This window comes from Coregonus lavaretus (genome assembly GCF_964263955.1).
Source record: "Coregonus lavaretus genome assembly, chromosome: 13".
Classification (NCBI taxonomy): domain Eukaryota; kingdom Metazoa; phylum Chordata; class Actinopteri; order Salmoniformes; family Salmonidae; genus Coregonus; species Coregonus lavaretus.
The window spans coordinates 15,300,421-15,365,233 of NC_140000.1; the positions used below are offsets into that span (position 1 = coordinate 15,300,421).

The following is a 64,813-nucleotide window of genomic DNA, read 5'->3' on the forward strand; positions in this document are numbered from 1 at the left end:
GAACAATCGATTGAGAGGAATAAGGCCTAGGAATATGTGTGTAACTTAGAACCGCTGTGAATCTACGGAAACCCTCTTAAAGGAGGTGATCATTATGATGGGCCAACAAATCCTGTAACACGTTAGGTGTAGTATGTGAGTCCTGGGGACTTGAGGCCGTGGTATATTGTTATTGTATGCTACCGCTCAGCTGGTGGTTGACGAATCATTTGTTTGATGTAACCGCTCATTACAATTCCGGAGGGACCTCGTGGTAGCAGAAATTTAGCAAACAAAGGAATTTTACGACACGGCGGAGGGAGAAATGCTAAATGTGGCCTGCTAATAATGCTTCATGCTAATGCTAATGCTACATGCTAATGCTAATTTATTCATGCTACATGCCAAATTTGATGCGGGTTATGTTCGATATTTTTTCCTTGGTGGTCCATTGGAATGGGTCGAGCCACCAATATTGTGTTTAGATAGTTTGGGTTTGGTGCCTGATGTTTTGTGAGCTCTGTTAAGTGTTATTGTTTGTCTATAAGGGGTAAAAGAGAGGAAATACAGCGGGACTGTTAACTTTCTGTTGCCTAGCTTGGAGAGAGCTGGGAGAGAGCTCCTTCCACTGTGAAATCGTAGTGATGAATGTATTGCGCATGCGTGTGATTTTACGACACTAGAGTGACGTAGGGGTAAATATGCCACTCCTCTGCTACACTGTGCTGCGGGGAGACGCAGACGAACGAAGGAACAAAGAGAAGAGAACATTTGGAGGCTAATGGTGTATTCTGGTTGTTACATCGGCGGTTGTTTGAAGATGAAACTGTTTTCTTGAGACCTATTGAATTGATAAATGAGAGAGAGATGTTGACGGATTAAAAATAAAAATAATTAAATAAATAAATAAAATAAATAAATGTTATTGAGCTATTTATATTATTCCTGAGTTAATTCTTAGCGCGAATGTGACTAGAGGAATATTGAATGGTTGAAATAACTCAGTGACTGCATAAACTACTAAATTCTTGTCTGTTTCTTTGTTCTTTTGTGATATGAGAGACGATAAGAGGAACGAGGAGAGAGAGAGTGGAAGTGCTGACGTGTACATCATGTGACAGGGTGTGACGCGACAGTCTGCTGCGACAGGATCAAGTCAAAAAAAGAAATCAAGGCTAGTACTGTTTTATTTACAAAAACCTTGCCTTCCTATAAAGGATATGTTGTGATGTTATGACAATTTGACAAGGACTTGGCAAAATACTGATCAATTGATGAAAATAAAAATTGCATTTTGGAGTTTTTGTGCATGAGTGGGTTTGATTAGAGTTGTGTGGGGGAATCAAGTACTGACATTATTCTGTAAAATTAAGATAATTGGATGCTTATTAAGCAATGGGGTTTATGAGTATTGTAGTGTTGCTGGATTAGAAGTCTTTATTTTTTGGATTGCTCTGAAGTTGACTACTTTCATTTACTTTCCTGATTGGATGTGGTAAGATTGCCATTAATCAATAATTTGGTAAAATAAAATAAAATGAATAGATAACTAAATGGATGAATAAATTCATTGATTAATTAATTAATTTGGGGAAGAAGAAAAAAAAATAGAAAGAAATAAAAAATAGGGAGGAAACTATAGGCTATATAGTCTAAAATATAAATAATTTACAATAAAGGAATATAAAATAGTTGTTACAAGGGGGAAAAAGGACATCAGAACTATGAAAGTAATTACACCTGTTGATATAGTTGAAAATAGTAAACATTGCAATACCATTAACTAAAGGTTATCTGGAAAAGGGAATAAAAGTTGGCCTGACATTGAACAACCATAGCCAGTGGAGGGAATTTTAATCCTGACGTCATCAACATGATGAAAGTGATTGAATAATAGAGAGAGGAGAAGCAGAGACGACCAGAAAGATGAATCCAAAACTCCAGAAGTAAGAAAAAACCGAGATGTCTGGAAACTAAGAGAAGAATGAGGTTCGGAAAGATGAAGACAAAGATGAAGACTTGGAGATTAAAGGTGCTTCATATTCAAGAGGATTTTATCCTACAATGACTAGCAAAGAAGAAATAGACAGAGATATAGACTGAAGTGTATTATGCCTGGATAAGGGGAATAATTTAGAAGAGACAAAGAGAACTGGAATAACAACTCAAGAAGCTGAAGATACAGAAGAAGAGAGAAAAAAAAACTGCTGAGAAAAGGATCCCAAGAATTGGAGGAGAAGAATACATTGAGGCAAGGAAAGAGAGAAAAGTAAGAAGATGATGGAAGATGATATTTCGAGGAAAGAACTTAGAATATAAGCTTTTGAAGAATACCGATATGTCAACAACAAGAAAGAACAGGACCAAGAAACTCTCAGAAAACTTGATGAAATACAACTGGGTGGAGAAGAAGAAGGAGAAGAAAAGCTTTGGTTATGAAGAATTAGTGTGCACCAAATCAACAATCACTGCCATAGCTTCAACTGAACAAGGTCAAATGCAATTGTATCAGCCACAACTAGTGGTACAAGTTGTTTCATATCCATAGATCGTTTCTGGAAACACAAGAGGGAATTTCAGAGGAAGATACAGGAGCAAGTGAAGATCATCTGGAGGACAGGTGAACCCTTAAAGGAGCAAGGATTCTAGAGTGCCTAGAAGATCCGAAGGGGGGTGTCAGCTGGTAACACCAATTAGGGAGAAAAAATATCCAACAATTCAAGTGAAAACAAAGGACTATGAGAAGTGATAGTGGGAAAGCTTTTATCTGTGTTCAGCCTGAAGAGGTTACACATCTCACTATGTAAAATTAACTAATTAGGATAGGGATTCGAGAGAGTAAAACAGCTGATTACTCTTAAGGAACCAATTGAGCTCTGCTATAAAAATCAAGAAAATGTAAATACCCATACTGGTATCAGAACATATACCTATTGCATTGTTGGGAAGAGATGCATTGTGTAAGTTGAACTGTACAATAAGATGTATACCAGACGGCTGTCTGGTAGAAGATTATAAAAGAGTATGGTTTTTGGGAATCATATTTGCTTGAAAAGATTGTCCTCCTTCCTATTAGACAATCTGTTTGAAAAATAATGTTAAAAGGGTGACTGTTATTCTTGGTTACATTCCTACACCAAGAGATTTCAAACTAGGCTAAAAGATGCTCAATCGTTTGCCAAGTCTGTGTGTAAAGAAATCATAAGCAGGTGGGGACTTCCCGATCACATATTGAAAAATTAGTGGTAAGGGATTTTGTGAATAAATCAGTGAAATGATTTTTTTTAAAGTTAGGAGAAAAGTCAGATAAAAAAGTTAGGAAAACTAGGGTTGAAGGAACTCTAGGACAGTTAGCTAAACTTCAATGTTAGTTAGTAGTAAGAGAGAGAGAAAAGTTTGAAAGTGAGGGATTAGAGTTAGGACTGAGAGTGAATGTAGTGATACTAGTGGTGATAGATGGAAGTACAAGTAAAGAGTTCAAAGCTTAGGGGAAACTAGATGAAACAACAACAATGACATCAACACTTTAGTATATTATAACAACAGTGAGAAGCAATTTAACTATTTCAACATTGACAGTTATTAAAGCTATAAATATATCACATTTGATTACAAGGGAGCAAATAGCTCTAGCACCAATTTTAGAGGAAAATACTGTTATTAGGGTTAGGATGGGTGATACAGCTCATTTTCCTTGTAGTTGTGGAAACATTTGTTTACGCCTAGGTTTAAGTGTTATTGGTTAAATGAATTAACCTAGGTGAATTTGTTAGATAGGAAGGAAAATCAGTTAACAGCGCTTCATGAAGCATTGGAGAGGTAACCAGTGAGGGCTAAAAGCAGTTTTTGTTCTAATAAAACATATGATGGATAGGAGTTATTTAGGGGTTTGTGTGGTGAGAGTATATATTCTTACCTATGGATGGATAGGATGTTGTTACATGTTGAAGTTGAAGATTCCATATGAGTTTTTTTTTTTAATTTTAAATAGGGGAAGCAAAGGGACAGAGATAAATCTGATTCTGAAAGAGAGAAGTTTCATAGTCTGGGAAGCCTATCATTGGAGGATAAGTCTAAGAGAGAAGTGGGGATTTTTCCATGGTATGGTGTAAAATTTTGGGAAGATAACATAGATAATATTAACTATAATTTGAAGGGTTTTGCAAATGAAACGATAAGAGGGTTTAACCTTCTGTCAAGACTCAAAGGAGTATTGATAGATAGATTTCAGAGGTTTCAATATTAGTGTGATTTTAGTATTTTGTTATGAATCAAAGGGGGGAATAGAATGTGATTAATTTAGATTCATTTTATATATCATTTTTATATTCTTAGTTGATATTTATGTTTTAATTTGAATGTGTTGTTTTACAAAAGATACTGTTTGGTCTTTTCTTTTCTTCCAGAAGCATTTGGGGGAATATGTAGAGATTGAAATACTCAAACAAGGACAATATGAAGGGACAATATGAAAGGAGAATATGAAGGGACTGGAGGAAATGGAACAATGAAGGTGTGGAAAGGTTCCGATTCCATCATCGAAGATGCATTGGAAGTCGACACTGCTGAGGAGATGAAGTGTAGTGGACTACATTCCAGTGTCTGCAATGATATATAGACATATTTGCATGTGTAATACATAATTTGTGTCATATTCTTTCTGTATTAGGTATTAATTTTTGTAGAATGATATTTGCTGTTATTGGATACATGTGGGGATCTCAGATGTTTTTGTTTATTTCGTGAATGCTTAGGGACATGGAGTCTAGGCAGGGATAGAGATAATCCACAGTAGGGTCCGATGGGTCGACCAGCCTGAGTGTGGACATTTTGGATAGTATTTTGTTTGCTGAGGCTTTCATGTGTATTTAGTTGCAACATAGTTTCAAATGCATTGATAAAGATGTATGAATTTATCTGGAGTACTTAAGTGGTTGCCTGGGGCAGAGGGGCCGTGAGAGAATTTTACTGTCTTGATTGATGGATGGATATTTGGAAAGAAGGCTGCCAGACAGGTTTTTCGCTCTCACACTCCATAAAGATTTGTTCATATTTCATAGAAGTGTATTCACACTCCATAGAGATTTGTTCATATTTCATAGAAATGTATTCACACTCCAGAGAAAAGTGTTTTGGGTTTATTGTTAAAAATAATCAATAAGAGAGATTGTTACTTGTCATAATCCTATTATTTTTGTTTCGAGACTTTTAGTTAGTCTCGAAGGGGGGAATATGTAGTGTATGATGAATTATGACTTTGCTAATGTTTTCAAGTGGAACCTGAGAGGAGGTTTATTCAGTGTTAGAGGGAGTAGTTTTGTGATGACACACCATAGAATAGGAAGTCTGTTAGGTGTCCTCCTGGGATTGGTCTGTAGGGGAACACCCATATCAGATTACCTAGCATATATACCACAGTTGGGACAAAAGAGGTCAGAATAATCATATTAGAGATGGGGCGATTATTCTCCGGGTATCTGCAGGTATCTGTAAATCGACGCTGTAACCCTTTGTCATGAATAAACCTTATGATGAAAATACAGCGTCAGCGGGTTCTCCTTGTCGCACGGCATAATTAGCAACGTTAACTCGACACTACACTCTCAACCTGTTCCACTACAGCCCCGTCGATGAGAATGGGGGCGTGCTCAGTCCTCTTTTTTTTCCTGTAGTCCACAATCATCTCCTTTGTCTTGGTCACGTTGAGGGAGAGGTTGTTGTCCTGGCACCACACGGCCAGGTCTCTGACCTCCTCCCTATAGGCTGTCTCATCGTTGTCGGTGATCAGGCCTACCACTGTTGTGTCGTCGGCAAACTTAATGATGGTGTTGGAGTCGTGCCTGGCCATGCAGTCATGGGTGAACAGAGAGTACAGGAGGGGACTGAGTACGCACCCCTGAGGGGCCCCCGTGTTGAGGATCAGTGTGGCAGATGTGTTGTTACCTACCCTTACCACCTGGGGGCAGCCCGTCAGGAAGTCCAGGATCCAGTTGCAGAGGGAGGTGTTTAGTCCCAGGATCCTTAGCTTAGTGATGAGCTTAGAGGGCACTATGGTGTTGAATGCTGAGCTGTAGTCAATGAATAGCATTCTCACGTAGGTGTTCCTCTTGCCCAGGTGGGAAAGGGCAGTGTGGAGTGCAATAGAGATTGCATCATCTGTGGATCTGTTGGGGCGGTATGCAAATTGGAGTGGGTCTAGGGTTTCTGGGATAATGCTGTTGATGTGAGCCATGACCAGCCTTTCAAAGCACTTCATGGCTACAGACGTCAGTGCTACGGGTCGGTAGTCATTTAGGCAGGTTATCTTAGAGTCCTTGGGCACGGGGACTATGGTGGTCTGCTTGAAACATGTTGGTATTACAGACTCAGTCAGGGACATGTTGAAAATGTCAGTGAAGACACTTGCCAGTTGGTCAGCACATGCTCGGAGTACACGTCCTGGTAATCCGTCTGGCCCTGCGGCCTTGTGAATGTTGACCTGCTTAAAAGTCTTACTCACATCGGCTACGGAGAGCGTGATCACATAGTCATCCGGAACAGCTGGTGCTCTCATGCATGCTTCAGTGTTGCTTGCCTCGAAGCGAGCATAGAAGTGGTTTAGCTCATCTGGTAGGCTTGTGTCACTGGGCAGCTTGCGGCTGTGCTTCCCTTTGTAGTCTGTAATCGTTTTCAAGCCCTGCCACATCCGACGAGCGTCAGAGCCAGTGTAGTACGATTCAATCTTAGTCCTGTATTGACTCTTTGCCTGTTTGATGGTTCGTCGGAGGTCATAGCGGGATTTCTTATAAGCGTCCGGGTTAGAGTCCCGTTCCTTGAAAGCGGCAGCTCTACCCTTTAGCTCAGTGCGGATGTTTCCTGTAATCCATGGCTTCTGGTTGGGGTATGTACGTACGTATTAAACTTGAACACTCATTCATATACAGAGAAAAGGGTACTGGTACAGAGGAGGGGGGAGGAGGGCATTGTGAATTTCAGGAAAATAAAATTATGCTCCAACCTTGATTGATTGTCAATAGTTACTTTAATGCACCTGTGATTCAAGATGGAACTGGAAAGTGGCATCTCTTTATTTCTCTCTAAATCACATTGGGCTACACAGGAAGATACTGGCATCTTTTCTTTCTTTCTCCAGCCACTTACTCATTTTTACATAATGGTTGAAATACACTATATTCCATGATTTACATGATGGACTGTTGAATCTCACAATATTGACCCAAGGCGTCTGTGCAACTTCAGAGACTGTTTGAGCTCAGTTAACTAAAGCTCAAGGTGTCCGCTCAGGGAGCTAACATTCATCTTCAGATTTCAGATATACTGTAGTTATGTAACAATGTAGTCAAGCAAACTTCCTCCACTCCCCCTTCAACCACCTCCTCTCCACAGTCATCCCAGGTCATCTGTATGCCACAAGATGGGTTAGCCCACTGAACTAAAGTCCTACCCACCGGGCAAAAACTGGTTGAATCAACATTGTTTCCACTTCATTTCAACAGACAAATTCAATATGACTACCTTGAATCAACGTGGAAAACTGGTTGGATTTGAAAAAAGTCATAAAAGTAAGGGAATTTCGTATTTTTTTCACCCAACTTTTAACCTAAATCCAATGACATGGTGAAATGTTTTGTTGATTTCACGTTGAATTCAGGTAAGTTGACAACTCAACCAAATGTAAATCAAAACTAGAAGTTGAACTGAGGTTTGTGCTGTGCCCAGTGGGTAGACATTAGCTTGGGGAGTTAAAGCACAGAAGCACATATATTAGATCGCACATAATGAGAAAAGCCTAGTAGTTTGTAAAGTACAGGGGGCGGATGAGGGGGAGGTATTTTTTTGCATTACGCGTAGGAGTGGCAAGCCTAGTCCGTTACATCGCGCACAATGAACTGTAGGCTACAGCTGGCTGTTATGTCTAGTCTATAAGACCAGGCTGGGCTACAAGAGGAACAAAAAAGACACAGTTTACTGTGGTGGTCTTACCGCTTTAAAACCGCCACCTGGTCTGCTATGGCAGCGATCATGGGACTCTCAAATCCAGTTCGGAAAGAAGGTAAGCACAGTGCAAACAAAGGATGCCTTGCCCCACTCATGGATAACCACCGAGCCAATATAACCAGACGTGTTTATTCCAAACGACAATATTGTTAGTAAATGCAACTTCTTCTTTAAATTAATTATGTTTTCTGTCAGTTTACAGGAATAAGATGTGTTGATATGTGGACACGCACTGGCGGCGCTCTCCGTGGTCGTGTCTGATGTAGCCTACCTTTGACAGGTACTGGTCAGAGCTCGTGCAGACGCGTCGAACCAAGCACCGTTGTAGAACTGAGGTGAGGTCTTTTATGAACTACCTAATTATTAAATGCTTAATACATTAGTAACCCTGACAGTGCTGTATATAAGTCCGTAGTAGCCTATATGACTGAACAGACAAGGCTATTAGGCAACCAAACTGGGTTCATGTACGGTCGGGTCTGTCAGGGGGGCAAACTTTATTTGCATCGGTTTTGCGTAGCTTATATGATGGGGTTGTTAAGCTATGTGTCCATTAAACTAGTTAAGTCAATATGTGGACAACTTCGTTTATTGAGGTTTCCATGTTGTTGTGGTTTTAATTCAAATCCGCGGATAATGTGAGATAACCTAACCATATCAATCAATTCGGCTTTTAAAAGGCATGAATTTGAACAGTAACTAGTATGCAACTAGAAGCGTAGCATCATATTTCTTAACAAATTATTGCTGTAAGAAATCCACTTAATTTTGGGATAAAAGTAGACTACTTACTGATACAATGTTGACGCCAATGAACAATTTAAAACAATGTAATACATTGTTCATTTATACTGTATTTATTTTCTGATCCCCATTCATCCCCCGATTAGACAACAATCACCCCTTTAAAATGTGTTAACATCTTACCAATCACACCATTCATATGGTGAATGTGATACCCCACACGCCACATGTGTGGTACGCGTCACCTTTGAATAGTCATTCAGAACCCCACATCATACTGTGTGATACGCGACCCTTTGTCTGCGCTCTTTCTTTTACTCTTTCTCTCTCTTCTCCCCTCCCCTTTTTTATGATCTCGGCGGCTTTTAGTGTGTTGCGTTATCGCCCTGTTTTCATGTTGTTTTTCAGCAAGTGAGTGAAAACGTGCCACATGTTCCAAATGCTCCAACGCATTACACACTCGTCTAGAATTTTGACAGCTAGTCCAATTCTTTAGCCTACCCAGGACCCACGTGTAAACTACAATTTTAAACAGCCTCACTCTTACCACCTGCACAGCATATTAAGTGTTCGTGTATTATTTCTTACCCCATTATTACATAATAATTACGTTGATAATGACGTAAACCAGAACCGAGGAGTCACGGGCGCGCTCTGCTTTAATTGCGCCTTGCTGCTATTTGTCATCAACGATTCAGGTTCTGAATAAATAATAATTATAGAACTGACAGTCAGCTGCGACTATGCCCTGGGCGCTGTGTTTTCAATACATCCTGTTATCCATATCAATTATGTTTAGAAGAAGAGATTTTCTATATCTATTCACACGTTGTCAAATTGATTATTATTTTTACATAAAGTATTCATTAAATTCTAAAAAGTAGTGGAGACGTAGGAGCATGGCTGCTCAAGAGCAATTGACAGGCTTCAGATTTGATGACAGCGAATTGGATATCATGCAACCATTGGAATACCAGATGGGCGTCAGTTGGAATGGTTTAAATTTTTTCTTGAATATTAAATATGACTGGGGATTGCTAACTGGTTACACTGCTTACCCAGCTTAATCATTATGCATGGCTCTGAAGATGATCAAAGGTCAGTGGGGTGTTCATCTACCAAGGCTTTGTAATGGGTTGAATTTAAAGGCTTGGTGAAATTAGGTTTGAGCATATTGCCAGAACGTATTTTCAGTATGTTTTAACTACGTTCAATATACTGTTTTAGTTCATAAGATATGATATTCCAAAAAGTGAAAGTGTGTTTAATAACTCTATCAACGACTTTCAGCTAACACACATTAGGAAACTCTCAGGAAGAGTATTCTTAGACACTCATGATGCTACCTATGATCTCTGAAAATGTTAAGCTTCTGTTGTTTCTTCAAGGCCATTTCAGTCATAATATTTTCTGGCCAGAGTATAAATGGGATCTGTTGTATTCCTTTCCAATCAAATGTTTTTGTGTCTTCATTTTACAGGATTGTGAATTATATTCTCTTTGCTAATTTAATGTAATTACTTGGCATGCATGCCTACACCTAAGGGATAATCAACTTAGCTATGCATTCTATGGAAAATAATGAAGGATGTGGAAAGTGTGTTCCACAAGTCACTACACACCAGCAGAGTGGAACTAACCTTCTATGGAGTTCAACAATGCCAATAATGTTTTCGTTTCAACTTTTGCTTTCAAAAGCAGCTCAAACATAGAACATGTAAGAATGAACTATAGCCATTGAATTCTACCGTGCAAATATACTGTGCGTTATAGGGAAATAATGTGCGCTCTAGAATGCCCTTCAAGCCAATCAGAAACAAGTATTCAACAATGCAATGGTATAATTAAGCAATAAGGCATGAGGGGTGTGGTATATGGCCAATATACCACGGCTAAGGGCTGTTCTTATGCAAGACGCAACGCGGAGTGGCCATATACCACAAACCCCTGAGGTGCCTTATTGCTATTATAAACTGGTTACCAATGTAATTAGAACAATATAAATATTTGTTTTGTCATACCTGTGGTATACGATATACCACGTCTTTCAGCCAATCAGCATCCAGGAGCCAAACTATCCGGTTTATAATATTATGTTAACACTAGTTGAATAATTTTTCAAACACCTAAACCAGTTTTTTTCTGCAATCTAGAGCCATAATCATTACGCTTCATTCTATGTAAACTATATGTTTATTTTCCTGCATATCTAAGCATACCTCTTGAGCTGTCTGTATCTTCCTGACTGGGGGTAATTTTTAAAAAGAAACTAAATATGCTTCTCTGCATCTCTGCTAAAATCAGGGTAAAAGATTGAAAGGAATGTGAGGGGCCACGTGCAACTGTTTACGACACAATTGCTGTGAAGAGCAAATACGTTTATGTCATTTCATTCTGTCAATTTGTATTCTGTGTGAGGAGGAAGTGTATTTGATTTCTACATCTAATAATGTTTCATTTAATCTGTAGCATTATAAAGACAGTTAGAATGATGGTATGGAAGGGAAACAGCTCAGACAAGCTCCCCCGGTAACACTCACAATTTACAGGCAACCTATAAACCCCAAACTTTCCGGAGCGCTCTGCTCAATCCATATGTCATGACTGATTTGCTACCCATCCTTAACTCAGGCGAAACCTGGAGTCTCTCAGTTATGGGAATCGGAGCTTGCAAAGCTTTATGGCCTTGGCTAACCTCCGGGGCGGCTATGAACTTCACTAGAGCATACACACCGTACCGCCAGCGACTATGTGGTGAGTTGTGTAGATGAGGGGCCAGGGGAATACGATGGGGGGGGCTCTTGTGGGCTCTTGTGTCTCAGAGTTATAGTCCGAGGGAGTTACATTGGCAATCCGGAGAGGAAAAATGGATTTCAATGATCTCCTCCTATGGATGGCAGAGGTTTGTGCAGTGGTGGCTGTTGTGGCCTTCTCTTAAGGTAATAAAAAGAAAAACAGACACCGTCCTCACAGGAGACCCTTCCGAAACACCTTGTGCCAGAATGGTAACAGAAAAGAAGTCAAGCATGCCCCATAAACTTAAAGGATACCGCCATCACACTGGCTGGCGAAGCGACTAATGGGATTTCCCTGCTCTGCTCTGACTTCTTGGTATTGGCCAAAAGTTACAAGCCAATTTACACAGAGTTTGTCCTATTTGAAACAGCCATAGAGGGGACCCATGCCTTATTGTAAAAGTGACTGATCAGTCACTAAGACCTGCCAATGAGTATACAGTAAGAACAGCAGTGTTTCCCCAGCTCTCTCGTGTTACTCAGCTTCCCTCAGCTGTTATGCAACCATTCAGCAAATTAACATCCCATCATCATGAAGCCCTTTGAAAAGCCATAACAAGACTAAAACAGGAGAGAACCTAACCTGAGGCTTTAATTAAAGATACTAAACGCTGGAAGCGCCAGGACTTCCCACGGTACCGTGCTTATTTACCCAAGGGAACACCAGGATCGTTTATTGTGAAAGAAGCTCTCGGAGTGTGTTTGAAACAGGTGCCAATTCTAGAGCAGTAAATCGCTCTCAGGTATCAACCATCTTCCTGTACTTTTTTTTCTCAAAAATGCATTTGACACAGTAAGGCTGTGTGGGCTCTTCAAACGACCTCCATTACACATGCTCACCTCCCCCTCAGTTCAGAACCAAGGCTAACACCCTTTCTGAACCCTCATTAGTATTCTCTGCAGTGCATTCGTAGCTGACCATTACACCCCATGCCCCGGGGCTAAACATGGAGACTTGCGGTGCATCTGAGGAGGCCAAAGATGTTGAGCCGAGCCCCTGGAGACCCGCTGCCCTGAACCTGACTCCCTCTGCCCCTCGGTCCAAACTAAAGCCAATCTACGATAATGTGACTGACTAGGGAAGGCAAAATTCCAGGAACTTTCAATAAATTCCCTTGTTTTCCAGAAGTCCTGGTTGGAGGTTTCCGGATTTCCTGCTTATTCTTTCCTGATTCCGGGAATCCTCCAACCAGGATTTCGGGAAAACCAGGGAATTTATTGAAAGTTCCAAGAATTTTGCAACGCTAACAGTGACCTCTTGGGTCAGTGTGTCACGCACTACTGTCAATGGTAGATGTATGGAGCGGGTTGAATCATGGTCTGTTGGCCTTTTATGGAGAAGCAAATGTATGTTGCAGTATGTATATTTGAAATATGTAACATCCAGGGGGACTTTACTGTCAGTATACATCAGTAATGATATATATGAGCCTAAGGCTTACTGTGATACATGCTTAAATCATAGCCAGGAAGTCTCATTACAGGCCCAGTGCAATCAAAAACGTTTATATATATATATATATTTCCACACTTTGAGGTTGGAATAATACTGAAATTGTGAAAATGATAATGCCCTTTTAGTGTAAGAGCAGTTTGAAAAGACCACCTGAAATTTCAACCTGTTTTGGTGGGATGGAGTTGTGGCCCTCCTGGTGGACATCACCAGTAAATACATTAAAGTACACACACTAAGGGGTAAAAAAAATATGTTTTGAGCAATATAGTGTTTTTTAGACAGAACTGCAAACTTTAAGGAGTAGGGCATTCAAGGAGTTGGTCTAATGGAAATCTGTGATGTCATTGGCCTCCCTCTTGCTTGAGGAACAATAGAGTAGCAATAGAGAACAAAATAAGAAAGGCCCGCCCCCTCCACTTGTGCTATGTAATGACTTACCTGGGACACCTATTGAGATGGGCCTCTTGTTAAGTAAATCAGGTGATAAATGAGGTGAAAAGGAGACCAATAAGAAGGAGATTTCCAAACCTCTCTACCAATAAGAGCTAGTTTTCTGTTTTCTCCTCCCCACTCAGACCACTCCCAGACAGTCCTAGCAAAATTCTTGCTTGGGAAGTTGCTCTTTGCTAAGAAGCTATTTTTGTTTATTTTTGATCATTTTAATTGAAAACAATCACAGTAAGGTACTTAATTTCTACCCAGAAATGATTTGATATAAAGATAACAATGGCTGCATTGGACATTTAAGATCAAATCTAGCCGTGTAAATGATTATGCTCATATCTAATGATGCTAAACAAGCCGTTTGAAAATAATAATAGCCATTACAACTCATTCTCTGCCCCCCTAAGATGAAGTTCTCTCAAAGGAAGAGTATTTAAGTGTGGTACAAAGCCCTTGAAGATAGTGTGTAGACTACAGTATGCAGTGTCTGCCTGGCTCTCGTTTCAACCTCACCCACTTCCTAATTACCTCCAATCCATTCTCTTTCTTTTCACTTCTTCTTTCTTGCTGTATTCTTTCATTCCCCTCTACCCATTCTCTCTCCCAACTGCTGTTCTCTTTGGCTATGGAATTTATTGGCTGAGGGGAGTGAGCTCAAGCATCCTCTCCCTGTCCTGGACAAGTCTGTCTGTCTGTCTGTGGCTCTCAGTTTGTACTGGACGGGTCATTTCATTATAAAGCATTACTCTTCAATGAAGCCATTATACCCTCATCATCCTGAGCCAAAATGAGAACCCAGATGAAATGAGAAAAGAGATGAGTGAAAGAGACTGAGGAGCAGCGGAGAGTGATAAATGGAGTGAGAAAATAAGAAAAAAGTAGAGAATCACTGGTGCTTTCGACAAGATTCTCACAAAGGCGACACAGAGAATGAGACATCATCTTTTCTTCATACTGGTGACATGACATTTCATCCCAGCAGGCTGGCCTCCATCCCTTATCCCTGACAGGACTATTCTTTATTTTGGGTGGCATTAGCGCTGTGACACGCTGTGCAAGTGGAGCTGTGCTAGGGAAGCAGATGCTGACTGGCTGCTTTGCACTGGGGTCAGTCCTGTCATTAGGATGAAGCCATGTTGGTTGACAGCCTCTGGGGAAGCTACTGTGGTCAGAAGGCAAACTTGGAGAGAAGCCTGAGAAAGCACACACAGACATGGCCACTGCTACTGCTACTGGCAGTAGTGGTACTGGTGTCAACACTAGACCTAACACTCACCGATTCACCTCACACCTGGCTGTTCCAGCCTCTACAACCAGTCACCATCTTCCCTCTAGCCTCTCCTCTCTGACCTTTCCAACCACACCTGTAATTTCCTTTCTAGCCATTAACCCCTTCTCTCCATCCCTCTCTTTCTGTCCCTATTAAACTATTCTCTCTCGTTATCGCCCTTCCTGAAACCCTCTACTCGACCTATCTGCTCGCCAATCTACTCGGTCACCCTTGCCGTTTGCTCCGTCCAACACTACTCGTTTCTCTCTGTCCCTCTCTCTTTCCCTCTCATTTTCCCTCCCATTTGTTTTTCTACCTCTCTCCTTTCCCTTTCCTATCTCTCTTTCTCTACTTCCCTCTCCCTGTTTCTTTTCTTCTCCCTCTCCCTCATTCCCTCGCTCTCTCTCCCACTCTCCCCTGCCAGTCCTTGGCTAACGTCTCTCCTCCCAGTCATACCTGTAGGCAGCAGGTTGTCCCCCTGTCTCTTTAATCCTCTCCCGTCAGGCGAGCGCACCTCTAGATGGATCAGTGGCTGATTTGTGGCCTCCCAGTGTGTTCCGTCTGTCTCTGCCTGTCCTCCTGTCCTCCTGTCTTCCCGCCACGTACCCCACAGAGACCTGCATCATTAACATGGCTTTCAGCTTTCACACATTTGCTGCTGACTAACAGGCAACTCCTCATCACAACCACACCTATTGCCAGTGTTCTACCACTGGACAGTGCATGGGGAATGAAGGCTGATCGTTTTAAGCGTATAACTTCAAATACGTTTAATCGGGAGTGTGTGTGTGTGTGTATGTGTGTGTGTGGCAGAGAATGTTTTCATCTCAACATCTACACTCAGGGACTTAATGAATCTCTGCTGTCAAATAGGGGTCATTAGAGAAATGTGCTGAGAGTTGGTAATGATTAATTATTTGCTCATTATAAATGGTGGGCGGCAGTTTATAGAATGGGGGGCAGTGTGGCTCAAAAGAAAGATGACTTGAGCGTTTCACCTTCAATGTGCCCCTCAACCATTACTTTGCCACCCTACTCTATAATTAAGATATATTCATTTAAAGTTTTGGGGTGTTTTGTTCCAGAAGCTCTGTGCCCTGTAAAAATGTTTTAAGGTATGACACTGCTGAGCTGAGAGAGAGAAATCTAGAAGGATGGAAATGAGAGGGCTACTTACACAGTGTTGGAAAGGGATCACAGCAGTGATTGAAGGAGGGTATGAGGCATGAGTTGTTCAGAGATTTGACTTCAGTGCCGGACAGGGGTTGAGGTGTTCATAGGCTTCAGTGCAGGACAGGCTCATCATGGATGAATGGTGTTGGAGAAGAGCTCAACTCTTCCACTGAAGGCAGGACAGGATTTGACTGGGAAGACAAAAAACAATAACACAATACACTACACAGTTAGACAAAAGAGCTAAGAATGAGTTAGTCCAAGCAAGGAGTAAAATCATCGATGTGTAATAATGTGATTGTGCTTGTGTATGTGATTGACTCTACATACAGTAATGAGAGAAAATTAATAGTGGTACTCACAGTGCTTGGAGGGGAAACATTCAATGTACCAGTGGATGAGCAGGCACATGAGATGTGTCAGGTGAGAGTTGACAATGGTAGTAGAGTGGAGTGGTCATCACCTCTTAAATCAGGGAACAGGAGGGGACTTAGCTGTAAATACAAATAGCAGATACATTCCATTACAGCAGCGCCTTCATTGGTTTGGGCAACAAGTTTCTCCATGACGTTAAACTCAGACATCTCAGAATTCACAAAGTCAAACACAGACTGCGCATCTCGCCCACTTGACACATCAAAGTAGCCCAAGAAACATTCCTGAATAAAGCCTTAGGGCAATGTTTTCTCCCTGGGGCCTGGAGTTCTTCCTTTTCTGGTAACCTAACCAGGAATACTCTGGACCCTAAAGGGTATGACAATGATTCATCAGTTGTAAAAAGGTTTATATGGGCATGATGGGACCAGTTTTTCTAATCAGGTCATATGGTTTTAAAAAACTCTTGAAAAAAAAACCTGGCCCTGGGGGGGATGAAAACCCTGTCAAACTGCAGCAACCTTATACTTGTTCATATGAATTATATTTAGACTAGATTAGGAGGGGGATTTCCTCTACCCAGACACAACAACTGATAGACAATAGAACTCACAGGGCTGAGCTTGCTTTATGCAGTTTGCATCATCTAGGCCTATGCAACTGTAGGCCACATAAAAAATGGACTCACAGTCTGTCATCACTATTATGTTGATTGATTAATTCCAGTTAATTCTTTTGGATTGAAAAGGTATAGGCAGCATAGCCAGCCCAAGTTTGAATATAAACCTAATTTGATCGCATTCACATTTTCTACTGACACACAAATGGGCTATAAATACATAACATTACCAATTAGTTTACCCTGACCAGATGGACAGCACACATAGGCTGTATTATGTGTTATCACCTTTGATAAATAGCCTAAATACTGGAGGAAAGTGGAAAGCCTACATGAGCGCGCACGAAAAACATGCGCTGTCAACCTCTCTTTTTAATCTCACTTTTAATGGATGATGCGATGGAAGCGATCAAGTCATTCTGAATTGATTTCGACATCCCTGAGAAGACAGTAGAAACGTCCATATGATCAGCAAGTAAAGCATCGTAACGTGCAATTACCTCTGCAAGCTCCTTGTAGTTGTCCTTGTTAGCTGAACTTTCCGTGTAATTGTGCCCTTAAAAGCCAATTTATGCTTGATCAGAAAATGTGGTCGAAGTCTTCGTATGGAGGGTGTGCCGCATTGCAAAACAGTGTGTTTAAATCAGGTATTTGGTGACGTGAATATATTTAGTATAGTTTTGTCTAAAAGGATATATTTTTGAATGTTTCATTATTTTTTATTTTTCTGAAATTCACTGAGTAAGATGGTCCTCCCCTTCCTCCTCTGAGGAGCCTCCACTGGTACACACATGCACACACGTACACATACACACACAAACGCACACGCGCGCACACTCGGACACACTTGGACACACACTCACTCTTGTCATTAGTTTATCTTAAGCGCTGCTTGTAGACCTTTATAACAACAGAAGTGCAATGAGCTGACATGAGGTGAGTGAGATTGTGAGAGTGTTGCTGAGGGAGGGAGAGTGTGGCTTTCTGCCCTGTCCCCTCCCCTTCCCCCACACTGACCACGGGAGACTGGAACTAGGTGCTTTGATCCCAGCAGCTCACAACAGCAACTCCTATCAATACAAAGGAACACATGGCCATGGAGCAGTATTCTTGGTCTATCTTAGTAACCCTGAAGCTCCCTCTCACATCACATCTGTTATACTGCCTTTAGTTACCAGTAATTAGCTCTGGAATCTATGTCCCGTGTAGCTCAGTTGGTAGAGCATGGCGTTTGCAACGCCAGGGTTGTGGGACTCACTTAACTGTAAGTCGCTCTGGATAAGCGCGTCTGCTAAATGACTAAAATGTAAATAAAGACTAATGAGGAAGCGGAGTTGTTTTGTTTTGTTTTGTTGGTGGCAGACGTTGCAAGTCACAGTGCAACTAACTGAGCTTTGTCTCATGTTGCTGATCATGCCATCTACATCTCCAGTAGGCTACAAACCATCTACATCTCCAGTAGGCTACAACCCATCTACATCTCCAGTAGGCTACAAACCATCTACATCTCCAGTAGGCTACAACCCATCTACATATACATCTCCAGTAGGCTACAAACCATCTACATCTCCAGTAGGCTACAACCCATCTACATATACATCTCCAGTAGGCTACAACCCATCTACATATACATATACATCTCCAGTAGGCTACAACCCATCTACATATACATCTCCAGTAGGCTACAACCCATCTACATATACATCTACATCTCCAGTAGGCTACAACCCATCTGAAGTTCAGTCGTTCTCATCTTTAGAATCTTGCAAGTCACACACCGTGGTGGTGGGTAGATCTGGATGGACTGGAGCGATTTGGGAGGATGACAAAAGACCTAATGAGGCAGATTCAATTAAAAGTGTTTAACTTTATCCTTTCTACACTGAGCCAGGAGTCACATACAGTGGGGGGAAAAAGTATTTAGTCAGCCACCAATTGTGCAAGTTCTCCCACTAAAAAAGATGAGAGAGGCCTGTAATTTTCATCATAGGTACACGTCAACTATGACAGACAAATTGAGGAAAAAAAATCCAGAAAATCACATTGTAGGATTTTTTATGAATTTATTTGCAAATTATGGTGGAAAATAAGTATTTGGTCACCTACAAACAAGCAAGATTTCTGTCTCTCACAGACCTGTAACTTCTTCTTTAAGAGGCTCCTCTGTCCTCCACTCGTTACCTGTATTAATGGCACCTGTTTGAACTTGTTATCAGTATAAAAGACACCTGTCCACAACCTCAAACAGTCACACTCCAAACTCCACTATGGCCAAGACCAAAGAGCTGTCAAAGGACACCAGAAACAAAATTGTAGACCTGCACCAGGCTGGGAAGACTGAATCTGCAATAGGTAAGCAGCTTGGTTTGAAGAAATCAACTGTGGGAGCAATTATTAGGAAATGGAAGACATACAAGACCACTGATAATCTCCCTCGATCTGGGGCTCCACGCAAGATCTCACCCCGTGGGGTCAAAATGATCACAAGAACGGTGAGCAAAAATCCCAGAACCACACGGGGGGACCTAGTGAATGACCTGCAGAGAGCTGGGACCAAAGTAACAAAGCCTACCATCAGTAACACACTACGCCGCCAGGGACTCAAATCCTGCAGTGCCAGACGTGTACCCCTGCTTAAGCCAGTACATGTCCAGTCCCGTCTGAAGTTTGCTAGAGTGCATTTGGATGATCCAGAAGAGGATTGGGAGAATGTCATATGGTCAGATGAAACCAAAATAGAACTTTTTGGTTAAAACTCAACTCGTCGTGTTTGGAGGACAAAGAATGCTGAGTTGCATCCGAAGAACACCATACCTACTGTGAAGCATGGGGGTGGAAACATCATGCTTTGGGGCTGTTTTTCTGCAAAGGGACCAGGACGACTGATCCGTGTAAAGGAAAGAATGAATGGGGCCATGTATCGTGAGATTTTGAGTGAAAACCTCCTTCCATCAGCAAGGGCATTGAAGATGAAACGTGGCTGGGTCTTTCAGCATGACAATGATCCCAAACACACCGCCCGGGCAATGAAGGAGTGGCTTCGTAAGAAGCATTTCAAGGTCCTGGAGTGGCCTAGCCAGTCTCCAGATCTCAACCCCATAGAAAATCTTTGGAGGGAGTTGAAAGTCCGTGTTGCCCAGCGACAGCCCCAAAACATCACTGCTCTAGAGGAGATCTGCATGGAGGAATGGGCCAAAATACCAGCAACAGTGTGTGAAAACCTTGTGAAGACTTACAGAAAACGTTTGACCTGTGTCATTGCCAACAAAGGGTATATAACAAAGTATTGAGAAACTTTTGTTATTGACCAAATACCTATTTTCCACCATAATTTGCAAATAAATTCATTAAAAATCCTACAATGTGATTTTCTGGATTTTGTTTCCTCATTTTGTCTGTCATAGTTGACGTGTACCTATGATGAAAATTACAGGCCTCTCTCATCTTTTTAAGTGGGAGAACTTGCACAATTGGTGGCTGACTAAATACTTTTTTCCCCCACTGTAGTTAGCTATGAAAAAGAGAGGGTCATGGTGTGTATATGTATGTGCGTGTGTCTGTGTGTGTCCCAGTGTTTGTGCCCCAGTGTGTACAGTGGCTTGCAAAAGTATTCACCCCCCTTGGCATTTTTCCTATTTTGTTGCCTTACAACCTGGAATTAAAATGGATTTTGGGGGGGTTGTATAATTTGATTTACACAACATGCCTACCACTTTGAAGATGCAAAATATTTTTTGGGGTGAAACAAACAAGAAATAAGACAAAAAAAACAGAACTTGAGCGTGCATAACTATTCACCCCCCCCCAAAGTCAATACTTTGTAGAGCCACCTTTTGCAGCAATTACAGCTGCAAGTCTCTTGGGGTATGTATCTATAAGCTTGGCACATCTAGCCACTGGGAATTTTGCCCATTCTTCAAGGCAAAACTGCTCCAGCTCCTTCAAGTTGGATGGGTTTCGCTGGTGTACAGCAATCTTTAAGTCATACCATATATTCTCAAATGGATTGAGGTGAAACAGGTTTCCCTCAAGAATTTGTGGTCCTCTGTAGCTCAGCTGGTAGAGCACGGCGCTTATAACGCCAAGGTAGTGGGTTCGATCCCCGGGACCACCCATACACAAAAAAAAATTTATGCACGCATGACTGTAAGTCGCTTTGGATAAAAGCGTCTGCTAAATGGCATATTATATTTTATTATTATTAATTTCCCTGTATTTAGCGCCATCCATCATTCCCAGTCCCTGCCGATGAAAAACATGGTATAATGGGATGGTGTTCTCGGGGTGATGAGAGGTGTTGGGTTTGCGCCAGACATAGCGTTTTCCTTGATGGCCAAAAGCTCAATTTGAGTCTCATCTGACCAGAGTACCTTCTTCCATATGTTTGGGGAGTCTCCCACATGCCTTTTGACAAACACCAAACGTGTTTGCATATTTTTTTCTTTAAGAAATTGCTTTTTTCTGGCCACTCTTCCGTAAAGCCCAGCTCTGTGGAGTGTACGGCTTAAAGTGGTCCTATGGACAGATACTCCAATCTCCGCTGTGGAGCTTTGCAGCTCCTTCAGGGTTATCTTTGGTCTCTTTGTTGCCTCTCTGATTAATGCCCCCCTTGCCTGGTCTGTGAGTTTTGGTGGGCGGCCCTCTCTTGGCAGGTTTGTTGTGGTGCCAATTTAATGGTGGATTTAATGGTGCTCCGTGGGATGTTCAAAGTTTAGGATATTTTTGTATAACCCAACCCTGATCTGTACTTCTCCCCAACTTTGTCCCTGACCTGTTTGGAGAGCTCCTTGGTCTTCATGGTGCCGCTTGCTTGGTGGTGCCCCTTGCTTAGTGGTGTTGCAGACTCTGGGGACTTTCAGAACAGGTGTATATATACTGAGATCATGTGACAGATCATGTGACACTTAGATTGCACACAGGTGGACTTTATTTAACTAATTATGTGACTTCTGAAGGTAATTGGTTGCACCAGATCTTATTTAGGGGCTTCATAGCAAAGGGGGTGAATACATGTGCACGCACCACTTTTCCGTTATTTATTTATTTGAATTTTTTTAAACAAGTTATTATTATTTTTTCACTTCACCAATTTGGACTATTTTGTCTATTACATGAAATCCAAATAAAAATCAATTTTAATTCCAGGTTGTAATGCAACAAAATAGGAAAAACGCCAAGGGGGATGAATACTTTTGCAAGGCACTGTATGTGGGAAGGTGGGATTTAAAACTGTGAAGTGGTTCTGAGCATAATTTGTTGCTGATCAATGGCAGAAATTAACAATTTCTCTGAACCTCGCCTGCCCAGGCCAACAGAGGTGAACAGTAATAAGGAGTTGATATGGAGAGCTGTTCATAAAAGCTTACGTAGGCTCTTTTATATTTTATGATGGATTTCTGGTGTTACTAAAAAACCACCACACCTAATTTCAGTTTGACATGAAATGTCACAGGTTTGTCGCTAGTCCGCTACATAGTGGACTTTGAATAATCTTTCATGTAAATATGCTTTTATGTTTTCCAGCTAGAAAGCGTACTGTTTGGGGCCAGAAACAGCGACTGTGGCCCAAAGCTTCGAGGCCATGAATTGCTTCAAAGGGCGTTTTGGACAGGATGTGGAGAAACAGGACCAAAAGCTGTCAAAACCAAGATGGGATACCCCCAAAAACAAGGTGACAGAAGTTTTGATGGAAGTGATCAATTTAGCAATAACTTATTTTGTTAAATCACACAGTCATTTCTCTCCATCTTATTTAACCTATTTCTTTCTTTCTTTCTTTCTTTCTTTCTTTCTTTCTTTCTTTCTTTCTTTCTTTCTTTCTTTCTTTCTTTCACATGAACAACACCCAGGTGCCCACAGACCGGACCATGGTGGTGGGCGGCAGGCAAGGTGGGGGCGGTAAAGGTTCCAACCGTTCAGGTGGCACCCTGAGGAAACGGCGGCAGCGATACGTGGAGAAGGACGGCAAGTGCAACGTGCATCACGGCAACGTGCGCGAGAAATACCGCTACATGACAGACATCTTCACTACCCTGGTGGACCTGAAGTGGCGCTTTAACCTGCTGGTGTTCACCCTGGTCTACACAACCACCTGGGTGTTCTTCGGTCTCATCTGGTGGCTCATCGCCTACATCCGCGGAGACCTGGACCACACTGACGATGGAGACTGGATCCCCTGCGTCAACAACCTCAACGGCTTCGTCTCTGCCTTCCTCTTCTCCATCGAGACGGAGACCACCATCGGCTACGGCTATCGGGTCATCACTGATAAATGCCCAGAGGGGATTCTTCTGCTGTTAGTCCAGGCCATCCTGGGCTCCATCGTCAATGCCTTCATGGTGGGATGCATGTTTGTCAAGATCTCCCAGCCCAAGAAGCGAGCCGAGACGCTCATGTTCTCCCACAAGGCGGTGATCTCTGTGAGGGACAGCAAGCTGTGTCTGATGTTCAGGGTCGGAGACCTGAGGAACTCACACATTGTGGAGGCCTCCATCCGGGTCAAGCTGATCCGCTCCAAGCAGACCAAGGAAGGGGAGTTTATCCCGCTCAACCAGACGGATATTAATGTGGGCTTCGATACGGGGGATGACAGGCTCTTCCTGGTGTCGCCCCTCATCATCTGTCACGAGTTCAACGAGGGCAGTCCTTTCTGGGAGATCTCACAGGAACAGCTGGAGAGGGAGGAGTTTGAGGTAGTAGTCATCCTGGAGGGCATGGTGGAAGCCACAGGTGGGTTCTTCTAATTTAAGGTCAGATTTGCATTTCCTGCTTAATGATGAAGATTTGGACTAGGGGAGGGTAAGCTGATCCTAGATCTGTGCCTACGAGCTTCTACCTGTAGAAATTTGTATTATAATCATAATGATGTAGAAAATGATTATTAAAATAACATTAATAACACTATAATTACAGGTACTTTAACTTATAATATGAGAATATAATGCAGGTGTGTGTGACCCTGTTTATAAGCATTCATTCACTTGGTGGGATAAAGAGGAGGCAGTCGACAGGAATCACTCAAGACCTACATTTACATTTTAGTCATTTAGCAGACGCTCTTATCCAGAGCGACTTACAGTTAGTGAGTGCATACATTATTTTTATTTTTTTCATACTGGCCCCCCGTGGGAATCGAACCCACAACCCTGGCGTTGCAAACGCCATGCTCTACCAACTGAGCTACATCCCTGCCGGCCATTCCCTCCCCTACCCTGGACGACACTGGGCCAATTGTGAGCCGCCCTACGACAGAGCCTGGATTCAAACCAGGATCTCTAGTGGCACAGCTAGAACTGCGATGCAGTGCCTTAGACCACTGCGCCACTTGGGAGACACCAATTAACGTCGGCTGTGAATGCACTTGACAAGGACTGCAATTACACTGTCCTAAATGGCCACAGCATTGTCCTGTATGCTAATAACCTCTATTGGTGTAGTCTGGCTCCTGGTGAGAAGCGGGAGGGACTCCAGGGAAGCCCGTCTGTGTGTTTGTGGGAGAATCCCAGACCTGTCAATAGCACAGCCTCTGGGAAATTAAACGAGCAGAAGATGTTGAGGGAATTCAGATCGGAATGGTGATTGAATTGGGTCGTTCCACCAATTTGGTGCCTTTTGAGAAGTGTAACTTGGTCAAAAGAAACATTTGATTTCACCTAATTCTGTCATAAAGAGCACATGTTCAACTTAATAAAAAACATGTTTCCCCATCTCAAGAGGTTAAATTAAAAAAATACTATAGTAAGTGCCTATTAAGTGCCAAATAAAGTAACAGGGTTAAACGTAACAGGGTTTACGATTTCTTCTTAAATCAGACATAAATACCCTTGTTCTGTGCAACAGGGAGTGTCAATTGAATGCAACAAATGTTTAATTGTTAAAACATTTCTAGCCTGTCTATATATGGGTAACAGGGTTGACGTCTTATGTTCGACCCGCTCAGTATTCCACCACAAAACAGCAGAAAATGGCCAAAAAGAGTAGAACCAGCTCACCTGCTTTTACTATATGATTTGACTATTAGATGTTCAATGTTTCTTTTAAAAAGGAATAGTTTCACCATATTAAAACGAGAGTTCAGTTCACGTAACAGGGTTGACCTTAAAATGAGGGACAGACATAAATGAATCACTAATCATATGAAATAAATAGTAATCTTCAGAATTGACTTTGTCAAAGCAACAAAATAACTAGGGCTTTCAATGATGGTGAAACTTGGAGACATTTTGGGATTGTGGGTTAAAATCTTCCTAGAAGTGACACAGGGTTGACAGAGAGACATGTCAAAATGCTGGATTTTGGCACTTTAGCAACAAGCCTTTAGTCATATTAAAATTAGGTTTGATTGAATTTTCCATATGGTCTATATTAAAGGGCACTTCATTTAATATAACAGGCTTTTAAAATTCTATATTGGTCCACAATTTATACTTAAAACATCAAAGGGATGCAAAAGGCACTCTTTTCATGGAACGACCCAATTCCCTTATCCCTCCCACCGGCAATGATTCTCGGTCCAGGAGTGGGTGGTGGCAGTGAACTGAACTACTGTCGCTTTGATTCAAAGACACACTGCAGGTGATTTACCTTCAGTCTTTTTTTTCTTTCTTTTTTTTTCACCTTTATTTAACCAGGTAAGCCAGTTGAGAACAAGATAAAGCAAGATAAAGCAAAGCAGTGCGATAAAAACAACAACACAGAGTTACATATGGGGTAAACAAAACATAAAGTCAAAAATACAACAGAAAATATACAGTGTGTGCGAATGTAGTAAGTTATAGAGGTAAGGCAATAAATAAATAGGCCATAGTGCAAAAATAGTTACAATTTCGTAATTAACACTGGAATGATAGATGTGCAAAAGATGATGTGCAAATAGAGATACTGGGGTGCAAATGAGCAAAATAAATAACAATATGGGGATGAGGTAGTTGGGTGGGCTAATTTCAGAATGACTGTGTACAGGTGCAGTGATCGGTAAGCTGCTCTGACAACTGACGCTTAAAGTTAGTGAGGGAGATAAGAGTCTCCAGCTTCAGAGATTTTTGCAGTTCGTTCCAGTCATTGGCAGCAGAGAACTGGAAGGAATGGCGGCCAAAGGAGGTGTTGGCTTTGGGGATGACCAGTGAGATATACCTGCTGGAGCGCAGACTACGGGTGGGTGTTGCTATGGTGACCAGTGAGCTAAGATAAGACGGGGATTTGCCTAGCAGTGATTTATAGATGACCTGGAGTCAGTGGGTTTGGCGACGAATATGTAGTGAGGGCCAGCCAACAAGAGCGTACAGGTCACAATGGTGGGTAGTATATGGGGCTTTGGTGACAAAACGGATGGCACTGTGATAGACTACATCCAATTTACTGAGTAGAGTGTTGGAGGCTATTTTGTAAATGACATCGCCCAAGTCAAGGATCGGTAGGATAGTCCGTTTTACGAGGGCATGTTTGGCAGCATGAGTGAAGGAGGCTTTGTTGCGAAATAGGAAGCCGATTCTAGATCTAACTTTTGATTGGAGATGCTTAATGTGAGTCTGGAAGGAGAGTTTACAGTCTAACCAGACACCTAGGTATTTGTAGTTGTCCACATACTCTAGGTCAGACCCGCCGAGAGTGGTGATTCTAGTCGGGTGGGCGGGTGCAAGCAGCGTTCGGTTGAAGAGCATTCATTTAGTTTTACTAGTTTTTAAGAGCAGTTGGAGGCTAATGAAGGAGTGTTGTATGGCGTTGAAGCTCGTTTGGAGGTTTGTTAACACAGTGTCCAATGAAGGGCCAGATGTATACAAAATGGTGTCGTCCGCATAGAGGTGGATCCGAGCGTCACCAGCAGCAAGAGCGACATCATTGATATACACAGAGAATAGTCGGCCCGAGAATTGAACCCTGTGGCACCCCCATAGAGACTGCCATAGGTCCAGACAACAGGCCCTCCGATTTGACACATTGAACTCTATCTGAGAAGTAGTTGGTGAACCAGGCGAAGCAGTCATTAGAGAAACCAAGGCTATTTAGTCTGCCAATAAGAATGCGGTGGTTTACAGAGTTTTGTTTATGAGGATGCAGACTGGGTGGGTGTTATTGCTTCACATTTGTTTTTGATATTCTACTCAATATATAGACTTTGGTTTAACAGAGGGAGAACTTTTGATCCATCGCATAGCAAGGGCTGGTTTTTCCTCTGTATCCCATGTCAATATTGACGGTTTAGTCAAGGGGACAAACTAAAATCTGATGCGGTTTTGAATTTTTAAAAGCTATCGACAGCAGTTGGTTGTTTTGCTCTTTTCCCTCAGGAAGTAAACCCAATCAGGCCTTGAAGTGGGATTTGCCTGAAGTAGGAAAGAGTTTACTGGTTTGCTGTTAATCTCAGGTGCTTAGAGAACGGGAGCTTCTGCAACGTAGAGAGTCAGGCAGCAAATGCAGTTGGTGAGTTTAATAACGAAGACCATGAAGACATACAAAACAAGAGACGCGCACTGGGCATGAAAAACAAAACCAATACTGTCTGAAGACTGAGGCTACTGAGGGCTAAATAAAGGGGAAGGAATCAAGGTACTGATGAAGTCCAGGTGTGCATAACGATGGGGAGCAGGTGTGCGTAATGTGGGTTACCAGGACCGTTGGTTAGTAGACCAGCGACGCGGAGCGCCAGAGCGGGAGTAGGCGTGACAACTGCGTTTATCTCTTATTCTTATTCATACTTTCAACTCATACGGTGCTCAAAGGCTTTGTTTCGTTTTTCTAGATGCTTCATGAAAATACATAGGCTAATTGGTATGTTGATTGTATATTAAAAATGATCATCATCATCAGGCTCAGTATGTAGGTATCCCACTCTATACATGATACCATTGAATTGCCAGTTGTATTTTTTCTTCATTCAGCGGGCTGTTTATATTCAAAGAAGCACAGCTATATCATTATAATTTAATAAATTTGATGCAGGTGCAATGCAAATTAAGTGATATACATTTACATAATTGTTAGATTAATTTGTATTTTAAGAATAATGACTAAAGGATTTCACCCCAAATACAGTATAAATGTGTAAACTGTGTTAGAATTGTCAAACCACTAACAGAGGGGGGCGGGACTAAACATTCCAGGGTGAAGGTGGTCCTCTGTAGCTCAGCTGGTAGAGCACGGCGCTTGTAACGCCAAGGTAGTGGGTTCGATCCCCGGGACCACCCATACACAAAAAAAATATATTTATGCACGCATGACTGTAAGTCGCTTTGGATAAAAGCGTCTGCTGAATGGCATATTATTATTATATTATGAAGGAGAAAGGTGGAAACTGTTTAAGAAAGCCTCCTAAAGGTGGGCGGAGCAAAGTGCCTTTGTGTGTCAAGGGGTATAAAACAGGAGGGTATGGGTTTTGGCGCCAGAGCTCTCCATGAATAAATATACAGATCATTCTTGCTGGTTGTGGAACTTGAATCATTTATGATTAAAACCAGAGCCTTACAACCTCTGGTAATGATTCAAGCTTAGGTTGAATTAGAGATAGAAATTCTCTTAACAATAATGGCTGCTGAAAAAAATTACTTGATACAGTACAAGGTTGTGAATCATCCAACCCGCAACCCCTTACTTCTCTTAATATCAGTGTGTGTATGTGTGTGTGTGTGTACATTGGTCTGTCTGCCTTGATATACTCCTGGCACTGGCTGTGCATGGTCTGTCGGTTTGTTTCTTCATTCCTGTGGATAATATGTACTGTAATTGATGTCGCTCTTCAAGGTTCACTTGAGCAGAGGATGAAAATGCTGACAAGCTATTTATAGGCAATCCACCTATAAATATTCAGAAAGGTGTGTGTTTGTTTATCTGTGTGTGTGTTTATCTGTGTGTGTTTCTCCATCTGTGCGTTTGATGTGTGTACACGTGTGTGATTGAAAGAGAAGATGCACATCTCTGTATTACAACCACTCGTCAGCCTATTTCCTTTTCCCAATGAGATCTTGTCTCACTCTCTTGTCTCAGTTGTTTTAATACAACCCTGGAAACCCTGCTAAAATGTTTGCACAATGAAAGGAGTACAGCTCATTTAAAGTCAGGAAGACAAAGCATAGTGAATCTTAATTAGATCCACAAAGCACAACAACCCAGCTTGGGTCCAGGTCTTAAGATAGTTCCATGACAAGGGCTTTTACAAAAAACATTTAGATCATACCCAATCACACAGTCGTTTCAAGTTCCTATCCTCTATTTCATGTCATTAATGTCTGTCTCCCGCCCCCCTCTCTCTCTCAAGGAATGACATGCCAGGCACGCAGCTCATACCTAGACTCAGAGGTTCTGTGGGGGGAGCGCTTCACCCCTGTGCTCTCCCTAGAGGAGGGCTTCTACGAGGTGGACTATGAATCCTTCCACCACACCTACCCTACCCCGACCCCCACCTGCTCTGCCCGAGAGCTGGCCGAGCTGGACAAGAAGGGAGAGGCCATCCCCCTACCTCACCAGTCCCCACCAGTCCTGGAGCCGCCCCCACCACGTCCAGAGAAGGAGGAAGACAGAGGGGAGGAAGAGGTGGGGGTGGAGGCGATAGGGGATGGAGAGGGGGAGAATGTTAGCAATGGAGATGTGAACAGGATGGATGATGGGCATGAATGAGTGTGCATTGGTGAAAACACAGACCATGTCATCCGATGATGCTGCTCACTGGTTTAAAACACGTTCATACATAGAACAGAGGCTACAAGAGGCAAGATTTCAAAACCACAACATCATGAAGATGGGCAAGAAGTACTTGTGCAAGTGACTCAATGTCTCAAATGGCTTTGATATCATACTTCATCAAGTGTCAAACATAAACTATGATATCCTATAGTTTTTGGCTGCTATTAGAGGGACCAAAGGTAAGTCTTCATGCAGACTCATTATTTTTTTATTAAAGCATTTAGTGCCAATATTCTGATCTAAAACAACTTGGATAACTGGGCGAATATGATTTAAAAAGTTTCAAATAATGGTATGTAAATTATTGAATACTTTGAACTAGAGCAATGTGTGTAAGAATGAATGTGAAAGACGATAAATTAAAGGAGGCCTAGCCAAATGCCCTTCCATTTCAAGTATTTTGATACACACGTTATGCTTACATGTGTTCATTTTCGTGAAATTAATATTTACTTTGTATTGAAATCTTAAATCACTAAGGTTGTAAGGCCTTTGCCTTTTAATGAATTGTTTAAAGTTATGGTTTGGATTTCTTACACCATTTTGTTGGCTTCACAAATTATCCTGTTCATGGCATTTTGGAAGGGTTTGCTATTAGTGGGCGTTGCCAACCACCTAATAAAATAAATAACTGAGCGCTTATCATGGAATTTGAAATGATTGAAGTATTTTTCGTTTATTTTTGCATTTTACATTCACACCATGGTGACCACACACATATTTGTTTTTAGAGGTTGATCATTCACTCTGAGGGTGTGCCATTTTGAGTCTTACCTTGGTGAAGATTTCCCTCTACTGGCTGTAAAACGTCATGACAAGCACAACCTGGTCCTCTCAGGTCTCTCCAACTTCTTCCAAGCCTGATCAAGTAAGAAAAAGGTGAGGGGAATGAATAATCAGTCCAATTTTGTTATGCAGTCATATATAAGTAAGTCATTAATCATCGGACAAGGCCTAAAATCCCCAAACACAAGCAAATTGTGACATTGGCAAGTATGGTGAAAGGTGTGTTTATCATAATGAAGCAGCAGGGGCCCCTTAAAACTGCACCCACTCTCATTGTAAACAAGTAATACTGCACTGCCACAGAAATCAAACTCAAAACGACAGAAAACCATCAAATCGCACATAAATCAAATTATACACAAATCAAATCATACACAATCAAAGTCATACATGTGACCGCTAAGGTGACAGGCATACTACAAGTTATACAAATTGTTGTCATGTAGTCCAGGGCAGAGGTAGCTCTCGAGAACCCAAGGGATCATACCCAGCCCTCTTGGGTTCTCATTTGAACCATTGACCACAGCTCGGCCAATTTGTTTATTATAAACTGGGTGGTTTGAGCCCTGAACGCTGATTGGCTGACAGCCGTGGGATATCAGACCGTATATCACGGGTATAACAAAACATTAATTTTTACTGCTCTAATTACGTTGGTAACCAGTTTATAATAGCAATAAGGCACCTCGGGGGTTTGTGGTATATGGCCAATATACCACGGCTAAGGGCTGTATCCAGGCACTTCGCGTTGCGTCATGCATAAGAACAACCCTTAGAAGTGGTATATTGGCCATATACCACACCCCCTCGTAAAATATGCATTTGGAAACCTCAGAAACTATACTTTCATATCCCCCCAAAATAGTTTTCAGGGGTTGCATTAGCGCAGAATTCTGCCAACAAATTATGATAATGATAAAACGCATAAGAAATATCTTAATGCGTTTTGTAAATCTAAAAGGCTTCTTACTGTAATTTCTGCTTGCCATCAGACAAATGTTGTGCTTGACTTGCATTTCTCCAGTCGGATGAGAATTCACGAACTGGCGTTCTATCAGCAGACCATGATCTGACTGATGTGTAGCCTACCTTTCTCTGGTACTTTTCTCAGTGTAGCCTACCTTTCTCTGGTACTTTTCTCGGTGTAGCCTACTTTTCTCTGGTAAAATGCTAGATTAACTTCAAACAAAACATTAGGAAATGTAGCTGGCTACATTCTTTCTATGATAAACATTAGAAATATAATGTCCTTGCTTTTTCATTGTAAACTCATTTACTTGTGTGGCTGCTATCCAAATAGCGTTGTACTTCTGTTGTCATGTCAAGCTATTTTATCGTGAATGTGTTGCAGTAATGTATTTTCTGTGAAGAAAAACTATAGTTGCACACCCATGATCACTCTATGATCAGGTGAAATGGTCTAAAACACAGATTTTTTGATGGTCTGCGTTTTGAAAATGCAGATTTCTGAACTCTAACGTTTTACAAATACAAAATATATACTTACTGTGTGCTGTTTTAACACAGAATCACACAGAGGTATTTTGGTTTGCACATTTACCTGAACTACAACACTTCCTGAGCAAATGGAAACTTGGGAGGGAACAAAAAAAAACTTGTCTTGAAGCTGGGCTACACAAAAAATATGTGGTAAAACATCTAACAGTAGCCAGTGTATCTTTTGCAGTCTATTTGTAAAGTTTTTTGGGGATGATAATTAAGTTGAGTGTTCAAGGTTTCCAAAACCGTATAGGAATCAAGGATCAATTGTTTTTAGGTAGAGCATTTCACGCTTTGGTCAGCTCCCCTCAGCTAAATCAAAAGAAAGATTCAATTACTCTAATGCATTGGAGTCAGAAGGGCAAGGCCGAGGATAGGCTCCTTCACACAGAGCTCAATCTAAAAATGCATATAATCTTGAATAATCTTTTTTCGTTGGATAGCTAGAATTCACACTAAATACAATTGAATATCCATGGAGAACAACTTTTTGATATCTTGTATGTTGTCACCATAGTCCCTATGGCAGGGGTCCCCAACTACATTCAGCCACGGGATGATTCAGACCCTTTACTAAGTACTTTGTTGATGCACCTTTGGCTTACAGCCTGGAGTCGATTACAGCCTGGAGTCTTCTTGGGTATGACGCTACAAGCTTGGTACACCTGTATTTTGGGGAGTTTCTCCCATTCTTCTCAAGCCCTGTCAGATTGGATGGGGAGCGTCGCTGCACAGCTATTTTCAGGTCTCTCCAGAGATATTCAATCGGGTTCAAATCCGAGCTCTGGCTGGGCCACTCAAGGACATTGAGAGACTTGTCCCGATGCCACTCCTGCATTGTCTTGGCTGTGTGCTTAGGGTCGTTGTCCTGTTGGAAGGTGAACCTTCTCCCCAATCTGAGGTCCTGAGTGCTCTGGAGCAGGTTTTCATCAAGGAGCTCTCTGTACTTTGCTCCGTTCATCTTTCCCTCGATCCTGACTGGTCTCCCAGTCCCGGCCGCTGAATAATTTTCCCACAGCATAATGCTGCAATCACCATGCTTCACCGTAGGGATGGTGCCAGGTTTCCTCCAGAAGCGACGCTTGGCATTCAGGCCAAAGAGGTCAATCTTGGTTTCATCAGACCAGAGAATCTTTTTTCTCATGGTTTGAGAGTCCTTTAGGTGCCTTTTGGCAAACTTCAAGCGGGCTGTCATGTGCCTTTTACTGAGGAGTGGCTTCCGCCTGGCCACTACCATAAAGGCCTGATTGGTGGAGTGCTGCAGAGATGGTTGTCCTTCTGGAAGGTTCTCCCATCTCCACAGAGTGACCATCGGGTTCTTGGTCACTTCCCTGACCAAGGCCCTTCTCCCCCGATTGCTCAGTTTGTCCGGGCGGCCAGCTCTAGGAAGGTGGGTCCAAACTTTTTCCATTTAAGAATGATGGAGGCTACTGTGTTCTTGGGGACCTTCAATGCTGCAGAAAGATCCCCTTCCCCAGATCTGTCTCTGAGCTCTACGGACAATTCCATCGACCTCATGGCTTGGTTTTTGCTCTGACATGCATTGTCAACTGTGGGACCTTATATAGACAGGTGTGTGCCTTTCCAAATCATGTCCAATCAATTGAATTTACCACAGGTGGACTCCAATCAAGTTGTAGAAACATCTCAAAGATGATCAATGGACACATGATGCACCTGAGCTCAATTTCGAGTCTCATAGCAAAGGCTCTGAATGCTTATGTAAATAAGGTATTTACATTTTATTTTTTTATTTTTTTATAAATTATAATTCACGTTGTCATTATCGGATATTGTGTGTAGATTGATGAAGACAATTTTAATATAATCAATTTTAGAACAAGGCTGTAATGTAACAAAATGTGGGAAAAGTGAAGGGGTCTGAATACTTTCCGAATGCACTGTAAGACTACAACCAAGGCATTATGTGAACCTGCGGGGATAAGAGGCCACAATCCTGTCCTTCATACACCAACCTATCATTAACTTATACAGTACAGTGCATTCCACAAGTGCCAAGTGATCCACAGCAGCAATACATTCCAGGTTAACCTGCAAAGTAAAGTTATGGCTCAATTCAATCAAATCTGCAATGGTGTATTTAGCCTACACATTTGCATTTTGTAGACACATGAGCTTTTTTGTACAGTAGATGGGAAATTCCATGGTAACGGAATTTCGCTTTGACTCAGATTTTTCACTTTAAAATGTATGCCAACAAAAACCATTTATTTCTAAGTTTAACAAACCATACAACTATGAACAAAGGACTACTTTGAACAATATATAATGGAATTTCCCAAAAACACATTTACTGGAAGAACTGTGCAGATGCAAAGTTTGGTAACAGAAATAAGTTTTTTTTATGCGAGCATGTTTTCCAAAACTCAGAATTAAGATTCAAAGGTGTCTGCAGAAATAATGGGGTGTCTGCTATGACATGACACCAAAGAGTTGTAGTTATCATGTTTTAATGGTTATTGAACAACAGTAGGTAAAGTGGATTTAAATCATGAGTCCCTAACCTGTAATATTCAGAAATCTGAATATTCAAAACGCAGACCATGAAAAAAATCTGCCTTTTAAAACATTTCACCTTCGTTTTATATTGAAAGTCAGTGTTTTTTTTGCTTCAATCGAGTGATCAGGGGCGTGCAACTATAGTTTTCCATTATAGAAAATACATTAGTTCAACACATTCGGCAGAAAATAGTTTCATTTTCATCAGATGACAACAGAAGTGCAACGCTATTTGGCTAAAAGCAACAAGTAAATGAGATTACAATGAAAATCAGTTTTTTTTTGTTGCAAAAACGATGCATGGCCATAATATTTATAATGTTTATCATATAAAGAATGTACCCAGCTACATTTCCTAATGTTTTGTTTGAAGTTAATCTGGCATTTTACTGGAGAAAAGTAGGCTACACCGAGAAAAGAACCTGAGAAAGGTTGCTACACACCAGTTAGAGCGCTGTCTTCTGATAGAATGTCAGTCTGAATTCTCATCTGAGTGGAGAAGTGCAACTGAAACACAAAATTAATCTGATGCTGAGCAAAAATTACAATAAGAAGCATATTAGATCTGCGTATACAAAACGCAGCAAGATATTTATTATGCATTTTATATATTAATTTTTTTGTACTGTATTCTCTCAATGTGATTTGATAGGTGTGACACCAAAATCCAAGCTGGCTTCCCTTGACACTTTTTTTTGGTGCACCAGGACCAATCACAGTTGAGCTCACAGTTTAGCTCAACGCTGATTGGCTAATTTTTTCAACTTTATTTTATCAAGGGAGGCCAAATGCTCGCTGGATTCCCTTGCATTCAATGCTACAGACGGCAACAATGTCATACTCGTTTGGACCAGACAGCATCAGATAGATGGCCTACACGTAGAGAGACGTACTGTTTCGCTCGCTCTGACGCTTTCTCCGGTGAGATACATTCAGCCAGCCTCTTGCGAATTGAAGGAAAATTATGAAACATGGAGAGAAAAAAGATTATTTTCATTTTCTGTCTTTTATTCTTGGTCACATTTTTGGGAAGCATGGCTTCCCTTGGCATCGCCATTGGATATAATAACTATAAAGTGGGATCCGAATTTTTATATATTTTTTGTTATTTAAAAAAAAAAACGTTATTATTTAAAAATATATTTCAACAGTAACATGCAAAACACAAAAAACAGAACAGCCAGAGGGATTACACCAAGAAATAAGGAAGAGAGAAAATAAATAAATAATAATAATAATACAAATCCACATTATATCAAATCAAATACAGACATGTAGCAAATACATTTTTTAGACATTTTGTTTCACATACGTTTTAAAGATTCTAAATAGTTTACCAAATCAGATATATATATATATTTTTAATGGCCTTTTTCTTCATACATTTTGAGTTGTGTATGACATTTTTTCCTAATAAAATAAAGAGATTTATGACATACTGACATTCAATTGTGGAATCAGTGTAGTAAAATAATATGTCAAACTAAGATATTTCAATGGTTGTATGCATTTTGTTGCCAAGATATAGTTTCACATCAGTCCAGAACACCTCACTATGTAAACAATTACAAACTAAGTGTTCAATAGATTCAGTTTCTAGTTCACAAAAACTGCATTCACTGGTAACATCAGGTATGTATTTAGAAATCAAGCTATTACACAGGTAGAATCTATGGATAATCTTAAAGGAGATCTCCTTTACTTTATTGGTCACCATAAATGTGTGTGGCGTGAGCCAAGCAAGGTGCCAGTTTACATAAAACGATGAAGCACAACAAAATATAGCAGAAGGAATAGAATTTCTGTAGAAAATATCCCTTAACCTCTTGAGGATCGGGCCCTTTTTTTCAATTTTTGCCTAAAATGACATACCCAAATCTAACTACCTGTAGCTCAGGACCTGAACCAAGGATATGGATATTATTGATACCATTTGAAAGGAAACACCTTGAAGTTTGTGGAAATGTGAAATTAATGTAGGAGAATATAACACATTAGATCTAGTAAAAGGAAATACAAACAAAAAAACATGCGTTTTCTATTTATTTATTTTTCCATCATTTTTGCAAGAGAAAGGTCACAATATAATATTGCAGTTTAGGCGCAATTTAGATTTTGGCCTCTAGATGGCAGCAGTGTGTGTGCAAAATTTCAGATTGATCAAGTGAAGCATTGCAATACTGGACTATTTTGTATGAAGTCTGCCCAAATGTGCCGAATTGGTCAATTGATACATTTTCAAGTACATAACTATAGAGAACATACAAAAATGATATGGTAATACAAAATGTAAGTTTACCCACTCCCAGGAATGTCATACATGATGGATCATTAGCTTACACACTAACTTTCACACATCTAGATGGCCGGGCGGGGTGGATGTGGAGCCAGAGACAGCAAGGCTTCAAACTGTAGAACCCAGTTCCTACATTTGAATATAAAAATTGATTTTATCAAACAAAACCATGCTACATTTTATCTCTGGGACCCTCAGGATGACAAATCAGAGCAAGATTACTGAATGTAAGTACATTATTTACCTTCAGAGGTGAATGTATCAAACCAGTTGCTGTTAAACGTTTTTTTGTTGTTGTGCACTCTCCTCAAACAATAGCAGGGTATTTTTCACTCTAATAGCTACTGTAAATTGGACAGTGCAGTTAGATTAACAAGAATTGAAGCTTTCTGCCCATATATGACATGTCTATGTCCTGGAAAGTTTGCTGTTACTTACAACAGTCATGCTAATCACATTAGCGCACGTTAGCTCAACCGTCCAGTATACCGGACACTGATCCCGTAGAGGTTAATAAACAATCGATTAATTTCTTATCTAGTAGACATATGCCATTCACCTGGATAACGCTTACAATAGGAGATGTTCCAAAATATGCATTATTCTGAAGTAAAGATTTATCCCACTAGGTATAGCTTTTAAAACAGTGTCATATTCCTTGCTTGAAACCTCAAAGTTGTATTTTTCCATAAATTCGCTCGGCATAAATAGATTCCCACTAATACCAACTAATTAGCTGACAAGTACAATGTTTTTCGAGAAACAATTACGGTAAAATAACATCTTGTTTCTATGTAATATCGACCCATTATTCCATATAAAACATTTATGAGGTGAAAAGTTGTGTTTATACAGCAAAGCCCAGCACATTAAAGCCTGCTTGTGAAAAGCCGCCAATTTCACAGGAAGTTTACTCATAATGTAGGAACATTGCAGTAAAAAATTAAGCCCTCCGAGCTTCTGAAAAACAGTTGACTTTTGATATCTGATTAAAGAGAGTGAAGTCTAAGACATTTAGACCGCCATCACAAACCCTGTTGGTGATAACGGCTCTTTTTATCTTATGTGGCTTGTTTTTCCATATGAAGTTGTTCAATAGCCTATCTAAGGTACAGCAAGTGGATTTGGGAATGTCAATAGATGAAAAAAGATAGGATGCCCGAGATAGCCCCTCCGCTTTGGATAAAAACACCCTCACTTGAAGACTTAAATCCCTCCCTAACTATGAGGATAATTTATTTTTGATAGATTCATTTACAGGATTCAAATTAAGATCATTCACAGCCTTATGATTTTTGGTGATCTTTACACCGAGGTTGGTTACAGTATCTTTTTTCAGAGATGTTACCATCTGCTGGATTGACAGCTCCTTTCAGAACAAACATCTCACATTTGGAAAGATTTAATACCAAACCTGAGATTTGGGAGAACTGCTTCACAATAGCCAATGCCAATCTAGCTTGTGACATATCTTTTCAAAAAAGTGAGGTGCCAGTTGGGATATCTTGATCTCTCTGGCCTGGAATGTAATGCCTTCAAATTGACATTGTTAAACTAATGAGGATAATGTTTGCGATACTAACAAAAATTAAAAAGGTGAGATTGGACAACCTTGTCGTATTCCTTTGTAAATGTTAAACCTTGAATATGTTTTATTCAGCTATTGCCACCATTATACAGAGTTCTAATAGCATCAACAAAAAAATTACCAAACTTCAAATGCTTAAGACAATCAAAGATAAAATTGTGACTTATGGTATCAAATGCTTTCTGAAAATCCCAAAAAATAAGATAACATCCATTAGATCACAATACTCAACCAAATAATAATAATAATATGCCATTTAGCAGACGCTTTTATCCAAAGCGACTTACAGTCATGCGTGCATACATACGCCGTGCTCTACCAGCTGAGCTACAGAGGACCACATCTAACACCAGCCTCAGATTATTAGATATATGACACCCTTTCATAAACCCTGATTGACATTCATCAATCAGATCATTCAAGCACGACTTTAACCTTTTCGCAAAGTTTGAGGCTATAATTTTGTATTTGTTATTTAGGAGTGTGATTGGACGTCAATTATCAATAATTAAGAGATCCTTGTGTGGTTTAGGTATAAGAGTAATAACCCCATGCTTCAGAGAGGCAGGTAGTTCTCCCTTGTTTATAGCCTCCTTAAAGGTTTCAAGTAAAAATTGTGCTATTTCTTCAGAGAAGATTTTGTAAAATTCAGAGGTTAATCCATCACAACCTGGAGATTTGTTATTTTTTAATTGAGCAACCCCATATTGGATATCCATAATGGATCAATCTTAACAACAAGACCGATTTAATTCTTCACTAACCGTGTTAACATTCTCTATAGAATCAAGGAGATCCTTAGAGCCACTCAAACTGTTATCTAAGGAGTAAAGATTCTCACAAAACTTAGTGGTAAAGTCTGATAACAACTCTCTATCCTCAGAGGTTACCCCATTAATCTCACGTTTCCGAAGTGTGTTGAGTTCCCCTCTCCTCTTTTTCAAATTAAAAAAGTATCTACTGTTCTTTTCGCCTTTTTCAAGCCATTGTTTTCTGGATCTTATGAAGGCTCCTCTAGCCTTTTCCTCATAAAATGTATCTAGTTGATTCTGTAAATCATTCAATTTAGCTTTCTCATTAAAACAGGCTGTGCGGATTTTAAATTTCAGCAGTTCCCAATATTTCCCATATTCTTCATTAGAGGTAGCTAAATTCCAGTAAACAGAAATTAGATTCTTAATCAGATTTTTTAAATCATCATGCAATAACAATGAGTTATTCAATTTCCAATAACCACCAGAGTATTTCGTATCATCATTACTGCACATTTGTACAGTCAGCCATATGACTTTATGATCCGTCAGGACTGCAGGCAGTATTTTTACCTCTACAGTGTTGGCCTCAAGACTAGAAAGTCCGAAATTATTGACACCCTTGATAAAGATGAGCAAAAACGACTTGGGTGTATTTACGGACATCCAAGCTAGGTGGCGACAAAAAATGCAATTACAAGCGTCCAGACCGTGGTGTATCATGGGAAGGAGGAGTCTGATGACGCATGGCCACATTGGTAGGTAATGTGTGCTGCGTGTTCAGAAGAAGAGAAAACCGGGTAAAGCAAGCTCGAGCTGTTTTAGATTGAGAGCACAGCAATCGACCAAAAATGAGACCAGGTAAGTTTATTTGATAAATTGAGTAAATGGGGATACATAATTTAAATGCCCGTCAAAGTCTTACTATTATGAAGGCCAAATATGTGTGAAATTGTTTAATCTTCCGGCCGGGTGTGGTGCGAGCAGTAGCCATGATTTATCTCACACAACTTGGACGAAACGTAAATAGTGCATGTAGCTAACTATTCAGTTACAAGTACGACGTGTTTGTGTTCAATTTCACTAATGAGCATTAATATTAAAGTGTTTGGACTGTCTTTACTTATGCTGTGATTTAACGCAATTTTTCCGCAATGATGCAGCCCGCATGGCACGAAAACTAAACACGTGTTCCTCGCGAGCTCATACGCAAGGAGCTAGCTAGCAATCTAGGTAGCCATTGTTCGCACACCACACGTATTCTTGTTATTTTGCCTTAAAACGTGCCATTTGATTTATTTTTGATTGCCTAGCCAAATATAGGTCAAACGTTATTGGAACATGTACTCTCAACCTGCTAGGATTGGTAAGTAGGTAACTAACTAACTAGACCATTGCATTAGCTAGATTCATACACGGCAATGTCATGCTGTTTACTCATTATCTTTGGGTTACCCCTCGAGCTGAAATGCAATATTCTAGTTAGCAGGCGAACTAACACCGAGACATAAAAAAATATGGAATATCCTATTCCATTTCCAAGTTCTTTGTTGTACCCCTTAAATCCGCTATTAGGGTATCAAATCATCACAGGCGGTGAAATGAACATGTATTTAGCCACTAAACTACTTACAGCTATCATGGCTGTAAGACAAATAAGCATGCATTAGTAGTTGGGATCTATGATTCTAGAAGTCATCTACACTATAGCATGCACCATCAATCCGAAGCATCTCATTCATTTGTTTACACCAGGCCCTGGCAGCATGTCATGCGCCATACAGATTTGAATGTCAATCTCAATTTTCACAATCTTCCTTCATTCTTTTAGGATTCAGCCCTCGGGGTGGTGATCGGGGAGGCTTCCGAGGAAGAGGGAGCTTTGGAGACAGAGGTGGTGGACGGGGAGGTTTTGGCGATAGAGGTGGACGGGGAGGTTTTGGCGATAGAGGTGGACGAGGAGGTTTCAGAGGCAGAGGTGGTGGTAAGTCAAACATAGCTAGATTTTATTTTACAGGTTTTTAAGCTTATAGATGCATGCTTGTTCCGTCTTGTGTAAGTGTACCTGACTGACAAGCATTCTTATCACATTTTCGAAGTCAAGTCAACCTCGTGACTTAACACATTACGTTTCTTGCAACTGCCATTTTTAAAATTTGGGCAAGAACTGGACATTAAGTGTTATTTGCCTGTTACAGGAGGTGGATTTAGGTCTCCAAGTGGCGAGGGTGGCTTCAGAGGCCGTGGAGGTGGTCGTGGCACCCCCAGGGGTAGAGGTGGACGTGGGGGCTTCGGGGCGGGCAGGAAAGTCACAGTGGAGCCTCATAGACATGAAGGTGAGTGGAAACGTTGGGGAGCTGTGCAATACAAGCTGTCTCCAGCAGAGGCCTGTAGTTGCACTATTGTTTGTATTGGTCAGCAGCACCCACTCTATGCACAATTTTTTATTTTCTTAAACTTCCCAATGTATCGGAGTGTTGTAATTTCATAAGTCCTTTTTTCCACCCTCAGGAGTGTTCATCTGCCGTGGTAAGGAAGATGCCCTGGTGACAAAGAACATGGTGATTGGAGAGTCCGTGTATGGAGAAAAAAGGATGAACGTAGAGGAAGGGGAAACAAAGATTGAGTACAGAGCGTGGAATCCTTTCCGGTCAAAGCTGGCAGCAGCCATCTTGGGAGGAGTTGACCAGATCCACATCAAACCTGGCTCGAAGGTCATGTACCTGGGAGCCGCATCAGGGACGACAGTGTCCCACGTGTCAGACATCGTTGGACCTGTGAGTATATTTTTCCCACATAATCAGAACTATCATTGGTTTAGTTGGCCTACTCGATAATGGTCTTGTTTAGAACTATTAAAACGTTTATCACAATGAAGTGTGGACCTTCATTCCTTTGACCCCTGTACATGTAATGACAGACTTTTCCTCTCTGTTTTGCAGGAGGGTCTTGTGTATGCTGTAGAGTTCTCTCACAGGTCAGGACGTGATCTGCTCAATGTTGCCAAAAAGAGAACCAACATAATTCCCATCATTGAGGACGCCCGGCATCCACACAAATACCGCATGCTTGTTGGTAAGTCATCAAAATCATACACTGATGCAAAAAGGCTGGTGGTTTATGGATGTTTTACCAACTCTTGCTGAACCCTCTTTGTGCAGGCATGGTAGATGTCATCTTCGCTGATGTGGCCCAGCCTGATCAGACCAGAATTGTTGCACTCAACGCTCACAACTTCCTCAAGAACGGAGGGCATTTTGTCATCTCAATCAAGGTAAAACACTGACTGTGCAAGAAGCTGTGTTATTGAGTTAGTGGTGCTATCTTCGGGAATACTATTCTTAAGCAGTCAAACTAAGATATTAGACATTGAACTGCAAAGCTTTAGATTTTAGGAGCAACCTAGATTACTGTTACTGAGGGCCGTGTTTCAGGTGCAGTGGGATTAAAGTAAATTTGTCTCGTCTCCCTCCAGGCAAACTGCATTGATTCAACGGCAGCACCGGAGGCTGTATTTGCTGCGGAGGTGAAGAAGATGGGCTCAGAAAACATGAAGCCCCAGGAGCAGCTGACACTGGAGCCTTATGAGAGAGATCACGCCATCGTAGTAGGAGTCTACAGGTGAGGAAATGCTTGTGTTTATAAATATACACGGGTCACGTAAAAAAAGAACTGTGATGTCTGTGATGGACAACTATAGTTGCACGCCCCTGGTCACTATTGAAGAAAATAAAATAAAAACTCGCTTTTGAAATGGTTTAAATGCAGATTTTGGTTTAAATTCATCTCTATACATCTGAGTTTTGGCATCAAGTTCATTTCAAAGCTTTTACGGAATGTTTTCTTTTGAATTTATCAAATATTATTTCTTACAGACCTGCCCCCAAGAATAAGAAGTGAACTGGCCCTTAGCAGCTGTGGCATAGTGACTTTTTCTGTGGACCCACCTCTGCCACGAGGGGGGGGGAATTGCGCAGCACCGGGATTTAGCGAGGCACTGATTGGACCCCAACATGCTTACACCCATATCTGAACTGTCCATTTTAGTATGCCCGTCTCCAGAGGTCGGACGGTTGCTTGTCTGTCGCTTTAGAAGTACATAACTGTCTTTGTGTCTGGGGAGAGGGTGTTGGGGTGGAATTCACTTCCCTAATTAACTCTGTAGTGCCATGTAAAGTACTGTACAGAGGGAAAGCCTGATATATTGATTTAACTTTTAGTTTTGTTAAATATTCACATTAATTTGTAATCTGCTTTTAAAGAGCAACTATTTCAGTTTATCCTTGAGTCACAAAGTCAGATGTATAATTTTTCTTGCTTGATGTTAAAACAAGACTGGCTTACACCCATGTGTATGTTTGACTTAAATGTGATATTGTACCTTGACTTTTTTTTATTAAAACAGTGTGATTGTATATTTGATTTAGTCCTGCATTTTTAGACCTGGTCAGAGGAACAATGTTGTCGTGACATAAGATATGGTCACTCAGAACTATACTGAACAAAAATATAAATTCAAGTTCAGGGAGTGTGCAATTAGCATGTTGACTGCAGGAATGTGCACCAGAGCTGTTGCCAGGGTTATAAATGGTCGTTTCTCTACCATAAGCCGCCTCAGTGTTTTAGAGAATTTGGCAGTACATCCAACCAGCCTCAACCGCAGACTACGTGTACCCACGCTAGCGCAGGACCTCCACTTCCGGCTTCTTCACCTGCGGAAGTGTGGGGTGTTGAGTATTCCTGTCTGTAATAAAGCACATTTTGGGGGAAAAACTCATTCTGATTAGCTGGGCCTGGCTCTCTAGTGGGTGGGCCTATGCCCTCCCAGGGACACCCATGGCTGCGCCCCTACACAGTCGTGAAATCCATAGATTGACTGATTAATTTATATGAACTGTAACTCGGTAAAATTGTTTCATGTACCTTTATATTTTGTTCAGTATAGTTTGATATGGATTAACTTCATGTGAACGCGCTTTTGAGTAATGACGAAAATTAGGGGGGCGGGTACACATCGTGGCCAAATTGTGTTCACCGTTACCAAATGACCGTTTAACTGTTGGTGACTAGCTGCAAGTACTAAAACAGCAGCGATTATGTGAACTCGCGCGACTAAATACAAAGATTATTATTTTCATCCCTGGGGGTGACCGCGGCCATTTTAAGTGAGTGGACGAGCATACAGATTGGGCAGTGGTTATCGCTAATGAGGCGGGTAATTTGAACATGATTGATGGTTAGCTGATGCGATATTATGATTGACAAATTGGTGTTAACTAGTTAGGTGCCGGTAGTATGACAGTCCCTCAGAAAATGTTGACCCTTAGCAGGCCTAACGTTAGTTAACGGTAATTTACCCAACGCGTTAGCTAGCCAACATTAGATAACACTCATGCGATTTTCATGCACAGAATGCATGAATGTATGTACTCACTAACTGTAAGTCGCTCTGAATAAGAGCGTCTGCTAAATGACTAAACATGTAATGAATTGAGATTTCTAATTTACCAGTATTAAGATGATTATTTAAATAGCTAAACATATGTAACAGCATGTCCGTGAATCTAAATGTACTCATTTAGCGAGTTCGTTCGCTAAGGTGTTAACGGTCAAGGTTTGCCGTTGAGGCAACATGCACGATCTTGCTAACTAGCAACGTTGGCTAGCTACCTACCTTACTAGCTAACTCACCCTAAAACCTAATTTCGACCGTTTTAATGCCGAGGCAGTTTGCATAAAAATGTATTACCGCTATGTTAGATTATGAACAGGCTATCCATGTGATGTTTAATTCCGCACCAAGGACAGTAGCTTCTGACTGTCGTTGGTTTGTTTTGGCGGCCATTTTGTAGGGGGAATGCAACTCAATCAAGCGGGAACGAGCTTCGTGTCGGGGGCGCGCTTTTCGTGCAGACCCTAGTCGAAGCCATTGCTAGTGCTGTCTGTGGAGTGATCGAGATTAACGGCCAGAGAGGGGGGGTCCCTTGCGAATGCACATCGCTAGTTATAGCGGTGCAACGGAAATACCCCAATTTTATTTGAATCGTTTATTTTTTATTTAAACAGTCCTCGCATCCCCTCCACCCACCACAACACGTAGTTGGATAGTAGTACTAACTGTTACAGTGAAAGCTAGCTAGTTAGCCAGCTAGCTAGCTAGCCTCCCAGACTCAGTAGCTAAAATAAACCCAACGTTTGCCCGCTTGCTAAAGGTTTTTTGAGTGAAACAGAGGCCACGAAAGAATTAACAATCAATGGGGAGATAAGAAGACAAATAAGGTGTATTTTGGATGACAACCTAGCCATCGCCATGCTACCCCAAGCGGTACCACATCTGTTACCTGTGAACTGCTCAATTAGCTAGCTTGCACTGCGCCGGGCGGACCGCGCCGAACCTCCGAGTTGATCTTGCGCTCTTGCTGGACTGCGTTTTGGAGACTAACTTTCACTGAAGACCCAAGTTTTGACGGGAATTTATTGCAAAAACGACACTACCCTCTCGTTATTAGGATATCTCACCCATCAGAGGGGTGACAGTTTGGGGGTGGTGGTTGGGGGGGGGTGGGGGGATTGGTTTACCGGTTCTTATTCTGCCCGGTACCTGTGGTGGAGGCTAGGACGGAGGGAGAGAGGGAATACTGATAATGGCTGCCCCGGGAAGCTGGAAACGAACCGCCGCCTGAGGTAAGAGAGAAGCTTAGTTTATTCACTCACTGGGTTTTAACTCATTTGTTGTACAGATGCCATTTTTGTCATCAGTCGTTTTGTGTGTGAAGAAGACCATGATGATAAACTGACATCCATACAAAAAGCACCTTCCGTACACTCCCATGTCCTCCAACCTCAGCATCAAGATGCCATTTTCAATCACAATGGTGCTAGTTAATTGTACAGGACATTCACTTGGCTTGTAACATTATTTATCGATTTGTACACGTTGTGGACAATCTATCTAGTAGGTACATTTCCCCCGTAGTGATGCCTTGCAATGTAGATCAGCAGCGTTGGTTGTGATTCGCCATGATGGAAAACTGCGATAGACAGCTACAATGTATCCGAGGCTAGTTCAGACTACCCTTTTGCATCTTTTAGAAATCACATTCTCAGCTGCAATGTAGGAATGAAGTAGGATTATCAAAAGTCACCCTGGCCAGGCCAGTAGTCTCAATATGTTGTATGGGCAGTGTTGGCCTTGTAAGCTGTCCATGAGCATGCCTCATCATGGACTGATTACGATTTGATGTATGACTGGGATATCCTCCCTTTTCAATGCATAACATAGCCACTGTTCCTACTTGTGGTAAAATTGAGGAATGATGGATGCCATATTCTTAATCACTCCGGCCTAATTTTATCTGCAATGCAAATATTTTAAAGGGAATGCCCAAAATCCGCTGCAAACTGCATTTTAGAATTCACAGGAAGACATTGAAGAAGGGTATTGTAATCTCTGACGAAGGCTGTGCGTGGTGATTCAGGAAAGACCGCTACGTTAAAGAATGTCATAATATATATATATATTTTGAATTCGGTATGAAGGATGACATTACAACCCTTGGATCTTCATACGTTCACACGCGTGTGAATTGGGAGGGACATGCAGTTTCTGATTAAATTGCCACCTAAGACTGTGAAAAGCAGTCTGTTATTGTGTATTTGTTGGAGTATATTTTCTATTTTGAATAACCTTTGTCGCAAAGTCATACCCTGGATAAATCTCGGTGCCTACACCCTTCATTTCCATGTAGCATTATGAACAAGCCCCTTGCTGAAGTAGAAACGCCGGTTCAAAATGGATTCACTTTCCTCTGTCCTTACCATGTTGGCTTCATTCTCTTACTGTTACCACTGCACCAAAGTGAAACCGTTATTACATGTTAATGCATATGTCGTTATAATTTTATGCCATCAGAATTTGATGTATTTTGATCTTAATGAATGTATCCCTCATCCACATCCATCATATGTTTGTAAACCCTAACCAGAAAAATTATTCCCTCATTAGTTTTTAGGTGAAAGGTTGGGTGCAGTTTGACATTGTCTCTAAGCTACTACTGAGTCATGATTCTTTCTTGTGGTGTTGCATGTCCTCATACATCTGGAGCATTAAAATGGATGATTCTCAGTAAATGCTGTACTTCCAAGTTGCATGGATGATTACCATGGATTTGGTCAATGTCATTTATTGTGGTTTAACATTCTGAACCACATTAAGACCATTTGACTGCACGTGACAATGACCCATTAATTTTGTCAAAAGCTTTGCTGAATACACAGTTGTGATACATTCGCTTGCCAAGATATTGAAAGACCAACTTGAGCGTGCAGTACATCCCTCCATACCATAGCTTCATGTTGTAGGCCTATACACCCCCCTCTCTAGTTTTCTTTCCCTCTCAATTTGGGTGAGAGAAAAGCTCTGTTCAAGGTTTCTTTTGGTACCGGTAGCAGAGTGACACGCTGTTGTGAATGGACTGACTGACTAACTTCATTGTACCGAACCTTGATACGACTGTGAAGTGCAGCAAGTTGGTGTGGAGGGACCCCTGGCCAAGACTGGTCACCAAAAGACTGACTGTGTGAAGAGGTGTTGTTTTATGTGTCAGGCAAGCTGGGTGTTTGTGGGAGCGTGATTCCGGGCTGATGAGATGCTCGCCTGCAAGGATGACTTTCCGGTCATGTTGCAAATAAATATTAGAGCTCATGAGCACTTGGTCCAGTCAAAGGGCATGCCACTGTTTTACCGGTGAGCATGTGTGAAAAGTTTGTGCCGGCGTTTGCAGGTGCAAGTCGGTGAGTTTGTGTGTGTCATGAAGCCTAGTAGCGATAATGATGATGTGGGTGGCCGTCTCTAATTCGGAGTCTTACTCTAATCTAGTAACTTCAACCCAGGTAGCAGCTTGTCCCCCACCCCCTTTCCATGCTCTTTTTCTGGTGAACCTGGCACTGGTGAGTCAACCGATCGCTTGTTTGTCTTTGGAGAGACCACTTGAGGGGGCCTTCCCCATTCATCTATTGATTTACTCCTGAGTTTGATAGCTTAGGGAGGGGAAGCGGAGACATCCACTCGCTCACAAGTTCATAGTCGTCCCCCCCCTCCTAGCTTTTACACGGTGGCAAACTTGATTTACAGCGGAAGCGGTGTCTTGCCTGTTACCGAGAAGGCACAGTCCATAGCCCACACTTTTCGAGGCAGTCCCCTTTGAGCACAATTCCTTAAAGTGTGTTAGAGAGGGACTGGAAGGAAACGGGTTCAGTGAGTTTACTGTAGAGAGAAAGTTTGCACGTGGGCTTTAGTAGGGCCTGGAACGTTACTCGGACCGGGGTGGATTGAACTGCAGCCTGTCTGTCACCTATTAAACCTGCCCACCACGCCCCTTCCCCTCCCTCTTCTATTCCTGTCCAGTAGTCCCAATGTGACTTTGCCCTCAGTGTCTCTATCTCTCTCTGAGAGGACAACCCCACCCCACTTCTCCAGCCCTCTAAAAGCACATTTGATTTTGATGTGGCTCTAAATGAACCCATTTCCTGATGCACAGCAACTTCACTACCTCTGCAGTACTCAAGTTGTCCACGTGCAGTGTTTCCCCTAACATCGCCCTCATCTCAGCCTAGATATGTTGCCCCGTATCTTGTCTTAGATTCGTTTCTATAGGAAATGTTGGTTTTAGGTGCCCCTGGATACTGATTTTGGGGCCCTCAGTGTCCCTCTGAAGGAAAAATCTGGGAGACACACTAGTGAGTGTACCAGTACGTTCACTGATGCTCTCTCGGGCACAGACTATATGAGGTCTCTGCTTGCACCTTTGGTTCATGACCACCACACCTTGACTGGCATGTGTCTCAGTGAAGTTTGAGTTTCAAGACTGGCCTACCTGCACAATGTAACCACAGAGTTGGCTGCTAAACCTCTACTTCTTCAGCCAATTCAACATCTGATCATGTCTGATCAGCTTTGTGTTCTTAGAATGGTGTTTATAACTCTCAGAACCTTTAATGTTATGGAAACTGGAAAATGTTGGATGTGAGAGAAGGCAAAGGACATTCCATATGCTAGGTCATTCAGTAAACTCTGCATAAAGTGAATGTTTAGATCAATTTGCAATGGAGGAATGCTTAGAATGGATTCGATCAATGGCATCACATGTACATTTGTCATCAGTCATTTAAGTAAGTGAGCATAGCGATCATAATTACATAAGTTGATTCCTCTTTGAATCGTTATATGTATTAAAAACTACAGCGATTAGCATGACCATAACATTTTTTAAAATCTAATTTTGAATGATAACTATTGGGGAAAGCTCAGCATCTTAAAAACTGAAGGACACTACTGTAATCCCACAGTTCCAATTTCTCCCCCTGCTGTTGCCAGGAGCAACCAGGCAAGCTACAAGAAACCCACAACCATTCTTCTCTCCCCCCCTTCTCTCCTTCCATTTAACCCATATCCTCCTTTTCAGGATATCATGTCAAATACCTTTTTTCTTGAACAGATGTGAATCAAAGTATATTTCAAGAACTGAGATGAGCGTTGTCATCTGTACATCAATCATGACACCCACCAAGTCAGAATTCAAGCCCAGCCTTGTGGTACAGACCAGTAACTGAAGTGGAAATGCTCAGTCTGTTTGAAAACTAGTGCATCTCTTCTAGGTTAATTGACAGCTGCAGACAAGACCACTGAGTAGTTGGTTGGTGGTTGCTATAACATCTTGAGCGGAGTCTGCACCAATAGCTCTGGTGTGATTTTATAACATGGCTAAAGCTGGTTATTAGTGGTTCTACTTCTTCCCTATCCGAAGTGCGCCTTGACTGTATAGACCTAGAATGGGCCATGGTAGCACCTTTCCTGAGGTGCCACTGATGAAGGTTATGATACTGAAATGTAGACTTTTAATAAAGAAGTAGCCCATTCAACTTCAGTTATGCTCCTGGAGTGACTTATATCATTCACACATCAAGGGCAGTATACCGTATTTGACTATATACCGGTATTGATGCACGGACCGGTTTGGGTTTTTACTTTACCTTGCATACCAGTATTTCAATGCTTGGTTTGTTAAATGTCTTACGCCACTCTGCCGCGTGTAATATTGTCGTTTTTATAGTTTACTCCGTTTGCTACTTGAGTCGTGTCTCTCTTTCCACACACCAAGCCCCGCCCCCTGTCTTTCAAGGAGTCTTTCAAAATATTTTTCCGACATGACTTCGGAATTCTGATCGGTTTTATATAATAAATAACTAATGCAAATCCATGTTACATGTGGTTACGTTCATGCTACTTACCCTTTAAAACGGAATTCAACAATATTAAAACATTTATTGAACTAGGGAATCAACTAAATTAATTAATTAGCCCAAGTTTATCATAAGACATAAACAGAATGCAATAGTGATTCGTATTTCCTGCAACTTTCTGCCCAAGCTTAACCTTAAAATGCAGAGCTGCTTTTGTACGTTATTCATTCATTCACATATTTCCCTTCCTGTCTGTCCGCCATCCTCTATCATTCATCTGTACCGAAGGTGTAGGTCTTGGGTTTGGATGGTGACAAACTGTTTACTGATCAGTTTGGTAGCATCGTACCAGAGGTGTTTGTGCAGTTCGAGGAATAGGACACCTGACCCCAGATCAGTGTTTTTGATTAGTAACTTCCACAAAGGACCACGCCAGGCTAATTCTCACTTTCTCTTGCCCTGCCCCTGTTAATTTCCTGTCTCCTTTTAATGCACTTTTCTCTCAGTTCTTCAAATGGCTCATAAATGACTAATGAAAGGCAACACACTACACTGGCTCCTTCACCACTCGCTGGCAGGTAGAGGAGTGCTCAGCCCTGGCTCCTGACTGGGGCATGGAGAGGGGAGCCTTTAACCATCAACCATCATCATACAGGTGACCTGCCAGCCAGGGACATAAGGTGAAATGGTTAGTGGTTGTTATCCTAAACTTGTCCCGTAATGAACAGTTTTGATTTATATTATAGCTCCTTGAGAACTGTATGTAGACCTACTACTGTGGATTGTTGTAGATTTGTTGATTGTCTTCATGAATCCTGAATAAATTCCAAAAAGCTTACCACCCTGCCACAGGTCACCGCTTCCCTCCACAATTTCAGAAAGTTGTCTCTTGAGGAGGCGCTGGGTCATTTCCAGTATGTAGGTGTATTTACACTATATATGGGCGTACATGGGGTCATTGGGGTGGTTGATTTAGTGTGTGTGTGTTTATTTATGAGTGGTTTATTAAGCATGACGCCATGTTCTCCTACCCTTGTTTGTGTAGTGGCAGGCACAGTGGCCTTTCTGAACAGTGCTGGGCCTGTTGGAGAGCTGCCGGTGTGGTGGACAGGTCCCTGGGTGTGTGCCCTCCCTGGGGTGAGTCACTGCTGGGCTAAGCCTGGCTGGTCTGGAAATTAAATGTTGTTCAACCCTGGGTCTGAAGACGCACAGAATGTGAAGGGCAGGCTTTTGCTTAAGCCCAGGACTAACACACCTGACTCAACTAATCAACATATCACCAAAACCTTTTTTTAGTTTAATGTGTTAGTACTGGTCTGGAACAAAAGCCTGCACACCTTTGGTTCCCACTAACCAGGATGGAAGAACTCTGGACTCGAAGGGGGCAACTCCCTCATCACGGTCAACATCTCACTGTCACTCTGAGAGGGCCAGACTTTTATGTTGTTGCCAGAGCAGTCCATAATCTAGGCTCTACGATAGAACAGCGCCGGAAGAAGATGGCTGCCGTTTTACAGCCCTCTAACCAATTGTACTACTATGTGTGTTTTTCCGCGTTATTTGTAATTTATTTTGTACATAATGTTTCTGCCATCGTCTCTTATAACCAAAGAGAGCTTCTGGATATCAGGACAGCGATTACTCACCTCGCGTTGGACGAAGACTTTTTCTTCAACGAGGCGTTCGCGAAGGATATTCTACAGACTCCCGACAAGGCCCAGATCCCCGTCATTCGCGTGAGGAAGAGACGGAGATATCGTGGGCGCAGATCCGGGTGCCTTGTAAGGATCCGACGGCGAACGAGTAAACTGCCTCTCCCATCAATCCTATTAGCCAATGTTCAATCTTTTGAGAATAAAATGGACGATTTAAGATTACGGTTATCCTACCAACGGGACATTAAAAACTGTAATATCTTATGTTTCACGGAGTCGTGGCTGAACGACAACAATGACAACATTCAGCTAGCGGGCTATACGCTACATCGGCAGGACAGAACTGCAGACTCTGGTAAGGCAAAGGGTGGCGGTCTGTGTATATTTGTAAACAACAGCTGGTGCACAAAATCAAATACTAAGGAAGTCTCTAGGTTTTGCTCGCCTGAGGTAGAGTATCTTATGATAAGCTGTAGACCACACTATTTACCAAGAGAGTTTTCATCTATATTTTTCATAGCTGTCTATTTACCACCACAAACCAATGCTGGCATTAAGATTGCACTGAATGAGTTGTACAAGGCCATTAATCAACAGGAGAACGCTCATCCAGATGCAGCGCTCCTAGTGGCCGGGGACTTTAATGCAGGGAAACTTAAATCCGTTCTACCTCATTTCTACCAGCATGTTAAATGTGCAACCAGAGGGGAAAAAACTCTAGACCACCTTTACTCCACACACAAAGACGCATACAAAGCTCTCCCTCGCCCTCCATTTGGCAAATCTGACCATAACTCTATCCTCCTGATTCCTGCTTATAAGCAAAAACTGAAGCAGGAAGCACCAGTGATTCGGCTGATAAAAAAGTGGTCAGATGACGCAGATGCTAAGCTACAGGACTGTTTTGCTAGCACAGACTGGAACATGTTCCGGGATTCTTCAGACAGCATTGAGGAGTACACCACATCAGTCACTGGCTTCATCAATAAGTGCATCGATGATGTCGTCCCCACAGTGACCGTACGTACATACCCCAACCAGAAGCCATGGATTACAGGAAACATCCGCACTGAGCTAAAGGGTAGAGCTGCCGCTTTCAAGGAACGGGACTCTAACCCGGACGCTTATAAGAAATCCCGCTATGACCTCCGACGAACCATCAAACAGGCAAAGAGTCAATACAGGTCTAAGATTGAATCATACTACACTGGCTCTGACGCTCGTCGGATGTGGCAGGGCTTGAAAACTATTACAGACTACAAAGGGAAGCACAGCCGCGAGCTGCCCAGTGACACAAGCCTACCAGACGAGCTAAACCACTTCTATGCTCGCTTCGAGGCAAGCAACACTGAAGCATGCACGAGAGCACCAGCTGTTCCGGACGACTATGTGATCACGCTCTCCGTAGCCGATGTGAGTAAGACTTTTAAGCAGGTCAACATTCACAAGGCCGCAGGGCCAGACGGATTACCAGGACGTGTACTCCGAGCATGTGCTGACCAACTGGCAAGTGTCTTCACTGACATTTTCAACATGTCCCTGACTGAGTCTGTAATACCAACATGTTTCAAGCAGACCACCATAGTCCCCGTGCCCAAGAACTCTAAGACAACCTGCCTAAATGACTACCGACCCGTAGCACTGACGTCTGTAGCCATGAAGTGCTTTGAAAGACTGGTCATGGCTCACATCAACAGCATAATCCCAGAAACCCTAGACCCACTCCAATTTGCATACCGCCCCAACAGATCCACAGATGATGCAATCTCTATCGCACTCCACACTGCCCTTTCCCACCTGGACAAGAGGAACACCTACGTGAGAATGCTATTCATTGACTACAGCTCAGCATTCAACACCATAGTGCCCTCTAAGCTCATCACTAAGCTAAGGATCCTGGGACTAAACACCTCCCTCTGCAACTGGATCCTGGACTTCCTGACGGGCCGCCCCCAGGTGGTAAGGGTAGGTAACAACACATCTGCCACACTGATCCTCAACACGGGGGCCCCTCAGGGGTGCGTGCTCAGTCCCCTCCTGTACTCTCTGTTCACCCATGACTGCATGGCCAGGCATGACTCCAACATCATCATTAAGTTTGCCGACGACACAACAGTGGTAGGCCTGATCACCGACAACGATGAGACAGCCTATAGGGAGGAGGTCAGAGATCTGGCCGTGTGGTGCCAGGACAACAACCTCTCCCTCAACGTGACCAAGACAAAGGAGATGATTGTGGACTACAGGAAAAAAAAGAGGACTGAGCACGCCCCCATTCTCATCGACGGGGCTGAAGTGGAACAGGTTGAGAGCTTCAAGTTCCTTGGTGTCCACATCACCAACGAACTATCATGGTCCAAACACACCAAGACAGTCGTGAAGAGGGCACGACAAAGCCTATTCCCCCTCAGGAGACTAAAAAGATTTGGCATGGGTCCTCAGATCCTCAAAAAATTCTACAGCTGCACCATCGAGAGCATCCTGACTGGTTGCATCACCGCCTGGTATGGCAACTGCTTGGCCTCTGACCGCAAGGCACTACAGAGGGTAGTGCGTACGGCCCAGTACATCACTGGGGCAAAGCTCCCTGCCATCCAGGACCTCTATACCAGGCGGTGTCAGAGGAAGGCCCTCAAAATTGTCAAAGACTCCAGCCACCCTAGTCATAGACTGTTCTCTCTGCTACCGCATGGCAAGCGGTACCGGAGTGCCAAGTCTAGGTCCAAAAGACTTCTCAACAGCTTCTACCCCCAAGCCATAAGACTCCTGAACAGCTAATCATGGCTACCCGGACTATTTGCACTGCCCCCCCACCCCATCCTTTTTACGCTGCTGCTACTCTGTTAAGTATTTATGCATAGTCACTTTAACTCTACCCACATGTACATATTACCTCAACTACCTCAACTAGCCGGTGCCCCCGCACATTGACCATGCAACGGTACCCCCCTGTATATATAGCCTCCCTACTGTCACTTTATTTTACTGTATATATAGCCTCCCTACTGTCACTTTATTTTACTTCTGCTCTTTTTTTCTCAACACTTTTTTGTTGTTGTTTTATTCTTACTTGTTTGTTTAAAATAAATGCACTGTTGGTTAAGGGCTGTAAGTAAGCATTTCACTGTAATGTCTGCACCTGTTGTATTCGGCGCATGTGACCAATAAAATTTGATTTGATTTGATTTAATCACTCTTAAGTGTAAGGTGGACTCTGTAATCATTGGATCTTGTGGACAACCACAGATGCTAGTTGTTCTGTAGAACAGCTCCCTCCCAACTGTCTGGTCAGTTTTTAGGTTAGTATTCACTTTGAATGTTGATCAGCTTTATGGTTAGAAAACGTGTAACATCACCATGACTAGGGCCAGTACATGTGTCCTCTTGGCTAGGAGAAATGAACATGACCTCCTGGCTAGGGCCCTAATCATGACACCTTTCTTCTTTACACAAGTCCGTAAAGGGTGCTTGTTTAGTTATGTTGTAACCATCTTTGTCAGTGGCAATGTGTTCCACTTCCATGTTGCTGACAGTGCTTTGTGGGCAGTATACCGTATATACCGTACACCGGGGTACAGTGGCTTGCGAAAGTATTCAACCCCCTTGGCATTTTTCCTATTTTGTTTGTATCATTTGATTTACACAACATGCCTACCACTTTGAAGATGCAAAATATTTTTTATTGTGAACAAACAAGAAATAAGACAAAAAAACAGAACTTGAGCGTGCATAACTATTCACCCCCCCCCAAAGTCAATACTTTGTAGAGCCACCTTTTGCAGCAATTACAGCTACAAGTCTCTTGGGGTATGTCGCTATAAGCTTGGCACATCTAGCCACTGGGATTTTTCCCCCATTCTTCAAGGCAAAACTGCTCCAGCTCCTTCAAGTTGGATGGGTTCCGCTGGTGTACAGCAATCTTTAAGTCAATACACAGATTCTCAATTGGATTGAGGTCTGGGCTTTGACTAGGCCATTCCAAGACATTAAAATGCTTCCCTTTAAACTTCTCGAGTGTTGCTTTAGCAGTATGCTTAGGGTCATTGTCCTGCTGGAAGGTGAACCTCCGTCCCAGTCTCAAATTTCTGGAAGACTGAAACAGGTTTCCCTCAAGAATTTCCCTGTATTTAGCGCCATCCATCATTCCTTCAATTCTGACCAGTTTCCCAGTCCCTGCCGATGAAAAACACCCCCACAGCATGATGCTGCCACCACCATACTTCACTGTGGGGATGGTGTTCTCGGGGTGATGAGAGGTGTTGGGTTTGCGCCAGACATTGTGTTTTCCTGGATGGCCAAAAAGCTCCATTTTAGTCTCATCTGACCAGAGTACCTTTTTCCATATGTTTGGGGAGTCTCCCACATGCCTTTTGGCGAACACCAAACATGTTTACTTATTTTTTCTTTAAGCAATGGCTTTTTTCTGGCCACTCTTCCGTAAAGCCCAGCTCTGTGGAGTGTACGGCTTAAAGTGGTCCTATGGCCAGATACTCCAATCTCCGCTGTGGAGCTTTGTAGATCCTTCAGGGTTATCTTTGGTCTCTTTGTTGCCTCTGATTAATGCCCTCCTTGCCTGGTCCGTGAGTTTTGGTGGGCGGGCCTCTCTTGGCAGGTTTGTTGTGGTGCCATATTCTTTCAATTTTTTTATAATGGATTTAATGGTGTTCCGTGGGATGTTCAAAGTTTCTGATATTTTTTTATAATCCATCCCTGATCTATACTCCTCCACAACTTTGTCCCTGACCCGTTTGGAGAGCTCCTTGGTCTTCATGGTGCCGCTTGCTTGGTGGTGCCCCTTTCTTAGTGGTGTTGCAGTCTCTGGGGCCTTTCAGAACAGGTGTGTATATATACTGAGATCATGTGACAGATCATGTGACACTTAGATTGCACACAGGTGGACTTTATTTAACTAATTATGTGACTTCTGAAGGTAATTGGTTGCACCAGATCTTATTTAGGGGCTTCATAGCAAAGGGGGTGAATACATATGCACGCACCACTTTTCTGTTATTTATTTTTTAGAATTTGTTGAAACAAATTATTGTTTTCATTTCACTTCACCAATTACATGAAATAAATAATCCAAATAAAAATCAATTTAAATGACAGGTTGTAATGCAACAAAATAGGAAAAACGCCAAGGGTAATGAATACTTTTGCAAGGCACTGTATTTGGAAAAAGCCATAGGGATGGATTTTGTTATTATTATTATGTTTGTTTATTATTATTTGTAAAACAAAATTTGGGGGGGGGGGGGGGATTTTATCCCCCTTTTCTCCCCAATTTCGTGGTATCCAATTGGTAGTAGTTACAGTCCCTGTCCCATTGCTGCGACCCCCGTACGGACACTGGAGAGGCGAAGGTCGAGAGTCATGCGTCCTCCGAAACACAACCAACCGAGCCGCACTGCTTCTTGACACAGCGCCCGCTTAACCCGGAAGCCAGCCGCACCAATGTGTTGGAGGAAACACCGTGCACCTGGCGACCGAGTCAGTGTGCACTGCGCCCGGCCCGCCACAGGAGTCGCTAGAGCGCGATTGGACAAGGACATCCCTGCCGGCCAAACCCTCCCCTACCCTGGACGACGCTGGGCCAATTGTGCGCCGCCCCATGGGTGTCCCGGTCGCGGCCGGCCACGACAGAGCCTGGACTCTAACCAGGATCTCTAGAGGCACAGCTAGCACTGCGATGCAGTGCCTTAGACCACTGCGCCACTCGGGAGGCCCAGGGATGGTTTTTCAATACCGTCAATACTGTTGAAACTATTTATTATACGTTTTTTAATACATTTGAATATTTGTAGCTACTTTTTAAGTAAATACCTGCAACTGGTGCAATACATTAGGAGATGAAGAACATTGCGTTCTTCATTTCACCTGCCACGTTATTGTGAAGATGATGGTAGTCCCCAGTCACGTGTCACGTGGTGTTTGTTTTCAAGCACACAACAAGTAGAGACCATAGCCTTGTGTGTCACACAATGTTGTGCAGCATGCGCCAGGTGATCTAATTACAGTATGGAATTCACAACTAAATGTTTGCTAGCTAGATATCTTATAACTATTAAGCTAACTGTCTAAAATGTGCTTAATGCTCTGCAGTTGTGCATTTGGTTTGCGATTTAGTAGCTAGTTAGCTATCTAGCTAAGTGGTTCGCTTCTTCCAAAATCAAGCATACACTTGGTAACAGAGAATTTCCTTCTGGATCAAGAGCCTTGCTGGCTAATATTTGTTTTGTGTGTTCAGCAAACTGTGACTATCATTTTTTAGTTACTTGTATAGTTTAGGTCAGAAACTGTACAAAATGTTCGCAATGCGTTTGTTAGCATTCTCTATGGGATTTTACATGTACTTGTTAGCATTGTTAACCTTCGGATTACAGAGTATCAGTGGGGTTTGAAAACAGCGGCCCTTGTGTTCAGTGCCGGTATTACCGAATATCCCGATATGGCACAAGGTCAGTATGACGGTACACTATATATATAAAAGTATGTGGACACCCCCTTCAAATTAGCGGATTCGGCTATTTCAGCCACACCCATTGCTGACAGGTGTATAAAATAGAGCACACAGCCATGAAATCTTCATAGACAAACATTGGCAGTAGAATGGCCCGTACTGAAGAGCTCAGTGACTTTCAACGTGGCACCATCATAGGATGCCACATTCCCAACAAGTCAGTTTGTCAAATTTCTGCCCTGCTAGAGCTGTCTGTCAACTGTAAGTGCTGTTATTGTGAAGTGGAAACGTCTAAGGGCAGCAGTAGCTGAGCCACGAAGTGGTAGGCCACAAAAGCTCACAGAACGGGACCGCCGAGTGCTGAAGCGTGTAACACTTAAAAATCGTCTGTCCTCGGTTGCAACACTTACTACAGAGTTCCAAACTGCCTCTGGAAGCAACGTCAGCACAATAACTGTTCGTCTGGAGCTTCATGAAATGGTTTTCCATGGCCGAGCAGCCGCACAGAAGCCTAAAATCACCATGCGCAATGCCAAGTGTCGGCTGGGGATTTGAACCAGCAACCTTTCAGTTACTTGCCCAACGCTCTAACCGCTAGGCTAACAGCCACCCTGGGATGAATTGGAACGCCGACTGAGAGCAAGGCCTAATCGCCCAACATCAGTTCCCGACCTCACTAATGCTCTTGTGGCTGAATGGAAGCAAGTCCCCGCAGCAATGTATAGTGGAAAGCCTTCCCAGAAGAGTGGAGGCTGTTATAGCAGCAAAGGGGGGACTAACTCCATACTAATGCCCATGATTTTGGAATGAGATGTTGGACGAGCAGGTGTCCACATACTTATGGTCATGTAGTGTATGACAATCTGGATACCGCCCAAGCCTAGTGAACATGTTATTGATGCACCAGGAAGATGCAGAACGGTGTGTGTGTGAGAGAGAGGGGTTGGTGGGTGGGTGGGTGGGTGTGTGTGAGAGAGAGAGAGATGCATGTTTCTGCGTGAGTGTGTTTGCAGTGAGAGGCTGCTCTCCTTGGTGCTGCTTTTTTCCTCGGCAGCTTGCTGACCTGCTTAACACAGCTGAGCGAGAGGGGGAGAGAGAGTGGGAGCTGATGGAGAAGGAGAGAGAGAGACACTGAAAAGCAAGGTAACAGAGGAAGAAAATAAATAAGGAGATTAATCAAGTTAAGTGGAAAGTGATTTACAAGGAGAAAGAAAGAGGACAACATTCTAACATGTCAAGATAAGAAAGTGTAGGTAGCTACTGTATGTCAGTGTGGTTGAGTGGAGGGAAGAGGGGCAGCAGCTCTTAAAATAGACCTTACTACTCCATCACTTAAGCAAGCCTTGATCCATGCCTGTACTGTACTAGATTATCCTCCTATGAATAAAAACATCTCTTCATTATGCATATTTTATCTATGATGAGCTTTATAGATTTGTCTTATGCCAGGGAGGGGGGAGCGTACAGAGACAGAGAACCTGACTGATGGATTGGTTAATGACTGTTCTGCTGTAGCTTTTGTACATTTCCATGTGACCAACGCTTGAAATTCAATCAACCCACCATAGCAATGTTTACATTGTTTGTTTACAAACTACTGTCCCTGCAATCACCTATTCTGAAAACTGGAACCATATGGGCATTTCCATATAAAAGGACCCATGAGCATCAACATGTGAAGTTCATAGGAGCATGTCAAATGAAAGCTGAGTTTTTTAAATTTATTTTTTAGTAAGGCATATATCAATCTTTCAACCATTTTCCATCCTAAAAATTAGGAATGCGCATTGATTTCTGATCAAATACATGGAAGAGGGGTCTCGACAATATCTACCAGAAAGTCTTAAAAGGTATTAGAAATGCATCAAAAGTAAATACCCCTGCCAATTAATATCAACATTTTAAAAAAATGAAATAAATGCCTTTTTAAATTGAAAAAACATTGCCTTGTAATTCTATTACCAAAAACCCACATCTCTTTAAGATATTTTCTAATTTCTCTCCCTCGTGAGGGAGGATAATGAAAGTTCACAGAAGTAACAAGTAAAGGTAGACCTACCAATTAGTTTGTGTTTTTACTGATATCAAGTTTGTTTATGTATTATTATGTGACAAAAACTCTTAACTCTGTTACGAAATTGTAGTCACAAACCACAGTTGGGTCACCTGCTACCGTTCTCCCTTCCATTGATATACCGTTATTCAGCTCATAACAGTTTTTTTGTCTTTCGCACTCTCTCTGTGTCTGGGTCTCTGTCTCTCTCTCTCCAGTTAATGTCACCTCTCCCAGCCCTTACTGACACCTACCACCTACCATGTTTCCATTTACTGTAACAAGCATTCTCGCCCACTCAGCACCGACCAACACTGAATGTCCATGGACGTTGATTAGTAGTTGAAATGTGGTCAGTCCACCCTGGCCAGACCAAATCTGAACCAATCATAGACGTCTATGTTTCACAAGTTTGGACAGTACAGTACAGCACAGTAGAAAACAGTAAAGAAAAGTACAGGAGAGTTCAGTACAGTGGAGCACACTACTTAAAACTCTACTCTACTGTGCTGTACTGTACTCTAGTGTGCTCTACTTTGCTGTAATGTAATGACCAGACTTGCGAAGCATAGACATCTATGATTGTTTCAGATTTGGTTTGGTCCAGACAAAACGTATGTGGCCTTGTTTAGGGGTGGAGCTCATTACAATAATAGCCAGTGTGTAGAATAATACCAAAATATGCAAAAGAAGGATATTGCATACAGTGGGGAAAAAAAGTATTTAGTCAGCCACCAATTGTGCAAGTTCTCCCACTAAAAAAGATGAGAGAGGCCTGTAATTTACATCATAGGTACACGTCAACTATGACCGACAAATTGAGAAAACAAATCCAGAAAATCACATTGTAGGATTTTTAATGAATTTATTTGCAAATTATGGTGGAAAATAAGTATTTGGTCACCTACAAACAAGCAAGATTTCTGCCTCTCACAGACCTGTAACTTCTTCTTTAAGAGGCTCCTCTGTCCTCCAGTCGTTACCTGTATTAATGGCACCTGTATGAACTTGTTATCAGTATAAAAGACACCTGTCCACAACCTCAAACAGTCACACTCCAAACTCCACTATGGCCAAGACCAAAGAGCTGTCAAAGGACACCAGAAACAAAATTGTAGACCTGCACCAGGCTGGGAAGACTGAATCTGCAATAGGTAAGCAGCTTGGTTTGAAGAAATCAACTGTGGGAGCAATTATTAGGAAATGGAAGACATACAAGACCACTGATAATCTCACTCGATCTGGGGCTCCACGCAAGATCTCACCCCGTGGGGTCAAAATGATCACAAGAACGGTGAGCAAAAATCCCAGAACCACACGGGGGGACCTAGTGAATGACCTGCAGAGAGCTGGGACCAAAGTAACAAAGCCTACCATCAGTAACACACTACGCCGCCAGGGGCTAAAATCCTGCAGTGCCAGACGTGTCCCCCTGCTTAAGCCAGTACATGTCCAGGCCCGTCTGAAGTTTGCTAGAGTGCATTTGGATGATCCAGAAGAGGATTGGGAGAATGTCATATGGTCAGATGAAACCAAAATAGAACTTTTTGGTAAAAACTCAACTCGTCGTGTTTGGAGGACAAAGAATGCTGAGTTGCATCCAAAGAACACCATACCTACTGTGAAGCATGGGGGTGGAAACATCATGCTTTGGGGCTGTTTTTCTGCAAAGGGACCAGGACGAATGATCCGTGTAAAGGAAAGAATGAATGGGGCCATGTATCGTGAGATTTTGAGTGAAAACCTCCTTCCATCAGCAAGGGCATTGAAGATGAAACGTGGCTGGGTCTTTCAGCATGACAATGATCCCAAACACACCGCCCGGGCAACGAAGGAGTGGCTTCGTAAGAAGCATTTCAAGGTCCTGGAGTGGCCTAGCCAGTCTCCAGATCTCAACCCCATAGAACATCTTTGGAGGGAGTTGAAAGTCAGTGTTGCCCAGCGACAGCCCCAAAACATCACTGCTCTAGAAGAGATCTGCATGGAACCTTGTGAAGACTTACAGAAAACGTTTGACCTGTGTCATTGCCAACAAAGGGTATATAACAAAGTATTGAGAAACTTTTGTTATTGACCAAATACTTATTTTCCACCATAATTTGCAAATAAATTCTACAATGTGATTTTCTGGATTTTTTTCTTCTCATTTTGTCTGTCATAGTTGACGTGTACCTATGATGAAAATTACAGGCCTCTCTCATCTTTTTAAGTGGGAGAACTTGCACAATTGGTGGCTGACTAAATACTTTTTTCCCCCACTGTATTTCTACCTTTTTGTGTACCTATTCAGGATACATCACAATGCAGGGGTCGCGTTAACACAGAATTCTGTTTTTTCACGCAGAAAGAAAACATAAAACGCATAAGAAATATCTTGCTGCGTTTTTTAAACGCAGATCTAAAATGCTTCATATTGTAATTTTTGCTCAGCATCAGATTAATTTTGTGCTTCAGTTGCACTTCTCCACTCGGATGTGAAGGATGAGAATTCAAAGACGGGCATTCTATCAGAAGTCGGCGCTCTAACTGGGGTGTAGCAACTTTTCTCAGGTACTTTTCTCAGTGTAGCCTACTTTTCTCCAGTAAAATTTAACTTCAAACAAAACATTAGGAAATGTAGCTGGCTACATTCTTTCTATGATAAACATTAGAAATATTATGGCCATGCATAGTTTTTGAAAAATAAACCTTGCTTTTTCATTGTAAGCTCATTTACTTTAAATGTGTACATGACACTGCAACAAAATTTCCCCATGGGGACAATAAAGTAAGTAAGTAAGTAAGTACTTGTTGCTTTTAGCCAAATAGCGTTGCACTTCTGTTGTCATCTGATGAAAATGAAGCTATTTTCTGCCGAATGTCTTGAACTAATGTATTTTCTGTAAAGGAAAACTGATCGCCCCTGATCACTCTATTGAAAAAAAAAAAAGACTTTCAATATAAAAGGCAGATTATTTTTAATGGTCTGCGTTTTGAAAATGCTGATTACTGAACTCCAACGCAACCCCTGCCATGAATAGAATTATATTAATATCCATAATTATGCATTTCTGAATATTACAGGTCAGGGACCCATGATGTAAATCCACTTCACCTACTGTAGTTCAATAACCAATATATTATTTTTTCAAACTGAAGGTGTCATGTCATAGCTGACACCCCATTCTTTCTGCAGACATAATTGATTCTTAATTCTGCGTTTTTGGAAAACATGGTCGCATAAAAAAAGAAAACAACTTTGCATCTGCATGGTTCTTCCAGTAAATGTGTTTTTGTGAAATTCTATCTTAAATTGTTCAAAGTAGTTCTTGTGCATAGTTGTATGGTTTGTTAAACTTTGAAATTAATGTTTTTTGTTTGGCATACATTTTAATGTCAAAAATCTGAGTCGAAGCATAATTCCGTTACCATGGTAATTCCTATCTACAAAAAATCTAATGTGTAGGCTAAATACACCATTGCAGATTTGATTGAATTGAGCCATAACTTCTTTACTTTGCAGGTTAACCTGGAATGTATTGCTGCTGTGGATCACTTGGCACTTGTGGAATGCACTGTACTGTATAAGTTAATGATAGGTTGGTGTATGAAGGACAGGATTGTGGCCTCTTATCCCCGCAGGTTCACATATTGCCTTGGTTGTAGTCTTACAGTGCATTCGGAAAGTATTCAGACCCCTTCACTTTTTCCACATTTTGTTACATTACAGCCTTATTCTAAAATGGATTCAATTGTTTTTTCCTCATCAATCTACACACAATACCTCATAATGACAAAGTGAAAACAGATTTTAAGAAATTTTTGCAAATTTATGAAAAATAAAAAACAGAAGTACCTTATTTATGTAAGTATTCATACCCTTTGCTATGAGACTCGACCAAGCCATGAGGTCGAAGGAATTGTCCGTTGAGCTCCGAGACAGGATTGCGTCGAGGCACAGATCTGGGGAAGGGTACCAAAACATTTCTGCAGCATTGAAGGTCCCCAAGAACACAGTGGCCACCATCATTCTTAAGTTGAAGAAGTTTGGAACCACCAAGACTCTTCCTAGAGCTGGCCGCCCGGCCAAACTGAGCAATCGGGGGAGAAGGGCCTTGGTCAGGGAGGTGACCAAGAACCCGATGGTCACGCTGACAGAGCTCCAGAGTTCCTCTGTGGAGATGGGAGAACCTTTCAAAAGGACAACCATCTCTGCAGCACCACCAATCAGGCTTTTATGGTAGAGTGGCCAGACGTAAGCCACTCCTCAGTAAATGGCACATGGCAGCCCGCTTGGAGTTTGCCAAAAGGCACCTAAAGAACTCTCAGGCCATGAGAAACAAGATTCTCTGGTCTGATGAAACCAAGATTGTACTCTTTGGCCTGAATGCCAAGAGTCACGTCTGGAGGAAACCAGGCACCGCTCCTCACCTGGCCAATACCATCCCTATGGTG

At 42.0% G+C, this 64,813-nt stretch overlaps 2 protein-coding genes across 2 annotated transcripts; both read left to right on the forward strand.

Moving 5' to 3' along the window:
- Positions 1 to 22,434: 22,434 nt before the first annotated feature.
- On the forward strand, positions 22,435 to 29,462 carry LOC311140335 (G protein-activated inward rectifier potassium channel 4-like; the record flags this gene model as incomplete). Its single annotated transcript, XM_084175355.1, has 3 exons — positions 22,435 to 22,524; positions 22,703 to 23,582; positions 29,104 to 29,462. The coding sequence occupies 3 exons, from the start codon at positions 22,435 to 22,437 to the stop codon at positions 29,460 to 29,462; spliced, it is 1,329 nt and encodes a 442-aa protein (XP_084031481.1).
- Positions 29,463 to 39,691: 10,229 nt separating this feature from the next.
- LOC311140338 (rRNA 2'-O-methyltransferase fibrillarin-like) lies at positions 39,692 to 43,385 on the forward strand. Its single transcript, XM_084175358.1, has 8 exons — positions 39,692 to 39,831; positions 40,802 to 40,954; positions 41,169 to 41,306; positions 41,482 to 41,747; positions 41,913 to 42,045; positions 42,132 to 42,244; positions 42,446 to 42,591; positions 42,846 to 43,385. Exons 1-8 carry the CDS (start codon positions 39,822 to 39,824, stop codon positions 42,868 to 42,870), a joined length of 984 nt encoding a protein of 327 aa, XP_084031484.1. The 5' UTR covers positions 39,692 to 39,821; the 3' UTR covers positions 42,871 to 43,385.
- Positions 43,386 to 64,813: the final 21,428 nt, after the last annotated feature.

Bases quoted from the DNA above. Each gene is read 5' to 3' on its own strand.
- LOC311140338 (XM_084175358.1), top strand. The intron at 40,955-41,168 runs GTAAGTCAAACA...TGCCTGTTACAG, and splicing joins TTTCAGAGGCAGAGGTGGTG to GAGGTGGATTTAGGTCTCCA. The intron at 42,245-42,445 runs GTAAAACACTGA...GTCTCCCTCCAG, and splicing joins ATTTTGTCATCTCAATCAAG to GCAAACTGCATTGATTCAAC.